Raw genomic sequence first — 72089 nt, 5'->3', positions numbered from 1 at the left:
CAAGCGATGTGACAACAGGCCTCTTTGACATGTAATGACATGCTCTTTTTGTTGAGAAATCTCATCTGTGGGTCTGTCCTGCCGAGAACGCATACAGCTGTGTGCAGGCTTGAGATAGAGAGAGAGAGAGAGAGATGGAAAGAGAGGAAGATAGAGAGAGGAAAGAGAGTGAGTGAGTGTGTGTGTGAGAGAGAAAGCAAGCTGTCACATGCATCTCGGCATCCATTTAGCTAAACAGGAAATAGTCTAATGGTGTCACAATCTATTTCAAAAAGCCATTCCTCATGCCACTGGGCCTGGGCCTGAGCCTGACGAGGACAAGCAGTAAGTCTGTGGAGGAAGCCTCGACCCCCTTTCCAGAAATCAAATCGGTGACATCCCCCATGGCTTTTACAACTCGCTTACTACCCACTCCACACGTGGCCATTCAAATCCAGCGGGAGTAGACAAATGTGATTAGCTGGGTCTGTGTCCGGTCTCTGTGAGTCTGTTTATTTGTTTTTGTGTGCTGGGAGTTCCATGTTAAAAGCCCAAATGAATCAGTTGTCTATGCTGCCTGTGGTGTCGTTAAGTTCCTGGAATCAAATTGGCTACAAATGCACTGGCAGATATGTTATGTATCTAATAAGATAGTACAGTACCTCCATTTGTAAAAGCCTTAAAAGTATGTTCTAAATAGGATTTGTGTAGAGCATTGTTTTGGAGGTGACCACCAGATTATATACCGGTACCGGCATTTGTATCCCTGAAAATGCATCAACTTTTCTCAAGGCAGAATCAGGTGTCCTTGAATCTCATTTGGAAGCAAGCAGCCTCATATTTATTTCATCACTGCCTGAATCGCAGCTTTCTTTTCCATCATGAGCGCTCATCTCCCTCTCCCCTCTGTCTGTAGCTACCCAATGTTATGACTGAGTTCCTTCCAACGACAGAGAAGGGGACACAGCTGAGCCATTCAGCCTCATGAATAAGAGCCAGACATGGAGAGGAGAGGAGAGGAGAAGAGAGGAGAAGGGAAGAGAAGAGAAGAGAGGAAAGGAGAGGAGAGGAGAGGAAGGGGGAGGAGAGAGGAGAGGAGAGGAGAAGAGAGGAGTGGAGGGGAGGGGAGAGAAGGGAAGAGAAGAGGAGAAGAGAGGAAAGGAGGGGAGGGGAGAGAAGTGGAGAGGAGAGGAGAAGCGCTGGGCGCCCCCTGATCTGCACCTCTCTCTCTCCCTCTCTCAGCCTCCTTCTGGGCCCGTGAAAAGACAGCCTGTGCTGGATCGGTCCGTGTGCACGTGGCAGGAGCTTGAGCGGGAGCCTGACTACCTGCTGCTCCCAGCCACCTGTTCCTCCCCGCCGAGAGGGGGAGGCGGTGGGGGTAGAGCAGGACAGCAACCCCCCTGATCCTTATCCCCGACACGACTCTCCTCAAGAGAAAGCTGGAGAGCTGCCCTGGCTGGCGTAAGCCCAGTGAGCCGCTGTCTGGCCTATAGAGACAGATATACAGAAAGGAGGAGGGTAGAGACAGACGGAGTGATAGACAGAGGGAGGAAAGGGAGAGAGGGAGAGAGAGAGAGATGGGGAGCACAGCCATACACATGCTCCTCTCAGCTGCATGGAAACGCAAGGGAAATGTTAATACCGCCCCCCCCCCCCCCCCCCACACACACACACACACACACCACGTATAGACACACATACACACACACACACGTCTGTATCTGCAGACAGATCCAGTCCAGACGGTGGCTGTCCATGTTGGAACGTTGCGTGCGGAGAAGATGGGGCTCCTGTGGGACTCCTGGCAGGGAGCCGCTGTCCCCTTCGTTCCTGTCGCTCTCCACCGGGAGAGGAAGAGCAGGAGGAGGAGGAGTAGGGGAGCAAAGGAAGAGTAGACAAGTGGAGAGGAGGAGAGGAAGAGAGGAGAGGATCATCCCCCCTGTGGTGAGTGTCCACTGGCTCCACATCTGATCTGCACCCCCATTAACAGAGCAGACCCTGTCTGACCTCATGTATGTGTGTGTGTGTGTGTGTGTGTGTGTGTGTTGGGGGGGTCCAGCTGTCTTCTGTGTGCCAGATGACTTTCCACTCTCCACTGTCCACTCCAGCACACAGACCCAGACCCCGACCAGACCCTGCCTCTGCTGACCAAGTCACTCAAGCTCCAGACCGAACAAATCAAGTTCAGCGACAGCACATGGCTCTGATAGTTGTCCAGCACTTCAATGATGACCTCATGTAATGCTGTTGAGTTAAAGGTTCTCTGGTAAGATGTCAGATGGGGGGTATATAATATTTTATTATGTTTGTCAGCCTTTTGCATTTGTCCACACCTGCTGGGGATGCGAACCTCAGTGTTTGGATAGAGTAAAGGCTTTGATTCCAACAAACTGTGAGACTTTCTCAGAAAGGTCTAGTTTTTCCCTCTGAGTGTGAGAGCAAACAGCCCTTCCTGGAAGAGCAGCATTAAACACCCCAGATCAAAGTAACAAGAGGCCGCCACCTGCTAAAAAAAGGAAAAAGAAAGAACCGTGACCTGTGCTTGGCAAAAGCCTTATTGACACTAATAATGAAAACTATCAGTGCTTTAGTACAGAGTATTCAATTTCCTCACCATCACAAAGAAAATCTGACCCCACTTAGTGGCTATAGTGGCCATCTATCTTGCTCTAATGAAGGATTTAGATGTAAACACCAATTCTCTTGATTTTTTAATCTTTTCATCAATCATCAATTCAACTCAATTTTGGTAATTTCCATATAGCTGAGCCGAGAACAACTGACATTGTCTTAATGAGCCGGAACCCTCTAGAGCAAGCACTAAGACGACAATGGCAAGGAAAAACTCCCTCTTAAAAGGAAGACGGGAATGAATGTATCAAACACATGCCTCAGGGCGAAAATAAATATAACATAAACATAAAACATATTACACGTGCTACATATACTTACACTCAAAGATACATACAGTTAGATAGATAGATAGATACTTTATTGATCCCCAAGGGGAAATTCAAGGTCTCAGTAGCATACCGACATTACACACAACATGCACTTACAGCAGAAAAAGTAATAAAAAATAAAAATAAAAAGTAAAGTAATTAAACGTCATGGGATAGGCATATGCATTTGGAGTGTGGAGCCTACACTTATCCATTGAGTATGATTCTCTTATAGAATAGAATAGAATAGAATGGAATAGAAAATGATCATAACATAAGCATACTGTACTAGCATACAGTACATAGAGCATCAGGATTTATAGAGTTAAATGGGATACATTGTGAATGTGCAAGCTGTATTATACTTTTCCAGGTGATGGAATTATACCCTACTGAAAAGGTAGCACGAGTAATATAGTTTCAGAAAAAATATTCAAATATTTCATTTAAAAACAAAAAAAGTGATATATTAACAGGTGGTTTTGATTTGATTTTCGTAAGAGCTACTAAATGTAGACCAAAACTGTGAAATTGGGAAATAAAAAACTATGAGGAGATGGTAAAACACTTGAATTGCCCTGTCCCTCTCTCCCTCTCTCCGTCTCTCCCTCTCTCATGACACAGGCCTTGTTGAGTTTCTCTGCCTGCAGTAACTCAGCTGTGTCCAGCAGGCGGGCGCTGCCAGTTGAGGTGAGCGGCCCGCACCTCTGGGGGATCTGGGCCGCTCTCGCATGGCACCGCTTGGTTTCCATTGCCATAGGAACTGTGTTGATTGGCACGGTTGGAGGGGCCGAACGGTTCCGCGCTGCCAGAGGAAGAGTTTGGAGTGGCGCGCTTCCAGATGCAGGGCTCGTGTGTGAGTCCGGCTGAGATCACTGCTTGTGTGTGCAACCTGGCTGCATTTTAAGGAGCTGACACACACAAACAGGCACACACACAATCACATACATGCATGGATGTGCACACACACATACACACACGCACACTCATGCATACTCCCTAAATAGACACACGCACACTCAAGAAACACACTCACACACACACACACACACACCAATCACACATATTTAGTCACACTCTCACATAATCCCACACACACACTGAAACATAAACACTGCTCTGTGTGGGACAGAGAAACCAGGTGAAATGAACATACATATGCACAATTGCACACAAACAGTGCCGTATATACTGTAGATATAACCTACCAGTTTTCTACCAAATTCTTCAAAATGTTGTTTGGTTTCACCCTCCCCCACCACTACAGACATAGTTTTCCCTCTGCAACTATGTTGAAGAGAGTCCAAAAATTTTAAACCACACACACACACACACAAACACACACACACACACACACACACACACACACACACACACACACACACACACACGCACAATTATATATACACACTCACACTCACACTGACCACTCACTCGACCCCTATCTCTATCTTCTGAGAATTGGAAATAATCAAAACAATACAGCTAACTTTAACTCTGTGGTGCGGACTCCCTAAATCACTGCAGACAGGCCTCGTAGTCCATATCAGTGTGGGGAGCAGAGCGGAGTCCAGTTCCAGTGCCTCCCAGTCGTTGTTGCTGTTGTTGTAGTAGTTGCTGTTGTCCTGGAGACAGGCACTGGAGTCATCTCTGGAGCGATTTGCTGTTGTTGTCAGGTGTCCCCCCCCCCCCCCCACCCTCACAACGGGGGGTGGGTAGGGGAGAGCTCCTGATCTCAGCTAACACCAAGACCCTCTCTAGATGATAAGAGTGCTTTTCCTGATATATACAATGACTTCAGCATGCCTCACAAACACAAACACACACACACGCACACACACACGCACACGCACACGTACACACACACGTACACACACACACACACACACACAAACACATGCACAAGCACACATTGACTAATATATAAATACAATCACACTCACCCTGACCCAAGTGTCTCTATCGTCCTTACAGATATAAACATTCACCAAGTGGTACCCAACAGAGTTTGGTCAGAACATTGCCATGCTTCCTCCCTCTCTCTCCCTTGATCTCTCTTTTTCCCTCTCTGTCTCTCTCTGTCTCTCTATCTCTGAGGGGGGTTAGGTCTAGGGTTCTGGTGCACTAATGATGGTTTTTGGTGTCCGATTGCCCCTCCACTCCCCACTGAGTTCCTGTGTACTCCCCTTTCAGCTGGCAAAGACCCAAACCAGAGGGATGTGTACAACTGTGTGTGTGTGTGTGTGTGTGTGTGTGTGTATAGAGTGTGCACTGTATGTGTGTGTGTGTGCTAGGGGGGAGCACTGAGCTCATTCACAGAGCTGTCAAGGCCAATTGTGATAGAAGATAATGTAACACAGGCTCGCCTGGCTCCCTGGAGTCGAAGGGGTGTTGAGACCAATATAACACTCCCAATCACAATGTTAACGGCTGGCACCTGGCCATAATGTTTACTCACACACTTACACACACACCTTCACACATAGCCACAAATATGCACACATGCTCTCTCTCTCCCACACTCTCTCTCTCTCTCTCTCACACACACACACACATCCACAATGTACAAATATTCAAACAAGCTCACACACACACACTCAGAGAAAACATACACCCCTACAAACTACTACAAATCCATACAAGCACAGGCACTGTTTTAAGCACACAAATTGTACCCTACAAACGTTTGGTTAATCCTTCATCCCCCTATCTTGGTTTCACTCACCCTGTGTGATAAACCCATTGTAAAATTTTGAAATCTGTTCTTTTTCATGTGGATAATTGTTGCAGTCCCAACACCTCGGCCTCTGGCAGCGGACCAGCTCATTCGGAGTCAATGAGCTGTGATGTTGACACACTGCAGAGACGGACACTGTCACATAATTATTATTGTAGCCATTCCTCACGCTGGCGTTAACTACAGTAATTAACCCTCCCAATCGCATGCTCCCCAGGTTAACTAGTCATTACTCAAGTAAGGGCTCACAAAATTGACCACAAGCCAAATGCACATACACACGTGTGGATACTCTCTATCGGTCTCTCTCTCCCGCTCACACACACACACACACACACACACACACACACACAAACACACACACACACACATAAATAAGCCAGCTGGACCCTTTTGAAAGCTTCTTAAAAAAATCTGCTCGTTCTCATATTATTAATATCTAGCTGCTATCAACACTTAAAATTGCTGTGGTCTATTTTTTCTCTAATCTCTCCCTCTCCCTTCAAAAGGACAGGTTTAGCCCTGCGAAGTATTGAAGATTCCTCAGCATTGGCTCCCCCTTGTGGCGCTATGTGGAATTGAAAGCTGGGAAATATTATTCGCACTCTCTGAGTCGTCTCCTGCGCAGGGCTGACTTGCTGCGCGTGAGTGAGCCTGTCTGCCATTTGTCACCATACCAACAGCTCCTTGGCTGCTCTTGTTTGATAGTAGATCAATGGAGTGTGTGACTGCTTTGGCATCCTTCTTGAATATTCGACGACAAAGGGACACAATATTACCCCGGAGCAGAGTACCTCTCTCTCTCTCTCTGTCTCTCACACCCACTCTCAATTCTGTATAGATTTGTTGTTGTTTTTTCAGTTGGCTATTCATCAGTTTTAGTGTGTTAGTCAGTGTATGTCAGTGTTATGTTTTGTCTTCTAATGATAATTTAATCACAGAGTCCACAGTATCAGACTCAATGGTGAAAATTGAAAGGATGAGATATGATGTGCCAGTTAAATGAGGTCAACATATTCTTAAAAGGTCAAGGCATCTTTAACCCAAAGTGTATTTAAAGTGTATTTAAATTCAAATTTAAACATAAGCATTACTTCTAGAGTCAATGTGTTTTGAGGACAAGACCCTGTCTATTTCGGAAGAGAGGGGGTCATTGAGATCAGCTACATTCATAGCCTCCAACACAATAGCAGCTTATGTCCTGTGAAATGAAATGTGAAATGTTCTGTGGGTTCTGTAGCTACTGTGCATGTGTGAACAGAGAAATGAGGTCCCATATCATTATTATATTTGTTCAAATTATAGCTCTTTAACCGATTGTTTGCTAGATATAGAGACCTGATGTGACCGGTTCAAACTGCAAACCGGTTACTGCAAACCATCCCAGTACATGTGTGTGTGCGTGTGTGTGTGGAGGATTTGAGCCGAACAGTAGGGCTGAAGGTAAAGTGCAAAAGGAAAGAGGTGCCCAGGAGTGCTTTTCTGAGAGGCCAGGCATCTGAACAGGCCAGGCATCTGAAGAGCAACACTCTGTACTTACAAACAAATACAAAAGAAGGCCCTTTTACAAATATTCTCACACACCACACACACACACATACAAACACACACAATAACACAAGTTCTCATATAAAGACACACACCCACACCCACACCTAAACCAACACAAACTCCAACAGACACTCCAACAGACACACCAACACAGACACACACATGCACACACACGACTGCCGCCTGGGCAGTAAATATTCTCCCGCTGTGCAGAACCTTGTGCTCTCTTTCTGCCTAAAAAGGCCTGAGGATGGCCTGAAACAGGCCCCGCTCGTACACAAGTGCACTCCGGAATCCCAGCTGGATCGTCTCCAGCCAAGGCATTCCGGACCTCCACTAAACAACTCCCGAGTAAATATGTTTTCCAGTGAACCATGTAAGGCCTGTGTTTGTTGGTTAGGGAATTAAAAAAAAGGACACTGAAGAAATAACATAGCCAGTTTGATATCTATCGCATATCCAATTATAACCAGTTGACAGCTTGCTTGTGTGCTGCAGGTCTGCACTGTGGCAAAACCGAGGGCCCTCCAAAGGACAATATAACGATGCTGAAATGACTGAGATTACGTGCTAAGGCTCATGCGTCAGATCCACCAGCAGCAGAACGCTCTGCCAAAATGCCCGCTAAATTTCGTCAGTTCTGGAGAATCATTAGAGCGGTCGAAGAAAGCCGAACGCGGCATCACTAATTTCCCTGTGGAGTGATTCAATAAAACACAACAAACACCCCCCCAGCCCCCAAAAAACAAACACGCAGAGCCAAAATTAGAGCATGGTATGTGACATAACAAAAGGCCTCAGATGTTGGCGTTCTAATTATTTGTGTCTTTGCACGCAATTTGGCAAGATTTCTTTGTGGAGTCTTTTTGTGTGTGTGTGTGTCGTACAGCAATCTTTTATCCAACCTGTCAAGGCAACTACATCAAAACCCCAAACCCAAATGGCTGCCCCCCCTCCCCAAGCCCACCCCTCTAGCGCCTAAAATGCAGCATCTACCAAAGGACTCAATTTGTTTGACGGCCTTGGCCACTAAATTTCCGCCAGCGGTCTTGTTTCGGACTGGAGTCCGCTGGAACAGCAGCCCAGAAGCCCAAGTGCACCCTACCAGCATCTATTATTCTTTTGTAATAATACATTAAGTAGAAAACAGCAGTGGATCATACCCAATTCTCTTTATAGCATCTGCCAGAAAAGCACAAATAGGTTTATTGAAATAATGAGTGTGTATATTGGGCAGAAACACACACACACACACACACACACACACACACCAAACCAAAAAAGAGGAGACAAATCACAAGATATTTCTCTTCCTTTTGAAAGAGAACAAAGAGATTAGTGAGTTTTGAAAGCATTCGGCTTACTGTTTTACCAGAGTTAGGTTGTTCTTCCTCAGAAAGGCTCTTGAAAAGAAAAGACATGGAAAAAAAAGTCTTTAACAAGCTGCACTCATTTCTAGCGAGCTAAACTAATCAGACTGAGAAAGTCGCTCAAGGTCTCTCATTTCTGATGAGTATCATTCAGCCCCCCCAAAAGCCATGAAAGGCCAACATGAAAGAGCAAGCCAGTCAGTTAAGAGGACGGCCCCCACTCTCTCTGTAATCCAGCTCAACCAAGTGAGCGCTAACTTGTTTACTCGAAGATCAATTCGTCCTCTTAAAGAAACAAAACAAAAATAAAACAAAGCAATAAACTGAAAATAAATGACACAGCCATGAATTATTTACTCTGTACAATAAACTTGATGTAATTTGGCCACAAAAGGCCTCACTTAATTTCTCTGCTCTGGAGAGCGGTCGCAGGAAATCAGTCACAGAGCTGTGGTGGGACCTGGCTAAAGGCGAACAGAGCGAGCTCCATCATTACAACAAAGTTGCCTGTGCCTCTGGCCCCCTTCGCAGAAGTTTACACAAGTTTTTAGAGAGGGTTGCTCCATTGTCCTTCTCCGCTCTGGCTAACCAGCTCCATATAAGGGGATGAAATCAGCCCCATGTCGCGATCAATACTAGTGGATAAAACAAAGGATTTCATCATGGCTTTTGCAAATGGTTTAAAGCCCGACTGGAGTCCACATGCATAGACGGCTGATCGATCGCTCGCTCGCTTGTTTACATCTGAAACGATCCGAAACAAAAATGGAGGCTTCAGACATATAAACTGTTGATTTTTCTTTCAAGGGAGAAAAATGATCGTTTGAGGAGCGGGCTGAAACTCAAGGAGCTGAAAAAGCCTCTGGCCTTGATACAGTGGTTTGAGCTTCCATACAGCTTAGAGACAGAGACAGAGACAGAGAGAGAGAGAGAGAGAGAGAGAGTGAGTGAGAGAGAGAGACCTTGATGTAATCTAATCCAGTGTACAACATGAATGATAAATACACATGAATGAGTATGCTACCCTTCAACTTGTTATGGGCAAGATCCACAATCTTTGCAATCAGTAATTAAGGTTGTAGATAATTGCATCCATCTTTTTGTTAACTGAATGTATGGAAACTGAGATACAAACTTAATTTCCAGTCTGGGCTATGTAAATGTGAAGATGTATATCAGGTCTCTAGGCCAAGTTTACTGGCATATACAAGGAATTTGGTCACTGCATTTATCTAATCCGTGAATTAGTGAACACACAGAACACACAGTGAGGTGAAGCACACACTAACCCGGAGCAGTGAGCTGCCTTGCTACAGATGCACTCGGAGAGCAGTGAGGGGTTAGGCGCCTTGCTCAAAGGCACTTCAGCCATTTTACTGGTCGGGGATCGAACCGGCGACCCTTCAGTTACAAGCCCGAAGCCCTAACCAGTAGGCCACGGCTACCCCAGGAGGCCAAGGCTGCCCCATGTAGAATATTATAATGACAAGAATGTATGATTTGTTAATTATCTGTCCCTTTATTAAGCTAATAAAAAAAATATTTTTTTTGTCTTGCCAATTTGATTATATTTTTTGTAAATAAAATGGAAGCGTAAGCGTTAGTTCTGTCAGGAAGACTTAATTGGTCACTCATCATTCATTACTTCCGTCCAATCACCTGTCTGCATCAGTCTTTATAATGACATGACTTTGCACCTGCATGTTGCTTTCAGGTGCCGATTTTTGATGTTCCCTTCCTCCCTCCCTCCCTCCCTCCCTAACCACCACCAGTTTGGCCTTGTCCAGATGTCCGGGGGGTAGGCTCCGCCAACTGCCGTTGCATTCCGGCAGGATCTGCAAGGGTCTGCACATTCAGTGACCTGGACCGAGGATGAGGCCTACGCCAAAGACTATCTTATTGTTGCTTATGTATTTTGTGTATCCTTTGATGGATTAAAACATGTGTTAACTTTCATTATACTTCCCTGAGTCTTTCTGATAGAACATATTTTAATGTGATGCCTGCAAAACTCTCAAAAAAGTTGTGATGGCCAAAGTAAGAGTGAGATGTTTATGCAATATCCAAGTTACACCTTTTCGAAACATTCCTTAACAGGCAAAGAGGTAACACGTAAGAACATAAAGTTTGGGTGTTAAACAAGCATCACAAGCTTAGTAAGTAAAGCTGGGTCATGGTTCACCAGTTTTTGCCAAAAAGCTAGATTGTATGTCTTTCAACTAGATAATACTGTGAAAAGACTCAGGGAATTCAGATAAATGTCAGTCTGTATGGGGCAAGGCTCATAGACACTGTTGATGCACATGACCTTCAAGCCCTCAGAAGATGTTGAACGAGGCACCGTCATGCTCTTATAGAGAAATCCATCACCTACGCGGAAACATGGCCAAGTTCTTTTGAATTCTCCTATCAGATGGATCAAAATACAGTGGGCACATGAGTCTATGAGTCTATTGTTTTTGGGAAAGAAAAGGGATGTTGAGTTCTCTGTGCCAAAGATAAAAACAAGCCATCCAGTATGTTATTAGCAAAGAGTACAAAAGCCAACATCTGTCATGGTATGGGGTGCATCAGTGATCATGGTATGGGTGACTTGTATAATATGTGAACCATTGGTGTAGAAGTGTATATCGGGATTTTGGAGACATACACTGCTATCATGGTCCATGGTTATTTCAGCATGACAGGCCTCAGTTTTCATGAGCTACTACATGTCTTCATAGACACCGCGTGCATGTGTTTTGAAAATGTGTAGCGCATCATGAATGGAGACCATGGCCAGCTGAGCAGCTTGTTTCAAGCAATAATGGGCAAAGATTCAACTTGCAAAGGTTCAAGAGAATTCTTGCTTTTATTGCTTTATATAAAATGTCTTTTTTTCAAAAATGGGGTTTGTAGATTCTTACTGTTCAATTTTCACTGACATGATCCCTCTCCTGGTGCATTTCCCCCAGTCTGAGGCCTTTGTGGACACTGGGGAGTGTTGGAGCAGGCTGCTCCAGTCAGCACCCACCAAGGCTGTAATCATAATATACACATGCCCCCCCGCCCCCAATATTCAAAAATGCTCAAAGTGCCCCCACCCCAACCCAGTATATAAAAGTTGTAGAATACCATGGAATTACTACAGATTCATAAAAAGCAGTTGTACGGATTGATCATTATTTCTGAGAAATTGTGCACTGCCTTCTCTCTCCGGCCTTCGTCACCTGTAGCATTTTATCAGTGCTCTTTTTAAGTAGGGTACAACTAGGGTAGGGTACAACTAGGGTAGTGCTTAACTACTAGCTACTACAAAGTATTTTGAACTATTGTCTTATGTTATGGAGAAGGCCATACATGATCTTATGTGGTCATGCAAACAATATTCAAACCCAAACAACTGCACCCTAAACTAAGCTATGACACTTTTTAACTAGATAAGTCAGTTTTTGCTCCTTTACTCCTTTATCCCCATACCACCTTCATTTGTAGATATAATAGAGTGGCTGGAACTGATCTCACCCACCATGCACATTTGGTCCTCCTCAAAGTTAACTCCATGGCTACAGGCTTGGCACCCACTGATGCAGAAGTGGAGCCAAGAGTTTCTCACTTGCTCAATGGGACAAACTATGTTGGCGAGTCATCCTTAGTTTGGGGTAAATCTGATTTGCTCCAGCATTACCCTGACCAACAACATAAGCAGCACTAAGCCAAAAAAAGCTCCTTAGATGGGCTCCCAAACATAGCCTGAGTCTACCTTCATCTTTTTCCCCAATTCACTTTCTTGGCATTAGAATTCCACCAGACTCACAGGGATAGCTTTAGATGCAGACAGGTGAGCCTTTTTCAATGTCATCCGATCCAAGTGGATACTCACTGCCCAAGGGTCACAGAGAAATAACTTCTTCTGTTACAAGAACTAAGTTTCCCATACAGTACATTAGACTCTTACATAGCAAATCCACATTGTTTTCTTTTCGCCTGCACATCACTTTGAGGCAGTATCAGAAAGGCTCATCAATACTTTCATACTAGTAGAACTGGAACTACAGCCTTTAGAGGCAAGCCAAGACAAAAGCATAAAGACCAGGTCCTGAAAGGGAAGTAATTTGAGCAGAAACTAGCAATGAAGTGAGTGCACAGTCGAATGGCTCGTCAGATGAGAAAAACAAATGACAAAGGAAAGATCACAGAAGAATATTTGAATGAAAGTCCAGTGTCTGAGAAGTATTTGCACCCCTGGGAAATCTCTACAGAATGATACTGCCAGTAGGTCACTGAACCTTACAACAGTACAGTATCACTCCTAAAGATGTAGAATGCAGAAATGGAGCGCCTATGTAGATCCAACAGCATCATATATTCATGAGATCAGCAAAAACAGAAGAGAGTGGCCACACCTAGTGTGGAAGCAGATTGTTTAAATGGGATTCAGATCTGTTCTCACTAATAACACTGTTGGAAACATTTTCATTCTTTTTACAGATGAACCACAACACAATCCTGGCCTGAACCAGACTTGATGATGACTCCTGATTTCTCCTCAAACAAGCTTCTTCACGTCCTTTTTAAATGAAGAGGAATTATGAGAAATTGTATCACAAGACAAGATAAAACATGCCATCAGATTGCAGTGACCCAGTTTATCCCATCACAACATACACTGTGAAATGAAGAGATACAATGCTAAGACTTAAACTGAAATGTTTTAACGGCCCTTGGACTACATAACAGGGAATATTAGACAGCGAGTTCAACCTTAGAGGTGTGGAAATTACACACACATTAAAGAACCTCACACTAAAGAAGTTAGGAAGTTAAATATTTGATGACACAGAAAAAATAATAATTGCAAGACATGGCAACCATTCTTCAAAGGAGCAGAGTTCAATATCTGTGATACAGAATTTCAGGTTTTAACGGATTAAAGCAACCACAGGTATTACTGAATATTTTAAAAGAGATTTTGCACACTTGCAAATAGTATATGTATTTTTGAAGTTGGTTTTACGGTGGTGAACGGTCGGGGCTCTTTTGATCAGTTTTCATGTGCCCCCTTGTGGCTTCACTGTCCACTGCAAAGGATGGCGCCAAACCCATGCTTGCCAAGCAGAGATATAAAGGGGCATTTGTCTGCAAAATTTCAAGTGTTCTCAGGAAAGAGAAGTCTACATAGCGAATTGCTACCTCAAGGGAGAGTACATTTGCTACTTTACCTTGATTATGTTTCCAAAGATAAGAATCTGCATGGTGAGCAGTGTCTCTTTGAAATGTTAGCAAACAAAAAGGCTTGAATAGCTTCCAGACTTCCACTATGGCACTCTGGTATGACTTTGTTAGATTTTAATGCACATATAAACACAAATTGCAGTTGCAATTTGTGCAAAGCAACCTCAGCAAACTATAATGTCTTTCATAGGCAGAAATCCATGAAAGGTAATTTGCGGTCATGTTCTTTACTTTAGTGTGTGCCTGCTTGATAACTCCAGTGAGTTTGCCCACAAAGGTTGCTTTGTTTTTTTTTTTGATGTTATATAGGCTTGGTTGTTGATTAGCCACTGTGAGAAATCTACCTACAGTGTAGCACAAGGAATTTAACACCTATCATGTATATCTGAAATGTGGTATCAAAAGTTAGTTAGTAGAACATATCTCCTTTGAGAATGTGTTCATCTCCAGATAGACATTAATGGCTATGCCTGTATAATGAATAGATTTCATTGGTTCCAGGTACCTTTAGCAAGTTACTTATTTAATGAAATTAGTTTTATAGGAAACAAAACTAGGAACTATGTGAGTTGTGAACACTGAAGGATGCCAAGCAATCTATTTGAAAGATGTTGGGTGAATACGGGAACTCTCTCTGACAAGGTCTCCCGTCCTTAGCCAAGGCCATGTCCATTTATCACCACATACACAAGTCTCCAACAAAGTGTCATTTACTGTCTTCCTCAGCACATCCCCAGAGCATTCAACACAGCTCAGACGGTTTAAAACTCGCATTTACAAGGCATATGACTGCATACCTCTCAAGGACCAGCTTTTAACCATTTAAAACTGGGGTGATGAGCTGTCACCAGCCAATCATCTCTCTTCCTCAGCTCTCCCTTCATCATTTTAGTCAATTTGAAGTGTAAAAAAAGCAAAAAGAGGCAACATGTGTTTGGCCCTTGGCATTGGATTTGCAGAAGCCTTGGAGTCACAGGATGATCAGAATGTGATGAGGCCTGGCGGTGCCATGGTGGACTTTCTTTGAAAGGCACTAGAGGATTCCCTGGAGGACAGGTGGAATATGTACAACCACACACACAATAATAGTGAGACCTTGTATTAACGTGGTACAGCCAGAGAAACGGAGCAGGCTCAGAGTAACTGGAGTGACTGCTGAAAGAATAAATCGCGCCGGGGAGAAGGAGGGAAGAGAGGGATGAAATGCACGAGCATAAGCGTGCTGCTCTTCCCCAAACGCAGCATCCCGAGGAGGGCACAAAAAAAAAATAAACCCTCCGCAGGTCAGAGCAGTGAACTCTGTAATCTTTTGTGTTCTTTCGCGTGCCCCCATGATTTAAACGGCTGCTCTGCCTCCTCTCTTTGTTAACAGGCTGCAGCATAATGATGTGGTTTTCTGTGATGTTCCAACGCCATGGCTCCAGGCTGCAGCTTAAGTCGGCAGCACGCGGGATCAAGAAACACAAAAAAACGGGGGTGTGGAGGTTGAGTTTGGGGGGGGGGTTGAGGGTACGGGGGAGGGGAGGGGGTAAGACAGTGAAAAATGGAGAAAAGTGGCTCACCCTACCCCAAGGTAGGAAATAAATTGCAGATGATAACTAGTAGCATGAGGTACAAACAGCATAATAAATCATCAGAGGTTTTCTCTTCTCCCCCCCCCCCCCCTCCTACTTTTCTGTTGGTAAAAAAAGAAAAAGAAATAAAAATCAAACTTGGGGCATGCACACTTGGCAGGCAGGCCATTAAAAAAATTACTCTGTGCTCAGAAAACAGAAGCCCACTGTCACTTCATATCCCTCATTCCCCCCCAAAAGACAACACACTTTTCACTCTCTGCGTACTGATGCGCTCTGCTGTTTCTTAGCGTCACACATTGTTTGATACGGACATGAAATTTCATTATGTTTAATTTTATCTGCAGTTACTTGGGTGAACATTTGTGCTGAGAGTATTGTCATATATACAGCAGTTCCTCTCTGATTAAATGTTGTTAGGGGTCCAAGCAGTGAAGCTGCTGGATCTCTTTTGTTTTTGTTCTGATTCTTCCTCATTATTATTTTTCTGCAACAAAATGTGACAAATGTGGCAAAAACAGACCACCATAGGTCCCAAATCAGTGCATGATCTCCCATAACTGAAATTACCCATATTTGTACATAGGAGGCGCTATAAAAAACATGTTTACATTTTTGCTCATATCTTGGGAACCCGATGGAATTTTTGAAATTTATTTGCTCTTGTTCCTTGAGTGCCATTGGCCAATGACATTTCGCCTCGGGGTCGTAGACAGAGAAACAGCAAAATAGTAGTGGCTACAAGAGATGCCAAGCGAGATTATCAGCTATAGTTCAAAAGTTTAACAACTTAATGAAGATATACAGGGCAGGGCTCGAAATTAACTTTTTTTCTCAGTGTCCCGAATTCTACTTGGCACTGTCCCGGACTTAAACACCAGTGTCCCAAATTCAAGTTCTTGTTTTTTCCCCATTCTACATAATAAACAGCATAATAATCAGTAACTTGCATCACTTAATTAACTCGTTCTGGTCCACCATGTCAGTTCTGAACAATTTATTAAACACCATTTCATTAATCATCTGTTGTTTCACACAACACTCATTTTCAGAGATTGCGCTTTTGGCTCTTTTTTGAGGTTGCACTAGACATTCATTGTCCATCGTTTTGACGGACAGGGTTGTAAAACATTCCGTCAATAATCTATTTTCACGTGTCTTTAATTTCAATGTCAGTTTGGTGTGATGTCATGGCCACAGATCTCAGTGAAAACAATAAGTAGCCTAGCGTGGGAAATTACCACAAAGCTGTCAGATAGGCTAGCCTACTCTCCTGCCACGCTCTCACCCTCAAATGCGTTCCCAATTAAATGAATTAGCAAAACGTAGTTAGAATATGTATCTCGATGTAACAAGCTGTTTTGACATTGTAAACGTTCTCTAAGAAGAGTGTAAAGCAGTTTGCAGTAGCCTAAAGTTAACCACAACGTCGTCTATTGCTGGAAAAAATAGCGAGCGGCCTATTTTAATAATTTGATAAACTAATAAATGCTCGGCGGGCCGGATTAAAGTGCGTGGCGGGCCGCAGTTTGGACACCCCTTAGAACTGCCACAGCGAAATGTCAAATGCTAACTTAAATAACTGTTTTCATTGTTATAGGCTACCTTGCAACACTATCGTTGTCAAATCGCAGTTGCAGTAGGCTATTTAGCTCAGCATGATATTGGTGACGTTTGTCTGTCAATGACAGAAAACACGTACCGTTTTAGTCAGAGAGGACTGTCATCTCGTTTTTTTTTTAGAACACCAGTGTAACCTTAGGCCTACACTATCAGTCAAAAATGTTCACAATGTCATGAAAACAAATGCCATTTACCTGCCTGCTAGTTAGGTAAGTTAACCTCTATATCGGAAAGTGACCCATTAGGCCTACCGCCCTTGCCCTATTTTTGTGTCGGCCTATAAGTCACAATATTCATTTAACCAATACGGCAGATTCCTAAGGAAACGCAAGCACCCAGCCCATTTGGGTATCTTACTATATTTGTACCAAAAATAACATTGTAGCCTACAGTGATTTGAAGAGCAGTAGCCTAAACAGTGTTGTAAGGCTGCGTGTACAAAACCGCTTCTTTACAGATCAGCTGGCTAACGCTGCTTTTGCCAGCTGCCCGTCACGCCAGGTCAAATTTTGTATAGGTCAGATTCTGTATTTTATTCAGACAAGAAAGATACGTTTAGATTCCCATGTGAACAGTTTAGGGAAAAAGTACCTATTTTGAAATTTGCTTTGCCATTTTTTCTACTGTCCCAGAGTTGTCCCAGACATCATCTATTGTGTCCCGGAAGCATTTGTTATGGTCCCCGGGACGTCGGGACATCGTTAATTTCGAGCCCTGATACAGGGGTCTTTATGCCTCATGTTGATGGTGCCTAAACAACAATTCATGTTCATAGAAAAAACAAGGTCACTAAGACATAATATATTTCATACCTGTGTTGTAGTATGTAGTCTAGCTGCCTGGCTAGGCTTACAATTAATTGCAATGTCCGAAGATGCTGGTGGTTGGCCTGTCCGGTACCTGAAAAGTTTGAGTGTTTAATTAAGTAATAAGCCCCGAGAGGCCGAAGGTTACACTGATTTTAGAACAGCTAAGGGGTGTTGTTAGGCACGACGCACAAGCGGACTCGAGCGGCTTATTGCTTTTCTAAAACGGTTACTACATATATCTGGCAAGATTTCTTAAAATAAAGGCACAGCAATGAGAAATGTAATGATTTATTCATATTTAGTTATTCTTCTGCCAGAAGATATATTCCTCAATCAGAATGGTTGCCAAGCAACGTCGAGAAGCAGCTACTCTTTTTTTGTCAAGTTGTGGTAGCACAGTAGAATATAGAACGAAATGCGGTCTATGTTTATGGTTAGGTGTATGTTTGTATGTATGTACGGCATCAAACGCGATTTAGCCAATCATAAACAAGGACCGGAACTATCTAATTTAGAAACTCTACAGTGGTCTATTTGCCCTGACTAAGTATGTGTAACATATGGACCAGAATCTGTGTTGATACAAGCACCAATGTTTGCAGCTGTGGCAGCCTCCCCAGTCTTCCACAAAACACAAACAGGCTGAACTGATTGGTTCTTGCATGATTCTCATTTAAATAAAGTTAAACTTTCGGCAACTCCGTTTCGCATGGCTCCACAAATTCGCTCTCATTTCACCCAATCAGAGCGATTTTTGTCTCCATTCAACCTCAATGAGAACGAAGCGAAATTTGTGTAAATGGAAACGCACCGTTATACCTGGCCTCATTTCATCAAGTCTCAATTGATTCACTCTTCAAAATGTCAGCTAACAGCTAATCAATTTCAAATTTCAGCTGACAATGCCATGTTAATTGCTGATCCCCATGAAACTTCATATGTTAATTTCTAATGCCTGGCATAATAGCTAATCATTGTAATCCAGAATTACGGCCCGGTGTTGGCTCAAGTAAAACATCAATCAAATTTCAGGATGTGGCCCATTTTATCCATATATTCCCATATTACCACTATCCTATAAAGGTCAAATCATAACCAAACTTGGTACACACAATTACCAATACACACCATGGACACTAAATTTTGTGAAATTCCATACATAGGGGATGCTACAATTGCCACGTCAATATGTCAAGAGCCGCTTCACAGATACATTTGGTGTGTTTATATTTTGTCTCATTTCCCTTAAAGCCACACCAAAGAACTTTCCCTCTGTCACACACACGCTATTTGTTCATCCAGCACCGGCTTTGCAAATAACAATGTCCACAGACAAGGTAGAATATGTTGCATGATTTATGAAAGTACGATGTATTGCGACATCAAACGCAAGTCAAATTTGTAGTTTCTTATGTCTCATTCCATCGAACTACAGATCCGCTACCCGATCTGGCAAACTTACATAGTGCGGTTATAGCCGATAGAGGGCTGCAAAGCGAATGCAGAAGTGCCGTTCACCCTGTTACAAGTTGATGAACCACTGAAACGATTTTGGAAACCTTATTTTAAGGTACAAAAAACTCTTTGGTGTTGCTTTAAACCTTCCATTCTCCTTGGACCTGGAAAATCACTGCATGTGGTTATATTTACTTACAATTTTCTCTGTCATTTTGGAGGTCATCATTATCATATATGATCAAATTTTCATTTAAAAACACTCCACCAGGGTACATTCACACAAGAGCCTATAGTACACAGTCCATTAAAGGTGCAGTCAGCAATTACACATGGCATTCATTAAAGGTGCAGTCAGCAATTACACATGGCGTCACGTTTGTTTATGTTTGTGTTTATATTTAAACTTCTTAGCAGACGCTTTTGTCCAAAACCATGTACATTATATTTTATCCAAGGACCAAACAAAACATACCAGAGAGGTAGCTCACTCCTCCATTCATTATTCCCAGAGAAACTCCACATAGGGTTTTGGTTTTGTTTGGGGGACAGGCATGGGCGGATTATGAACTTTCGGGCCCCTGGGCCCAGATGTATTAAGGGCCCCACACTTATTGTCATATATGTGAAAGGGGGGTTTGGGGGTCCTGCCCCAGAATTTTTAAAATTTGTTTGATGTGATTTCCTGTGCTTTTTGGGGATGGCCAATACTAAATTCAATCAGATTCATAGTCTACATCCTGATTTGTTGATATTGAGGCAATGATTCCATGCAAAGGCTTGGGCTTCAGGGCCCCCTGACCCCTTGGGCCCCTGGGCCTGGGCCGGGTAGGCCCGTGCAGTAATCCATCCCTGGGGACAGGCTGCCCCCACTTTCTTTGTTTCCAGTTTTCGGAGCCTGGCCTGCCTATATGGACTGTTTTTTTACAGTGTACTCACGGGATGGGCAGCGAACAGATTGTGAGATGTCCATTGCATGTGTCAAAAAAATGGTATGGGCTTGAAATCGCGTACAATCACCGACTACCTTTAACTTAACATTATATTAACTTAACAATGTGAAGTGCACAGTAATGACTGAGACATACTGTATATTAGTTAAATGCATATTTATAGTGTCAGACAAACATACTAGAAAACATTATATGAATTGACTAACAAATGTTTTAGGAATAGTCAGCTACAGTATTGCTAGAACACTTTCAGACTGATGTCATGTTGCTGCCCTATAAATTAGGACCAATAAGTGCTGTAAAATAACTTGTCCTGTGTCTACAGCTTGAGCAAGGTGACTGCAAATGAAAGAGCTCAATCGCATTTCTCATCAACAACTCAGTAGGGAAAACCAGCCAAGCACCATACTGCTGAACTATCTGATGCACAAACACACAAAATATTGGAAAACAAAAACTGTGATAGCATGGATTCAAATCCCCAACTAATTTCAACTGTCATCCATATGCTAATTTGGTTCCATTTTGTGATATATATTTAAATGACTAAAGCCTTCCACAGATTAGAAATTTGAATAGGGATTTCTAGATCCATTCTGACCTGCATGAGTAGGGGGAAGATGTGGGATAAACCAGTAATTTTCTTGGTATTACCGATGTAATTGCTCATGGCAAATGCTGTGATGGGGATTGTTTAACGGTAATTGAGACACAGTAAGACATATGACTATTGAAGAGAGATAGAGAGAGAGAGAGAGAGAAAAAAAAATATTAAAATACTTTTCTCGAGTAGTGATAAAATGACACCAATTTGAGCTGCAACCTTGCCACTGTGGTTTAATGATGAGACATGAAGCTGCCTCAATGGCTACTGTCAAAGAAAGATTTACCTTTGGAATCCCGACTAATGAGGTTTAACGATCAGGTAAATATGACTATCAAGGGGTGAATGATTAAAAATGAAATTCAAATGAGACATATGAAATCCAAGAAAACATAACTAATTTATCTAGCCTGTTACCGCTCTACCTGAAGACCTTGTCAATGGCTCATTTAGGGGGGTTTATTGTATTTTCAATTTCTGTCTTTTCCATCTCTCGTTCATTATTCCTTTCATCCTTGTCTGAGTGACAGATCTATAAATTTGAGAGCATTGAATGTCTAAAGGCACTGCATGTACTTGTGGACTTATGAAAGCATTTCATGGCAGACAGCATACTGCTGTATAGAATACATTAATTAAAATGAATAATGTTTTGCTGTCTTACAAAGTGGGTCATCTGTGTAACACCAGCTTGTACATAGGCCGTGATCTGACACAAGAGGTTTTCTGAAAAATATCCAATAGCTTAAATGTGAAAGCACTCGATGCACTGTTTACTTATACATAACAACGATGGGATTGGGGGCATCTGCCTAGCAAATAAATAATGTAATAACATCAATAATTAACTGACAGTGTGTTATCATTATACAATTTAAATGAGGGTTAAAGCTGTCTGGGATGCCTGTGTGAGCGCCTCCTTCACAGCTGAAGCATATGTACATTTGTTCACTATTTCAATACTCAAAATTTTTCATATGGAATATTGAAGATATGTTTGAGAACAAATACAAATAATTTTGTTCCTGCTCTGCCCCAAAAGATGACAGCCACCCCATGCTACATATTTTTCTGCTGGTTGCTCTATTGTGCATTGCAATTTGCAACCTTTTGGCATTTACAAACCCACTGCGTGGGTAGTGTGGGTTGGTGGGACGTCTGTGTTTTCTCTGAGAACGGCCAACAATGTCCATCTGTTACACCATAAGCGGCCTGCTGAATAACTCCCTGCAACCAACGTAATGCCAAGGCACATTCGCCAGTGCAGCGTGACTCCCCGTCACTGGGGCCTGACAATTTTGACAGTCATTTCCTGACACTCGACTCTTGACATAATTGGTGTTAAAAAGTTCTGTCCCATTCAGAGGGTGCACAGGTACAGCGACAGTGGCCAGTGAAGGGACTTTGGCCCTGGCTCTTACTACACGTTATACTTATATCTCTCTCTCAGACCTCCAAGCACCTGATGTGGACAGAGCGCATCATCTAGTCTCTCTCGCTCAGACCTCCAAGCACCTGATGTGGACAGAGCGCATCATCTGTTTGCCCTCACCCCAATTAACAACATCCATCCGTGTGACGCAAGGTCTGGCCAGCCGTATTGCATCAGAGTGATTGCCTCACACTGACCACTCCGGGCAAAAGAGGGGGTAGAAACACTGATGTGTTCAATTAGAGCCTAATGGTCACAGCCAGGGCAGGGGTAACCATGGAGACCCAATATGGACACTGACATTTGACTTGGCTTAAAAAGCATCACCACCTGAGAACAAGGCCTAACGTCTTGCAGTGGCATTGCGAGAGAATCGCTTGTGTGCAGTCAGCCTCTAATTTCAATGCTAAAACTTTTGGGCAATTATCCAACAATTAAAACATGTTGAGGTACCCAAAGTCAATTGCTATACATTTTACACCACTGCAAGGTGAAATGGTCATTTCAAGTTTTAGGATTTGCATATGAAAGTGGTGACAATCGGACTTGGTTCACTGTATGTCAATTTTACATACCGAACTGCTGGTAGTCAACTACACCAAGGTAAACAGTTTTACATTTAATAACTTCTTTAATTGTCAATTCTATTCAGTCAGTTGCTTTAAACATTTACATCAAGATTTATCCTCTACATCGGTAACCCACTGAGCAGGTTGGTAGGGTGGAGATGCATCCAACTTTTGGCCAGACATCTCGGCTCTGGTGCCCTCTGTCCATCGTCTGGCCAGAAGTTGATTTTCAAACTTTTGACATCTGAAATATTTTCAGGCTACAGCTCAGAAGAGTTAGCCTGGCCCCGCCCGCCTAGTATCTGCGCTCGTTTTCATTACACTGAGATATTATCTGGCTCCTCTCAATGCAACAACGTTTCCTGGATGGTGGGCCAATCAGCGTCAAGAGGGGAGTTTAGAAATAGAAAATACTATCCTGTATCACATGTAAAAATGTCATGTCATGTTACTGGGGGATCCATATTTGTTTTCCAAACTGTTCTCATGAACACACTTTTTTTCGGAGGTCGGATTTTTAAAGTCGGGTCCTCCAAGTTTACTGTCGCCATGAAGGCGGTGTGCCAGTTTGGCTGGTGATCATGTTAACTGGTGATATTTGCATAAAATCAGTGAATATTCAACAAGGCCCTGCCTACTTCTGAAGAGCGCTCTGCTCTGCCTCCGCCCCGGAGTGCCAGAGGTTCACATTTTCACAAAGTGTTTGCAATTGAGATAACATAATGGATATCGCTGAAAACATCACCAGTTTATGTCTAATACATGCCCGTTCAAGCATTATCCACACAAATACTGTGTAGAAATACAAGTCAACTGATTAGTTGTGTTTAATTTCATTAGATCCATATTAGGGTATGTCTGTCCCGACCCAGAATTTTGTCCTGTTTCAATCCTCTCTAATTCCAACTACTGCTGCAGCCCACATAGCCTAAATTGCACTTGCAAGGCCATTTGCAGGTTAGGCTACTATGCTCGTTCAGCAGCCTGGTGCAAAACATTCACTTAGGTTAGCCTACTTGCTATAATAAATATAGATCTTGGTGTCGGTTGACAAAAAAGCTGTCACAACAAGACAACATACACACTAATTTAATGTGAAGACAGGCTACAGAGAGAGAGAGAGATACAACAATGACTTCACTACTGTTTGATTGAATTGGTGGCACTACTGGTAAAAGCTGTGTGTGAATTACTGATGACTGTTCAAAGATTGCAGTTTTAGTGAGCGGTTGGAGTCCCACAAGTGACTTTCAGAATTTTTGCGCATTATAATCATGATGTGTGTTTCTGCCCTGTTTTTTTCGGGTTTAATGGTGGCCGTCTTGCTTGCCCCTAGCGCCTGTAGGCAGAACAACCACCCTTGCAACTTTGGCCCCGGCAGGCCAATGGCCTCAGAGACAGAAAGTATCGCAGCCTCGCGATGTAACAAACTGCTTTACTGCACTAGACACAGACACGCTAGGCACCGGCTAGAGCAAGGTAGCGATGGAGTTTCTCACACATTTGTCATGGCAGAGCCAGCGGAAAGAAGCAGAAATCAAGTAAATCGTTGTCGGAGGAAACAGGGAAAGAGGAAACAGCAGGCTGACCAATTGAGGTGTATCATATAATACTCCGAAGCTGTAGGGGGAGCTCTGCAGAGAAACCTCCGAGCAAAATGCGAGAAAACAGCGAAAGAAATGGCTAAAACTGCATAGTTTCTCTTTAAGTTGACATGCATTAGACATGAACCGGTGATGTCCAGGTTTTCGGTGCTTTCTTCATATTTGTCACTCACTGCAGGCTTCTTGAAAATGTGAACTTAGCTCGCCACTTGAGGGGCAGAGGTAGAGCAGAGTGCTCTTCAGAAGTAGGCAGGGCCTGGTTGAATATTCATTGATTTTATGCAAATATCACCAGTTAACATGATCACCAGTCAAACTAGCACACAGGCATTTTAAGTGATATGTTTGTTGAGTTGTTAGGCAGTGATGAGAAAAAAATGTTTCCCATAACCTTTGGAAAAGACCGACTGGCTTAGTCTGTCTATGTTTTTACCTCTAATGTGCATATTAGGCATTGTTTATTCAAACAAACTTGTTCAAACAGGCTGAATGGACTCTTGTTGCAATAGCTCAAACATTTTTTTTAGTTCAAAGCTCTGTCACTATCAGTTGAAGCTATCTCTTTCAACTTTTGATCCTCTAAACATAGTAAAATTCTAACCTAGCTTTAGCCTAATTATCTCCAGAATTAATTAACTTATCAAAAATCAAGTTATAGTTTATTTCATATTTAACAAAACAAAACATTTGGCTACATTATCAAGTCAATGTATACCTATGCTATAGCATTAGGGTAGCCTACATTACATACAGGGAATTGTTTTGTTTACTGACCCTCCAAATACACCGTTCATTGAATCCCTTACAACCTTGGATATCGTATAAAATATAGGCTACAAAAAGTTGCATGTGCATACTGCACTGTGCATGAGGTAGCCTAGCATAGGGACTTCTGTTTAAAACATTAGTAGTCAGGTAGGCCATCTAGGTTTATGGGCAATTTCAGGTCAGACATTTTCAAGCAGCGAAACACAAAAAAAGCATGCATCCAGAATAACTATGACTATTGCATTCTCAGGAAAGTAAAGGACCAGTTTTCTTCCCTCACGTCTAGCCTACATTTCCGCCACATTGTACAGACATAAAGCTATTCGGAATTTACAGTGCATACAATTCCACGATAAGGCGGTCGCCCAGACTGTGGGTTGTCTGCCACCATTGCTGTGATCTTCCAAACAGCAATTTAGGGGCAAGAATTTTTGTAGCGTCTGCCTGGAATAATCCATATTGTTAGTAGGGGGCGTATGATGTGGTTACAACAAACTCGGATAACAAACGAATGCAAATGAAATCACAACAATGCCAATCGATTGTAATTCTAACATATACTTGTCACTGGAAAGTGAAAAACATTGCTTGGCCATCACAGTTTGCGCATATGTGGATTTTCAAGTACATGTTACTCCGGCGACATCCCCACCCGAGTTTTAGTTCAACCTGCAGAATTTTAAGCAAAATGGCGACAGGGTAATGGATGGAGGACGAAAACGAGCAGTAATCAAATGTAATGACAAACTTACCTATTATTATCAATTTCTGCACTGGAAAGGTAGGTATCTATCTGATACATATGCTGTAACCCTGTCGATACAGTATTAGTGCTTATCGAGGAACGACAGCATAAGGCGTGCTATTTGAGCCCAGGTTTGGGCATTGAGCGTACCTAAGGGGTTTACTCAACGTAGATAAGAAGCCAGACATGCATACACTGTTATTGATATCTGCTTAATGGCATATTGCGACTTTGTACATGCTCAGTTAACGCGAAACATTTTGTCACCCTATGTAGACGTTCTGAGATTGCATTGCACTTTGGAAGAAAGTTAGTTAGAGCGATTGGACAAGTCAATGCACTTGCTAGCTTTGTCGTCTTCCACCGAGCAAGAACTTGGCGTTTTATCCTCATTTTACAAGACTGTTGTCAGGATCGATCCAAAGCAGTGTCAATCACGAGATAAGGCAAACCGTTTCACCGTGTCAGCACCACTCTCCCCCTTTCTACTTCCCCCGTGTAGCAGCAGCTGCTCCTAGTTGGAGATTTGACACTTCAAGCATGCAAGGGAGAGAAAAGCATTGGCATTCTCTTACAATCAAGGTCGCTTTCGGTTTCTGCAGTCAGAGCATCCCGCTCAGGCATTTTGGCAACGGCAAACAAAAATTGTTCTGTGCAGCTGGCACGGTGTCAGGCTCAGAAGTTCACTGTTACCGAAAAGGTAACCTTAATTTAAACATCATCGCAGTCTGCCGGTGGCATATTAACAGATGGCGTGCAGTGAACAGGATTTGATAGAAGGCCTGCGTTTTGTTGCCCTTGTAGGCCTGTGTCTTTTAATTGCAAGAATTGTATCCAGTGTTATCCAGGTAGACCTCAAACCAAACAGGTTACAATTAAATGTTTTACCACTTTAAGTGAATCGAAAGTGTTACAGAATGTTTTTTAAGAATGTTTCAAATATGACACTTCAGGCTGTTCATTGCTTGTGTGAGTCTACTCTAATTGACCTCCTTGACAAATATCCAAATCCTTTTTAAAGCAAGCATGCTTAACCAAGCTGTCAATTTGGGTAGTAGTGATGTTAGCCTACTACTGAGGAGAACTCTGTGGAGTGGTGGTATGCTTTGAAATGGCGTTTTGGCCTGGCTATATCTGGAATGTTTTGTTTGAGAATTTGAGTACATTCAAGCCTAGTAAGCCTACATAAAGAAATCTTAAAATAATCTGCAATTTTGTGGTTGCTCGCAGTAACCTCACTAGTATCTGCTTAGGTCTTGTGAGGTTCCTGTTTTTCCTGTAGAACTGATTCCACACAGAAAGGTGCATTATATTTGTGGTCATATTTTGTTTTGCCCAAATGATCATGTGTATTCTTAAGGCACTATATCAGTAACTTACTGGACCCAAAAAACCTTGGTGGGCCCCAGTCACTCACAAAGTCCACTTACTCTTTCCATCAATCCATCAAAAAAGAAAAAGACTCTTCACAAGTACCCAGTATGTGGTTTTCTTTTCAGTGGAATTACACTACACAGCCTTGGCTATACCCCAATAACCTTTGTTTACAAGGATAAATCTTTTTTTTCTTTCTGCATGGAAGGCACTAGTGGAAGGTTTACACACGTAAATGAGTAACTAATTATAATTGGGTGTAATCGGTGCATTGAAATGGGCCAATTGCTCCTGTCTAATATTAATAGATGTATTTGTACACTGAAGGTAAAGTAAAATGAAAGTTTTCTAATTAGCAGACGAGATTCAAACCCAGGCTGACCAACTGTTAAACGCTAACATTACTGCTGCTTCACCATGCAACATGAACGCGATTGTACTACTTTTGTACATTGATACACTCAGATGAACTCCTTATGTGTAGTCACTACTAGACAGTTAGCATTCATTCAGATGGCATAGCTGTCAGGTCCCAGTCTAGGGGTTTTTGTGGGACATAAACATAAGATAGAAGACGGCCAAAATCGGAAAGTAACTGCGGAGCATCAATTCAAAAACATTTATTTACAAAAATATAATAAGGAAAAAAGTATTATAGAACAAAAACTAAGGCTGCAAACAAAGTCCAAAAGGAAAGGCCTCAAACAAAGGCCTAGGCAATCCCCAGCCTTTCCCCGGACTCTCACTCCGAGAGCAGGCAGGTGCGACGGCGACAGAACTGCTGGAACGCGTGGCTTGCGCTAAGCAGCAGAGACGCGTAGCGTGGCATGGCAGCGGCAACCCAAAAATCCAAAATCCCGAGAGCGAGCGAACGAGCTCCCAGATGACGTCAGCCAGCACCTTATTTAGGCCGGCCCAGCAATTAAGCCCCCCTGCTGGACTGTCTGAAACACAACAGAACATACACAGGACAGACCAAAGCAAACAAACACTGATAAAATATACAGGGACGTAACATAGCACAGAAACCAATATTTTGGGGCTTTTCCCACAAACTGACAAGTTTACCTCTTTTCACTTTTGTGAATCAGATAGGAAAAACTGTTGAGATTTATCCTTGCAGGCTAACAGCCAGTAGCCTATGTTTAATTCTTTACAACTTTTCTAGCGCATATGTAGCCTGGGTTTTCCCATGCTGCCTTGGGCGCGATTTTATTCACGCTGCTAGGCAGCCTGGATTCCATGGACTTCGTTTTCACCTCAACGAAGGAACCAATCACAGAACGGAGGGGGGACAGCAAGACTATGACGACACACTGAAGCGGTTATGAGCTACGTACAGATGCATTTGATAGACATTCGTAGCGCCCAATAAACGGCTCTGGGCATTCGTAAACCACGTTTCAAATTTGAGAAAATGAACTTGTAGTTCCCAGACCCCATCTCAATGAGATGAGGTCTGATGTTAGCCAGGCTAACACATATGCACATGTAGATATATGAAAAAGCAAATAATATGCTTAACTTGGTGTGAACTTGCCCACATTAGATCAAGCCTCAATTTTCCTGTTATCTGGGATTTCTACTTTTGTGAATTAGCTCTCAGATCAGCACAGCAGTAACATATTGTGCAGAGCTCCACCATAGGACTACATAAGGTGTCCATTGTATGTGCCTTCATTCTGCTGCATGGTAGTGTGGTCCTATCAGATTGAAAACATCAGTACAATTGAAACTGAACAAACGCTAAATCAGAGTAATACTCTGGATACTTTTCTCAGACTGGGTGCGTGGCGTGAGCGTGTCAGCTGCGTGGCGTGTCCGTTTTTATTTCGGCTCCCATGTTAGCAGGTTAGAGCTACAGGAAAATGTACACTATCTAAAAAGCATTACGCCACTGACCAAGAAAAACCTGGTCTATAGCGAAAGGTGCATATGAAGCACAGCTGAAGACACACGGTCACGAAATGTAAGCAGCAACTCCTCTGCAAGATAAATGTCCTTAGGTTTTTTATTCAGTCATTCGAACATCAAGGGTAAGTGTTGCTTTTATCAGGCCATGTTTTCAATGGTAACCCATTGTCAGTCAATAGTGAAAATAATTAACTGTGTAGGCCTATAACTGTTTTGTCTTTTACTATGACACCACGGTGAAGTTTCACTTTGCCTATGAGACAAATAATAGACGAGTGCAGATGCGTGTAGGCTATTCTGCTAGGTTTTAGTAAAGCATGGTTTAGTGCAGGGGTGGGCAACTAATTTCCTCAAGGGGCCACATGACTAACTGGGACTGTTGAGGAGGGCCGGACCCAAAATACCGAACTCAAGTCTAAACTCAATTCTGTTCAATTCTATTCTGTTCTTGTATAACATTAAGTAAATCATATGGTTTTCGTTACTTCTCGTAACGTTACGTCGTATGCGTAAAAATAAAATAAAAAAATATGGGCGTAAAAATAGCAGTTGCTTTCAAAATAAAAGCAACGATATTGATTTGCGTGCATTATGTCTATGCTAGGCTCTTGACTACTGTTTTTTCACTGACCTTTAGCGGGCCGGTCAGGGAACGCCCACGGGCCGTATGTTGCCTATGTCTGGTTTAGTGGAATACCTGTTCCATACAGTCTCGTGTGCAAGCAGATTCCTTCAAATGTGCCGTTGACTATCAAAATACCGATGCACTGTGTAAAGTTGTGCTGCTTGCTGCTAAAGGGAATGACAGATGTCATTTTCATTGGTTTAAAGGATGTTACGCTCAAAAAATTTTTGAGTGTAAGAAACATAAGAACCGCCTTGTTGTGCCAGGCGTCCGACGTTTGATAACAAAACCACCCCCAATGTGGACTGGATAAACCCCTAAGCTATTCACAAGTGACCATGCATTTTAGATCGCCGAGATAGGGCCCAAAAGTTCACAAAAAATAGTTGAGTTGACATACAACAATTTGATATTTACCATATGACTTAGTTATTCCATGGGTGTCTGCGGTGTGTTTTCGAAAATGAAGTGTCGGCAGGCCTATTTTCACTTGTATTGAAAGTCAAAGTCTCATTAGGTTTGTCTGTGAACTCCAGTGGAATTTGGTGGCAAATTGCCTGATTAAATTTCCACCTTTAAAGTCATCTTGTGGTGTTACACGTTCCACAGCTCCACTGGGTTGTGGGCAAAGGATTGCGAGTTAGGGCTGCACGATTATGGCCAAAATGATAATCACGATTATTTTGATCAATATTGAGATCACGATTATTTATCACGATTATTAATTAATTTTAGTGACGACAAATATTTTTTCCCTAAGCATATTGGACTTGCTATCTGGCTCACCCAAATTCTTCCCCTCACATTTACTCCCCTAAATTACTGCAAATATAGATTTGACTGCGACTTCCAAACAAATGTTTTGTGCGTGGTACTTTGTTAATATTTGGGAAAACGTTAACAGCCCACCGGGAATCCTCCCAATGCTCCCCATTAGCCACTTAAGCTCTGCTTCTTGTTCATGAGTTTACTGTAATCGTTTAGTCCAGGGGTGTCCAAACTTTTTGACTGAAGGGCCACATTGGGTTTTGAAAATTGGCTAGCGGGCCACACACAAATAATAATAATAATAATAATAATAATAATGTTTTGTATTATTTAAATGACAAAATAATTTTGTTGTAGAAAAATAATTTCTTAAGAAATACTGTTAATTTAATGCTGTTTAATTCATTTATAAATGGTGCACTGTCATTTTAAGACTCTTTGCCAGCTCCACTCAAATAGCCTATGGCTAGTGCTGTGCCTTAGCCTGGGTGTTCCCATGCTGCCTTGCGCGCGATTTGATTCACGCTGCTAAGGCAGCCTGGAGACCATGGAGCAAGTTTTCGCCTGAGATAGGGAACCAATCACAGAACAGGTGGGAAAGCAAGACGATGATGAGCTATGCACAGACGCATTTGATAGACATCCGTGTCACCCAATAAACGGATCTGGGCATTTTTTTCAAATACGAGAAAATGAACGTTTGGTTCCCAGACCACTTCTCATTGAGAATGAGCGAGCGGCCTATGATAAACTAATAAATGCTCGGCGGGCCGGATTAAAGTGCATGGCTGGCCGCAGTTTGGACACCCCTGGTTTAGTCATTCGTTGATATGTAAAACACTGACGTGTAGGCTACATTTTCATTATTGTTCACTCGTTTTGAGTAGGCTGTGTCTTGAAACGCATATGCAATGTAGGTTGCACATGTAGCTTACAAAATACATGAATAAAATTCACGGATCCCGTCGTTAGCTCAACTCTTATTACAGTAGGCTATAGGCTATCGGAGGAAGCAAACAAGGACTAAAAGTTAACGTGATAAAAAAAGGCATGTGTGGTTTATGTCATGTGATGTGTTTCACCGTATGAGTTGAGAGCCCTGCTTTGCTTATATTTTTCGTTAACTTAACTTGCCTGAAATCAGAAATATTTTCGAACAATGGATGATCCGCCTCGAGGGACAAGCTCTTGGCCTTCTGCTGTGCCACACATTTAATTTTTGATCGTCGTTTATTGTATAGTCTAACTAGCCTACTAATAGTTAACATAATGTCACTAGTCCACAGTGCATCAGGCTGAACAGTGCAGGGAACAGCTGTCATTGGTAGGCTGCATGCAGGCACATGGTCAGACAGGTTTAAGGAGCACTTGATTTGTTTTGTAGTGGAGCGTTCTATGGGTTGCCAGGTTGGTTCTATGGGTAGAGCACGCATTTGAAATATCGCTCGATCACGCAAATTTGATCGTGGGAAGCCAAAATCGTGATCGTGATTAAAATTCGATTAATTGTGCAGCCCTATTGCGAGTATTGTTAAAAAGTCTGTTCTCCACTTCACTCTGAAATGTGATTATTATAGAAAAGTCATTGATTGGCTGCTGTTAGTGGCGCAGTATAACACATTGAGGGGGGTGCATTGTTTTTTTATCATGTTAGAGATGGGAAACAGGCTTGTGTTTGTGTGTTTAAATAAACCAGTCTTAAAGCAAAATCCTCAAAGCACCAAATAGCCCTTTATGAAATGCACTGTTAAGGCTTTTTTTTCAAGGTTCCCTTTACACTTAATTAAAATGTTACTGAACTGAGAATGTTGGCTACCTCAGCATTATTATCTCTTTTTAAATGGGTTGCATAAATCAGGTTCAAAGGACACATGGTTTTCAAGACAGTCAATTTGTTAGCCATTACCTTGATGTTATGTTGAAGTACATCACATTGAATTCTGCACACATGGCCCCTCTCACACACTTGTGTGCAGACAGCACTTACAGATCTGCACCTAAATCCCTTGCAGATAGACTTCCTGGCAGAGTGATGGAATAAATCAGTCCAAGTCGCTCTCACACAAATTGATTATGTGTCAGATGACAAGGTCAGATATTGCTAACTGGGGGCTCATTGGTTCGGTGCGGCGGGTGATGGGAGAAGGGTGCCACACACCCCAGCCTCCACGTCTGCTTCTCAGCACCACATGCAACAAATGAGGACGCAGGGGAACGAATTAATGGGACGATGCTGCCCTGAATTAGCAGCTACACTAGAGAACATCTGTGTCGACAAGCTATTTCAGATAGCTCTTGATCTACCTGAGAACACTGAGACCCGCAGAGGAGAAAGTGGAATAGGGACATGATGATCTTCCCTCCATGTTTTTTTGCACCTCCAAAGTAATGCCAATATTTTATTTTGTGCAGTGGGTAACCACATTTTTTTGTTCATTGCAGTTAGCTATCAGGGACACACTGTAATAATCTTTCTTTCTTCCTTTCTTCGAATAAACAAGTGCATCAGCACTTATTCATTCGGGCTAAGAAAATCCAGGAACAATGTAAAAGCTGAAAAGTGTTTCCACAAGGTCAAGCGTTCATTGTGAGTGGGCACAGTTTGCAACTCTGCTGATGCTGTAGCATCATGAGGCTTAGCTGAAGGTTTACTTCTCTTCAGAGGAGCCCATTTAATCTCCTCTCTTGCCCTTGGGTTTTAGAGCATTCAGTTCACCACTGTCTGGGAATGCTCTTCATTGCAGCATTTTGTTTGCTCGGTTTGCCTAGACAAAGCATGGGAGACTTTCATGTTATTCTGAACCACTGGGCTGTATGTGGTCGTCTTGTGTCTGTTCAAGAACTGTAGGTGAAATTGCACCCATTGCATTGAACTGTCCTGCCGAAATCAAGTCGGGTCAAGTTGAGGTAATACACAGGTAATTCAGGCTATGTTTAGACGGAAACGATCTGAAGAGAAAACACAAAAGTGGCGTTGTGTTCTCACTTTTTATTCCGCTTTAAGACGAGAGTTTTTTGGGGGGAAATCTGCGTGCATACGCTTACGCAAAAGTGTGTGAAATTCGTGTGTTTTTACCCTTTAGATGGGAATGAATGCGACGGTGGAGTGTTTTTTAAGATTTCCACTCTGGAGGGTGATTTCACTTTTTAGCATTTTTAAGCCCCCAAAACGCTGTTGCCGTCTAAACGAAAGGCACATCTGATAAAATATTTTGTAGTTTTGTGTCACCTGATGTGAAGCTGAAGTGTTGAAAACCTTTTACTTTCAGGCTTTCACTGGTCAGAAAGCAGTAATCTAAATCATAATCATTTGCCTTGCAGGAAGGATTTCAGGAGACGTCCAGGCAGGCCCGATGCTGTGGGACAGAGTGGTAGGGAAACCTTTTTGCATACCTATCCATATCCGAGTCCACATGTGACCTCTGACCTCTTGTAATGATGGGGTCCTCTCTTTTTTACCCACCCTTTAAAGATTAAATAATTAAATATTATATTAAATCATTGAACTTTGGAGACAAAACATGAACTAGGGGTGTGCATTAAAACTACAGTTATTGGTGAACATAATCTAATATTTAAGCATAACTTCCAACACTAGTATCCTAGAAAATATGTGACACTTTAGCAAAAACTCACTTCAGTTAATGAATGGTATGCACAAATAATGAATGTTATGCACACTCAATGTTGGTATGTATTTGTGGAGTGAGATTCCCATTCCTTATAAATATTGGGTGCATGAGCTCTAGCCAATTACATAAAGCATGTAGGCCTAATAATATTTCACATGATGTATGAGATGTATATTAAATATTGTATGTCTACTCTACAGTAATGATTCTGTGTGCCTATACATACAAGTGGTAAAACTATAAAGGCTGTATAGGTAACATGTCTGACTTGGGTAAAACCATGTAATTGTATGGAAAAACAGTAGTGTTACCTTGCATTAGCAGCGACACATTTGGATGAATAATAATAAAACCATACATGATAATAGTGAAGAATTCTTCTGTGAGGTGTAATACAAATAAATTAAAATAAATAAAATCCAAACCAAATGTTAAGTTTAATGTTTTATATGAGGCTAGAGACTCTCAATAAGTTAACTTGCCCTGATAGTCTAGGAAAGACAGTCATTGTGTAAAGCATATTGCACACCAAGACGACAGTTGGATGTCTGATAATGTGGGGGTGATCGAAGAGCGTCTGTGGCCCAAATCAGTATGGTTGCACACCACCGCCGACACACAGACGGACCTTTGTCGGCTTTTTTGTGCCTCTTTCTGTTCATGCCTCTGCTCCGGCGATAGCTGTGGCTGGAGGCATTATGTTTTCAGGTTGTACATACCTATGTCTGTCCGTCATGATCTTGTGGACGTGATATCTGATGAACACCACAAGGCTCATACTTCAAATCTGAGGTGCGTTCAAATTTGGCAAACAGTGGTGAATAGGGTGACCAGACGTCCCGAAAAATTCGGGACAGTCCTGATATCCAAGCAGTTGTTCCTGAATCCCGAATCCTGCCCTAATTGCCCCGAAAATTATACTGAGTAGTTATTTTCTGATAAACATTAAAAACTGTCCGTAGAGAGTCTGAGTCGACTGCATGCAGCCCCCGACGGCAGCTAAGTGTCTGGATGCAGCCCGGCTACTTTGTTTCTTTTTGACGTTCTATAATTAGGCGCGAATATGCACTGATTTCGCGAAGCCGAGGACATTGTGCAGGCAGAGCCAGCGTGTGTGCAAAAAAATACGTCGGAAGTTCGGCCTATTGTCCATGTCGTTTTAACATAATCTACTTAATCTAACAATTATTTTGTATTCTTACTTAATGACCCATAATTTTGGCAAGGCTTTTTATTAGCGTTAGGCTATTATCCTTATTCTGAAAGGTCTGATTTGCAGTCAGTTACGCAGTCATTGTTTTTTTTTTTTCTTTCCCACAATGACATTTTGAGTTCATGATTTCTCTGTCGTATTTTGAGGCAGACTTGATGTTTGAATAAAAATGTGTTTTGGTACAGGTTTGAAAATTCGCTGTAAGCCTAACCCCCCCCCCCCCCGCGACAAAAAAAAAAGGTCCCGAATTTCAGCCAATCTCATCTGGTCACCCTAGTGGTGAACGTTCATGGTGAACATGTTTTCTCTAAACAGTCAAATTTGAACAAGTTGGTGTAAATATTCCATTGTAACTGAAACACTTTTTCCGGCTCACCTCCAGCTCCGCTGTATGTTCGCGGAGAACTACCTCCTCAGACTGCAGTGTTTCCCAGAGAATTGAATTTTGAATTTGTGGTGGTTGGTTTGCAGAATTAACTTGAAGGCAACACTTTTTAACAAATTAGCACAGCTGGTTATGATGCTAACCAGATTTAAGCACAATTTAGTACAACCTGGAAAATCATTGTGTGGTGGTCAATGTTGATATTGTGGTGGGCCGCCACAAATAAGTCAATGTATGGGAAACACTGGACTGTTTGCAAACAGGCAAACAGAAAACCTGTTTGCCTATATTGTTGCGAATTTGAACGCATCTCTGGTATGAACGTCTGGTTGGATTTTATAGGTCAGATTTCACAAAGTTTACTTTATTTACATATGCCATATAACATATCAAACCTTAAGTCATCACCTTACAAACTATAACAACCATCTAATCAGAACAAATGAAACCAGTCATGTGATTTCGCAACAACAAACCTTAACCTGACCCATATATCATCAAAAACATGGCCCATATATCATTAACCGTCCATTGTATTACTCAGCTAGAAATACTCTTTCACTGAATACGGCGTGTTTCTGACTGCAAACTATTCTATGGAATCATAAATGTCTATGCTGACACCTCACAATGCAACTCTTTCAAATCTATAATCATATAATACATATAATTTATTGCATGCCTCGCCACCTGTATGTTGACCAAAAATTCACAACTGTCTGGACAGGGCTATAGTGGAGGCTAAATTCACGCAAACACGCAGCTTATATAGCGATTTATGCAGTTTATATAGCGTTTATGCACCTCTAAATAGTATTTGTGCTAGGGTTGTGCCGATGGACGATATCATCGCCCATCGTGATGGTTGACAGGCATCACGATGGAAAGCAACCATCGTGATGCCACGCCCCTACATGCCAGTCACTAATTCCTGCTGTAACAGGCTAAAACATAAAAAAAACCTTTCCCTGAAAATGAAATTGAGCCTACTTTAAAGGCTGTCAACCAAACAGTTATCACGTATTAGTCTACCGTCTTGTAAAATAAAAGACTTATTAGTCTACCCTCTTATTCAAATGATTCCTGACTGTGACGTGAATGTGTAGCCTAATTGTCTTTTTGTAGCCTACATGTCTCGCAGGCCTATAGTCTACATTGGACGTAATAGGTAGCCTAATGTTTTAGCAGAAAATATAGAGTTATTATTGTTAGGCTATGACTAGGACATTCTAGCGCTCAAATATTTTTGCAAGGCTACAGCGAGCGGCAAATGCGTCCTTCTCCTCTGTGTTAAAATAAACCATTTCTTTCGTTAATTATAGGATCAGAAGGTAGCCTATTCGTCTTTCACTGTAAGGCTTGTATTTCATGCATTTAGCAAAAGTCCCAGACAGCAGCAGAGTGGTAATCGGGATTCGTTATTTTTTTACTTCGCCCTCCTATATAGCCTGGACTGCGCGATCGCAGCCCTTTACTTTCACTTCCCGCCGCCCTCATAGTCAGCATAGACTGTAGCCTGATAACGTGGGATGCTGCATAGTACTAAGATTTTATGAGTGACCACAATAGTAGTCTTAAGTAGCTTTTTTGCTGGGCCCAGCGAAGGCTGGCAATATTCCGCTGGTTGGTGCACACGCAAGTGTTCAGATTGATTGTCTATCCGTCTTTCACAACAATTTTCTTGGAGCAGACACAACTTCGGTAGCCTGGTCAGTATGTCTCTCTTAGCTGTCCACTTTCATCAGGCCGTATAGCTTATATAATATATTTTTTATTTTTAATTAATTAATTTATTATGTAGAACATTATAAATGTATTTCTGTACAGACATACCTATAGGCTGTTTACCACACTAACCCCCCCCCCCCCCCCCACCACACACACATGATATCATCATCCATCACGGTGTTTTACTGTACACATCGTCAAATGCCAATTTAGGCAACATCGCCCAACCCTAGTTTGTGCATCTCAATACAGTTTACGCACCAAATGCAACTTTAACATTCAAGACAAGCTAGTACAACAAAAATCCTGTTGTGATCAAATGATCCACATTAACATTATGTGCACTGTGATACAAGTGTCGTATCTTGCAGCAGCACACAACAGAACTGAATTGGGCTTGCTAGGCAGCTGTCTAAGGTTGATCAGCGTTCCGTGTCTGGATTCATTAATACATTAATACTACAATTTCATATACTGGTATGTGAAAAAGCAAGGCCTTTCCTGCAGATGCCAGCAAAAGATAGTGCCCCCAATTATTGTGTGGCGGTCAGTGTTGATCTTATGGCAGCCCACCAAAGATTAGTCAATGTATGGGAAACACTGAAACCACATTGGTTGTTAGCCTACCTTTGCTGTACATAAATTTGCATATTCTTCCGACTGCAAGAATGTTTGCAGGTGTTGCTGCTACCGTTTACCACAGTCACGGTCGACTTTGAAATACGGGTCATCCCTCTCGTCGCTGATTGGCCCGCCCTCCCTGGTGTCTGAGGGAAACGGTAGTGTTATCATTATCATATGCCAGACTAGTGTCTCACTGAAATGAGATTCTAGGTAGGTGTGGCCAGGCTATTGGGAACCTCATTAGGGTTCTAAAAGAGCCACTAAAATGATTCAAAACGTGTTTCCAGAACAATGCAAAAATGGTTTACTTAACAGAAAATCAACTTCCTGCCATTGTTCTCTTAGTTCCCTGACCTGAACTCTATAGAAAACTAGTGGGATGAGAACATATCAGGGGACCTAGGAATCTAGACGATCCAGAGATTCCTGTAAAGAGGAATGCTCTCAAATCCTCTGCTTTGCATTATCCAGTTTTATGACATATTATAGGGGAAGACTTAAGAGGTTTTTTTATTTTTATTTTATTTAAAAAAGACTGAAATACAGAGATGCAAATAACTGAGGCATATGTGTTTTGTTAAAAATATTTATGTGTTTGAATTTATCAGAATAAATTTGCTTCCTTCAAAGGTTTTTCTATATGATTTGTATAACTCTTTTTACTCTTGGTACTAATCTGGGCTTTGAACCAGAATTGTTTCCCAATTGGTTCAGTATTTTAAAAGTTTCCGGTTTTTGGTTCAACCCCAAAATTGACGTTCCTGAACGTTCCGGTTAGAAAAAAAAAAAAAAGTTCCCAAACCGGTTAATAATGTTCCATGTCAGCTGTGGGACATACAAATAAGTAGGCTGATCATTAGGACTTTAAAATGATATTGTTAGTCTACATAGTCTCTATCCTGTCATCAAACATTAAAAAAGGCTACATTATGTAAGCGGCATAACTGTAACTCTGACGTGCCTACATTGTTTTCACTATTATACATGAATTCAGACAAGGAAAAATTCTGCCATGTTGTTTATTGGCAAACAACTGAACACGTCCATTATACTTCTTACATAGCTCAATTGGTGTAAATGACAAATAGGGCAGGCTGTGCATTTGTTTCTCTTATGTCATCAAACAATACAAAACCACAAAGCATTAAAGAAGCATCACTGTAGTGACTGTCCTACACCCATTCAAAAGCCTATGCAACTCACATAGCTAAATCTGTGCAAATAACTGGAATATGGTAGGCTACATAGCTGCCAATGTGAACATCAATTGGCCAAACCTGGTCAGGGCCCAATCAGTGCATTTTTGTCTCTCTTATGTCATCAGACAATACAAAACCACAATGGTGTGTACATCGCTGCCATTGTGAATATTAAACTTATAAACAAATGCCCAAAACCATAAACAAATGCCCCAGAGGGAAATGAAAAAAAGAGTCTGCCTGTACAGCTGGCGGCAAGCTTCTCTGTTACATTTCTCCTGATCGGAAGTGAACCTCACCAAGTAATATTGCACAGAAATCTTGTCAAAGAACGAAAAAAAATAACGGTACTAACCGGTTACCATTATTTTAGATAGATAGATAGATACTTTATTGATCCCCAAGGGGAAATTCAAGGGTCTCAGTAGCATACAGACATCACACACAACATGCACTTACAGCAGCAATGGTAAACTTAAGTATAAGTATAAACATATAACTAAACTCCACTGTACAATAAAGACAGTAGAAGATAAGAAAGATAAGAAAACTAACAAAACGAAATACTAAATACACTATATAAATTAAATTAAGAAAGTCCAATGTGCTTGAGGGTGATCAAGCATAAGACGCTTGTAGTGACAGGGCCGGGACTGGTAAGGTGCTAAAGGGAGTAAGTGTCATAGTAAAGGTGCAAACAGTAGTCCAACCATAGTCCTTAGTTATGTGTGCATGGCAAGGTGCTCAAGAGAGTGAGTGTCATGGTGAAGGTGCAAAAAGTAGTCCAACATTAGTCCAACAGTGCACAAGTAAGGTCCAGAGACCAGCATAAATAATATGGACAAATAGGAGAGTAAAGTATAATGTAGACAAGGTAAAATAAAAAACTATTTCAGTGCAAGAACAGGTTGAGGTAATAGGGTTATAGTCATTCATTCACTCAGTATTGTAGCAGAAGCCTGACCGCAGCCATTGATCATGTGTGCTAATATAGCATGAAAAACAGTGTATCAGTAAAACAGTAGTGAAAACATTAGGCTGTGTACATTAGCAAAAACAGTAGTAAAATGGTAGTAAAGCAGTGGTGGGCAGTCAGTACTCAGACATGGAGAGGGTGGAGAGGCAGACAGACTAAGCAGAGAAGTCTATCTCTCCTCTTCCCTTTAGTGAGGCATTGAACAGTTCAATGGCCCTAGGAACAAATGACTTCCTCAGCCTTTCAGTTGTGCATGGCAGTGAGCGAAGTCTCCAGCTGATCAAGCTCTTTTGGTTTTTGATAGTGCTGTAGAGCGGATGACATTCATTGTCCAAGATGTTGATCAGTTTGTTTAGGGTCCTTTTGTCAGATATTGAAGTGATGCACTCCAGTTCAGCTCCCACTACAGAGCCAGCCTTCCTTACCAGCCTGTCAAGTAGCCCAGCATCCTTCTTCTTTGTGCTTCCTCCCCAGCATACCACTGCATAGAAGAGGGCGCTGGCCACAACAGACTGATAGAACATCCTGAGGAGCTTGCTGCACACATTGAAGGACCGCAGCCTCCTCCGGAAGTACAGTCTGCTCTGTCCTTTCTTGTAGAGTGCATCAGTGTTGGCTGACCAGTCCAGTTTATTGTCCAGGTGGAGACCCAGATACTTGTAGGTGCTTACCACCTCCACATTGACCCCATCAATGGAGACTGCTAGCAGAGCGGGCTTAGACCTGCGGAAATCCACCACCATCTCCTTGGTCTTTGAAGTGTTTAGTTGAAGGTGATTGAGTTTGCACCACTGCACAAAGTCCTCCACCAGGCTCCTGTACTCCTCCTCTTGCTCGTCCCTGATACACCCCACAATTGCAGTATCATCAGAAAACTTGTGGCATGACTCGGTGTTGTAGCAGAAGTCAGATGTGTACAGGGTGAACAGGACTGGAGAGAGCACAGTTCCCTGTGGCGCTCCGGTGCTGCTGATCACAGTGTCAGAGAGGCAGTTCTTCAGTCTGACGAACTGTGGTCGCTCGGTCAGGTAATCTGTAATCCAGGTTACCAGGTGAGCGTCCACACCCATCTGCAAGAGCTTGTCTCCCAGTCTGAGGGGTTGGATGGTGTTAAAAGCACTTGAAGTCAAAGAACATGATTCTCACAGCACTTTTCCCCTTGTCTAGGTGAGAATTTGTCCTGTGTAAAAGATAAGTGATGGCATCGTCCACGTCTGAGCATAGATAACTGGTTCTGTTCTGGAACATAAAAAAAATTAAGTTTCTAGATTCGTTTCTGTTTCTAGCAAAACATCAAAAATTTCTGTTTTTTATAGAAACATTGTAAAGTTATTGAATAACATTGAGGAAGTTGTGAGATTAGCTTGTGAATCTATGGGAGCCAGTGTGAAACATTGGTCAGAAAAAGGTTGTACCACTTTCCAGATAATGTGTTTTCTACTTTCTGTAACCTTATGGTTAGCTACAAATAACCAAATAGCCTTTTGTGTCAGATATTAATATCAATAATGGTTTAACACAAACTAAAGAACAACCAGATATATCCATACAGATGGTATTGTATTTTTAGATAAACTCTCTCATACAAATACAAATCTGATTCACACTAGCATCGTTTACATGGACACTTTTTTAAAATCTGATTACAAACGGAGTAATGGCTCAATCGGAATAGAAATACCTCATGTAAACACCTCAACCGATTGGATTCAGCCTGATCTGATTTAAATTTCCAATCGGATCGAGAGAGGTGGTGTACTCCGTTCTGATAATCCGATCGACTGAAAAATCCACTCATGTAAACAGGTACTCCGATTGTTGGAGTACATTTCTTCTTTCTGCGCTAGTGTTCCCTATGTGGTAATGATGCACAGTGACGTAAATAGCATTCATGTAAATAGTTCGATTGAAATCTTTAATCATTTAATCATCATCAGATTCATTTCAATCTGATTGAAAAAAAAGTCCATGTAAATGTGGCTACTGATTCAGTAGCTGCAGCTGTAACCTATACAGAAACTAGTTCTGTCGTAGACTGTTTGCCATATAAGAGCTTCAGGATCTTTGTGAAGCTTTGAGAAGAACTGTTGCACTGAGAAGAGCGTCAGCTCTGATGAATTCCTCAGAACAGAGCACAGAGCTTGTTGACACTGCTGTTGTCTCTGTCTCTCTGTCTGTCTCCACCCTTGGATGTGACAGCATGGGAGTGCACACATCTTGTAGTAGACACTCAGCATTTCTCCCCTCACACCTTCAGCTGTGCTTTCAGGGTGTGTGAGCGAGCGGCCTGTCACAAGCCTTGCCGTGTCTTTTGTGTGTGTGTGTGTGTGTGTGTGTGTGTGTGTGTCTGTGTGTATGTCCGCAGGAGCGCAGGGGACATTTGGGAGCGCATAGGCGCCGGCAACCTTCACGCTGCTCTAATTTCTACAAAATGGGCCAGAATATTAAATGTGCCTGAGCTGAGGCGAAGTGAGGTGCAGCGGAGTCATCAGAATAACACAGCACAGTGCACCCCCATGCCGGGTTGGTTGGACGTGGGAGACAGAACATTTTGTGGTCAGAATCAGTCCTCAGTCTATAGTACTGAATAGGTAGCAAATGTCCCCAGGTGTACAGTATGAACTGCTCGCTTTCTACCTCACTCGTGACTGGGGGGCATTTGTTCTATCTAAAACGCAGGATGTAACTAGACTAGTCTAAACTAGTAATGCTGCATTCATTGTAGCCCTCAAAACAGCAGCATTCAGAGTTATTAACACTGTGCAGTTTAGTAAGAAGTCAGAAAACTAAATATTTTTGCAATAATGATTAAGGCTGTGTCTGAAAGACTAGTAGCCTGAGTAGTTTCCAACTATTACGCATCATTTTATGAATCATGATTTAAAAATTGATATTTTCTTGATACTTTACGACTCCAAACGTGTAAACAAATATAGTAGCAGGTCTGGTACATACACATATGAAACGTAGAATAGACGGCAATACAAAAATACTGTATTCTCACTATGGCTTTAGAATTACATTATTATTATAATATCCAGAAACTGGATCATGTTATGACAAAAAGAACTGTTGACCGCACCTTTAATGTTGCTATTAAGCAGAAGAGATCTCTTTATAGTACGACGCGACGTAGTTAATCACTCACAGTAGTGTGCTGACAGAGTTCCCAATTCCCCAGAACTCATTACCACTCATTAATCTCCTCTTGCATTAGGCTCCTCATTAAGTCGTTAAATCTGTAATAAGTGGCCTCACCTGCCTCTCCCAGGTGCAAAACAGACATTGGCTGGGGCTGTAACTTTTTGGCACCTGTGGAAGCAGGTGACAGTTTACCCTCCCCCTACCCCGCTCACTGTAAGTAAGGTTGCTAATGGCAAGCGTCAGTTCAAGGGTAGGAACCACCACTTTGCCTCTTTCACCTTTTGTTGAGGACCAGAGCACCGTTGTAGATGGCATATGCCACTAGGGGGCAGAATCTGACTGCTGATGCCTATGACCACTACGGTGAGTCCTCGTCAGTGAAAATGCCACAGTGCCACTCGTGGTACATTATGATGGATTTTTTTTTTACTGGAAATGCAGGTAAATAAATGATAAAAAGGGGCAGTTTTGATTATAATTAAATTGTCTTTGGAGTTCTGAAAATGGTTCATGAGTTAGACGTGTCCCATAGTGTACTTAATTGAGGTTGTTCTATCACAGAATAAAAGTGAATAGGGTGCTAAAGTGATAAGGCTATAAGGTTAAACAATAGGGAAGGTGAACTGCAATTATGTATAAATTGCTGTAAGCTATTTGTTTCCGTGTTGGTTACCCCCCCCCTCTCCAGCAGTCACTGCATTGTCTGAATATGAATGTGTGTGTCTGTACCTGTGTTGTCTGACAGGAATGCCAAAGCCGTGGAATTCTAATTAAAATCTGACCAAAAAAGGAAAAAAAAACTACAGAGTCAGAGAAGACATGTTTGTAAAGCGTGTACAAGCAGTGATTCCTCAGGAATCGATGCGACCAAGGCTGCGGGAATGTTCTATTGACGTGCCGAGCGTTTGCTCGCTGAGCTCCAATTAACCAAAATTAAATCCACTCTTCCCAGGCACTGAAAAGGGTAAAGGCAAAAAGTTAGCCACAAAATTGTCTGTGAGGCTACAGAGCCATCCCCCCATCCTTCAGTCATCCCCTCTCCATCTCTCTCCATCTCTTTCTACTTTTGCGATATCCATCAAGGTAACGGTTTGGACTGCACTGTCCTCATTAAATCTCCCTTTTATTCCCTGCGCCGGATGTGATATTTGAGAGATTTGAGCCGGGGTTGCGCAGGTGATGTACAATTATGCTGATTCGGCGCAGTCGGAGTGCCGTGCCGTGTGAAATTTGGCATTCTCAGATGAGTACCGGCGCTGTAGCTGGTTACACAATCATTAACCTCCGGCCCATTCTCTCTCTCCCTCTCTCCCTCTCTCCCTCTCTCCGTCTCTCTCTCTGTCTCCTAGCTGTCTCCTGCATACAGATCCTCCAATCCCCCCAGTACTTAGCGTACGGTGCATACATTCTGATGGATGACCTTCAGAAGCATAGATTATTGGTCTTTTCCAACCCTTTTTGCTCTGCTTTCACAAGCTTGGACAGGCATATATAATGAGAGAATATAAAGTATATATGCCGTTGATTGTTTGACTTAAGAGTGTAATTGATTTCATTCTTATACCATCAGCATGAAATAACAATATATAAGACCTCCTTTTCTATAGACAAATAAGCATTGAAGTGTGGGCTCTGTGTTCAGTCCTTTTCATTCATGCATATCCCAACCCTCAGTACAGTGAGTGCAGAACTAGAAGCGCCAGTGTCCATTAGTCACAAGGTGGTACTGATAGTGGATTCTGTCTTCTCTCTCTTTCTCTCCCTTTTTACCACTTTCTTTTGCTCTCACTACTCCTCTATCAATCTATCACAGTCTGAAAACCTGCCCCGATTGTTGATCTCTCAGCACTGTACTGCTCCCATGCTTAAGCCTTCAAACCTTGGCCACATAGAGCACATACCGATAATCAGCTTTGATTTGGGCCTGGTTGAAAACCTACAGCGCAGTTGCTAAAACGAGACTATCAGTGCCACGGATGGCAGTTCGATTCATGCTGGGAGCATGAATGTGGCGGAGGGTGGGTGTATTGCTGTACTCTTGAGGTCCTCTGGACAACTGTCTGTTCAAATATAGGTGTATCACATTTTAAGAAGGAGCTCGGCTTGTTTCAGAGGTTACCGTTCCTCTTGAACCTGTGAGCTGAATTTTTATGCCTCTTGTCAAATTTGGCTATGTGTAGCCTGGAGCACTACAGGGGTTTGTAAAGACGCTGTAGAAAGTGAGTCTAACCATTGAAACACCATACCTATTGAAGAATATTCTTTGAGAAGAAACTAACTGCGATGGTCCCAAATATGGGGTCTCAAGCTACAATGCATGATAGCTAGATTGTCTTTTTAAAAGTGCCAGGTGTATCATCTTTACAGGTTTTTTTAACCATTATAATAAATGTTTCTACCCACAATGCCTCTCACACAAAACAGAAAACATCACGTACAGTAACACAATCAGCAAAGTGGTGTTGTCTGTGTTTATTAAATTGTTTAATTGATCAGATTTCTGCATCAAATAATACACACCTGATTGTGATGACACTGTATGGCATTTTTGGATTCTGCTTCCCTTCTGCAGACATGTGGAATATGGAATGCACAAAATTGTGGCGTGTGAGTGTGCTAGAAGCCTATTTGCTAAGATGTAACACTGTAATGTGCATTGATGGCAGTCTTGCATATTTAGAACTACTACCCCCCAACTACCCCGCCCCCCCAACACCATATATTAGCAGAGAACATGACACATTACACCGACTGTAAGGTAGATAGTTCAGGTAGAAGTAATGTGCACAGAATAATCCATATGTTTGCTCCCTTGGAAGTAAGCCCATGATTTTTGTGTTATTAACACCTTCAGTGTATAAATTGATTTGCAATATACAAACTACATCAACAAACACATAGTTGCATATTATCAAGGTACATACAAGGGACATAAAAGTTGTGGTTTGTAACGTCCAAAGTGGGAAATTATTGCTTTGTAGGCAAGATGTAGAGCTTGTTTTAACATTCCAGGTTAAGGTTAGGGACCAGGAATATTTAAAAAACAGGAGCAGTTAATATTTTCCCATTGGTTTTCCTTGTCCTACCCTGGTTATAGGCACTAATCACTGATTGCTGTGTTGATGTTCTCAACCTCTGCTCTATAGTTCTTCTGTCCAACCCGTCTTGTCTTTGGTCCCACAGCATCAACACGATCTCTTTTCCCAGTAGAATAGGAGGGGTTGAGTCATGTAACTATCAAACCATGCAATTCCAAGCAGCTTTAATTTGCTCACTGTTTCTGTAATCTAATGACTGGCTGTCTTTTGAACCATTCTAGTCCTTCCATCACTCTTCAACTGCGGATTGAAAGTGGACTGCGGCTGGAAAACCTGAGGGTGATGGTGGTGGTGTGGGAGGAGAGGGAGGCCTCCAAACCCCCCTCCCCTTCCCCGTCACCAAAACTCCGCCATTGATACAATTACATCAGGTTGAGTGAAGAGCGAGATAAGAGAGATGGAAAGCTAGAGCAGACATAGACAGAAGCCGGACCGAGAGAGAGATGATCTCTTCCCCCTCCTCTCCTCCTCTCCTCCTCTCTCCCTTCCCTTTTCTTCCTCTGTTGTATACATTTACCATTACACTCATTAGCTTCCCATTGCCTCCCAGCAAGCAGCTTTTCCACATCCCCTCAGGGTCCCTGGGGAGGCAATTTGCATCTCTCTGTGGAATCCCTGGCAGGCCGCTGAGGTAACAATCAACCCCCCCCCCCCCCACCAACACACACCGTCCCTCCCCAGCACCAGTCCCTCCCCAGTCCCCTCTGACATGCCCCCCCCCCCCCCCCCCCCCCCCACCAGTCCCTCCTTTATCTCTTTGATATGTTTGGGGGCCAAGGCTGATTGAGTGGCTCTTGGATGTTAATGACTGACAATGAGCCTGGGTCCACCTCTTCATTTAGGGCTGAATTGATGTCATTGACAGTGGCATTGAATACTGATTTCCACACTCTCCTCCCTCTCGCTCTCCCTCTCTTGCGCCTTTTCCCTCCCTCATGCCTGTGGCGTGTCTCTGAAGCTGGGCTGGACTCGAGGGTGCTCGGGGGGACACCGGTCCTCCAGGGAAGGTTGGCCTCTTTAAGATCACCACGGCCTGGTGTCTGGTGGGGAAGGTCAGGCGTGCCATTTGATTGGAGATTTGATCCTGTCTGATTTTGCTGCGAGACATGGCCTCCGACCGTCAGGAACAGAGATGGGGCTTATTAGGAGATAGTTTAGGCCAAGAATATGTCTTTCTATTTGAATGCAGTGGTCTGTGAGAATGGATTTGCGTTTTTAAAAATGTGGGCAGACAGTTTTGTTCCATGTATGGCTTAATCTGTATCGTACATATTCTGGTAGTGTGGGGAAGGTTTTTTTGTGGCTTTGTGGGTGCCCTCATGTAGTTTTGAAATGTTCTTCCTTGTAAAACGTTAAACACTAAAGCCCATTGCCCAAAAATGTTTTGTGTTATATGGGCAAACTCAACAAGTTTGTTTGTTATTGTGACTTTGCTTTTTTGTTTGTTGGTTATCCCTGTATTAGAGACTCCTCTCAGTCTGCGCATACCACCTAACTTTACAAGGGCGCAATAGAACATTTTGTAGCAGTATGGCAACCAGGCAACCCCGACATTAGTTACTTTTTATTTCCTCTAAAGGTTTTTGTAATCCATTGGCAAGTGCGCATACTGTACTTTTCCCTTTTAAAAGCAATATATTCATGTCTGCATGCATAAATCTGCAATTTTGAAACTTTTGACGATATTGTGTCCTCAAGAATTGTTATAGCCATTAAGTGAGGCCACAATTTCGCTCCCCTCCCTCTCCGCCTCCTCTCTTCTCTTTATCTCCCTCTCTTTCTGTCTGTCTTTCTCTCGTTCTCGTGCCAAGAGCACGCTCGCCCTTCACATTATGCCTTGTAAAGAAAAGGCAATCGTCGATGTTTCATCTTGATATGTGCGGTGCCTGACACTCCTCTAAATTTAAGCGCACTGATGTCTGCAGCAGACTGGATCCCGTCCTCAATTTGGAGAGGAGGTTTGACACGGCTGCCTTTCATCTGCGGTGGGTCACGTGTCTACTGCAAAGCGGCAGCGACAAAGATAGTTTTTTTTTTTTTTGTTGCTGTTTCTCTTCTACACCCCCCCCAATTCCACCCCCCATGACACCCTGCCTCCTTGCAACTCAACCTGAGACAGATGCATCTCCTCACGCATCCCGATCACAGAGCTTTCTTGTAGCCCATGCAGCCCCCATCGTATTTATACAAACTCTGGTTATCATCGCATTTAATAAAAAGCAGCATCGAGGCCCTACAACTTCATAAAAAAAAGTCTGCGCCACAGAGGAAACCATGCTCCATATTTCCATGTTTTTCTTTGAACAGATGAACTGAGAATTTTTTTTTTCTCTCCTCTGGTCCCCCATTCTCTTCGATGCAATAACGCATGCAAATTTTTCTTTCCACTTTCCACACAAAACCTGGAAGAACACAATTAATGTAAATTTTCCTCACCGGGTTTTTAATAAATGCACAGTTAAGTTTCCATAGTAAGTGGGTCGATAAACTCGACAGCCTTTGTAACTTCTGTGTTTTTTTCCCTCTCTCTCTCCTCTTGTGCGGGTTCTTCTCATTCCTTCACCCCCCTTCTTTTTTCTAAAGGCAGATCCTAAGACATGAACTCTGTATGTCTGACTCCTCATGCTGCAGAAGGCTGGTGTTTATCAGGCGGACGCTCCGCTCACTAGGGGAGACTCTCTGGGGCTTACCGGCCTCCACATTGTGAGAGCGTTCTCATTAAAAGCGTCACATGCCTGAGAAATTTCAGACCTGCTGTTTTTTTTTCTTTCCTCCACTCCCCTCTTTGTATCTTTCTCTCTCTCTATATATATATAAAAGATGGAGCAAGAAGGAGAGAGAGAGAAGTTTAAAACTAACAAAGCCCCTGGAAATCCCCATCAGACAACCCTCCCCTAATCCGTTTAATTTTGAAAGGTATTGTTTAAAGCTTCAAAGTTTATATCGTTTAATCCTCCCTCCTCTCCCTCCTCACCCCCCCCACCCCCCCACCCCTCCATCAACACTACAGGCCAGCAAATGAGGCCGTGTCAGCAGCTTGAACAGAGCTAATCTGCTCCGCACAACAGAAAATCCTCCTTCAAGACAAGGTTGCGCGGGTTTTCCTGTGAACTCAGACCGTTTGATGTTCCCCTACCTGCTATTGAACATGACTCCCGCCTTAACCCAACTGTCACTCCTGTGCTGTCCCCTTTTATCACACCCCTGAGTGCTCCCAGTCACCCCCCCATCCCCTTTACCCAGCCAACCCCTTCTGCTATCCACCAAACTTCCTCCTGCTCTGCGCTCTAACAGTGCTGGCCCCAGAGTGCAGCCATTTTAGGTGATCGCCCATCTATCTTTTTGGAGGTGTGTGTGTGTGTGTGTGTGTGTGTGTGTGTGTGTGTGTGTATGTATTTGAATGAGGGGCGATGTGTTGGGTATGAGAAGTTAACCTTTCCGAGGATAAATGTGCTGGATGTGATTAGGATTTGGGTTCATCTTGATAAGGAGAGGGTAGGCAGGAAGTGTCTCTCTGGCTCTCTTTTCAACCTGAAAGCTTCTCACTACCTCATGGGCTTAATTGATTGGAGTTTGGGTTTTGGTCTTGGCGTTGCAGTGTGTTTGCATCATGGCAGTTCTCACTGGTCGGCCTCAGGAGAGCAGTCTTCCATTTTAAAAGTGTCATTTAGTTGTTGTTCATACCCCTGTCAGAAAGATACACGGTAAATCCAGAGTAATATCCTATGCAGGAAATGAACATCATCTCACACTGAAACTAGATACATAGGTAGTCATCGACTTTTTACAGTAAAATATTCAACATCTGCGGAAGAGAGCAGTGCTGAGCCTTTGAAAACAGTCCAGCTCTCAAGTCATTCCAGCAGAATCAAACATCTTTTCAGACTTTCTCCTGGAAATATGAGCTCTGCAAGAGCAAGAGTTATGTTATGAGACTCTTAAAGCCAGTTTCCAAGAAAGAATCTTAGTCTCTGACCTATTTATCCATAGCATCCTCCAGACATCCAGGGGTACAATATGACATGGAGTTTTTGTTGACAGAATTGTTGAAAGCGGGTGTTTTACACACAGTAGTAGGACAAAATAGTCTACCTCATGTGGTGGACATTTTAGAACAATAGACAGTGCTTCTAATGATCAAGAGGGATCTGAAAACAGTGCGGCATTCAAAGTGTTAACCAGGGAAAATAACACATGCAATTCATGCAAGTTATTAAAGATTAGAAATGGTTATAAAAGCCAGCTGAAAAAAGTTGGATTTGATCACAGAATTTGTTTATTGTATAGTGCTGTGTGTTTTTGCCAACCCATGCAATGTGTTTAATCTGTCCACAAACCATGTTACCAGTAGCATTGTGGTGTGTTAAGGTTCTCTTGAGCAAATTTCTGGCACACATCAATGTTTTTTGGAGAGCACTGCTTCCACTGTGGTGTCCTGCTGTGGACACCATGTTTGTTCAATGTTTTACCTACAGTATAGTGAAAAATGTATATAACATACAAATATGTTAACCAGTTCCAATCAGTTTAGCAGTTTCGCTTTCAGTTATTGTTAACTCATTGATGATTCTGCATTGTGTATTTAGTGTCACTAGCCACAGTACTAAATCATTTCCTTGTATGACATTCATACCTTAGTGCAGGTTATTCCAAAGGATTCACTTACTTTTTCTTGCTACTGTATATTGAATTTGAATTTAGTACCAAATGAATCATTGCTAAAAATCAAAGGGACTTGAAGGGAAGAAACCACTTTGAAAAAGATGAAGAAATATTATTACATTGTGCAAAATTCTAAAGAAACATTCAAGCAGTATCAATAACAAACCCCATATAATTTCAATTTCTGAAGATAACAGGCACGTTCCAATGAACAAATGAAATCACAAGTATAAATGAATGACAATATGTTTAGCTGATGTGCAAATGTAGTCAGTTAAAGTTCTCAATTCATGCACTGAAAGTACCTGGTGCACACCTCCGTTCTAATTTAACCATCTGTGTGATGCTCTTAATAAAACATCTCTCAAGCACTATATGGTAATGCAGGAGCCGAGAGCATTTTCCACACTTATTGTTACTCCTAAAAAGTAGGCTAAATTAATGTCTTCTTGGAAGTTTGATTCTTGTTGTGAATATCTTTGTGCATACAGCTCAACATTTTCTCAGGGGTGTTATCAATGGTATCCCTGTTGAACAGTTTTTGAGTGTCAAGACATTTCAACAATGAGTCAAGACATTTATGCATTGTGACAGCAGTTCCAGAATGACTCCTGTCTTTCTGTTACAAAATAACAAAACTTGATAAAAATTGATAACTTGTATGTTTGAATTTTGGAAGTTAGATTAAATTCCAGTTAGGATGCCTCATAGACATTGAGTTATCTTAATAGCTGTTGTAGCAGTTTTCTTTGTAACAAATCAGTCTTGAGGTCATATTTCCCCCATATTTGGATTCAAATGTTGAACTAAATTTGTGGTAGAAAACAACATTCTCCCAGCTCCCATTTGTCAATGTCCAGCCTGTATCAATTAGGTGTTTCTTCTCCATGTGGTCTAACCTGGATGGAATGAAGGGTAAAACATGAGGGGTGAGAAGGAGTGGTAGGGAGCAGGCTGAAGGGTGACGTGTCTGGACTTGAGTGACGCTGGTCCCAGCTGGTCCAAATGTCTACATTGCCAGGTTGGGTTAGAGACCATTAGCAGAGAGAAAGAAGTCTACCTGACATACACCCCAATCAGATGAGACGTTGAGTTTCAAATCTCCCCCACTGTCAATATATCTCCCTCTACTGGCCTCGTGATGCCTACTTATCGGCTGTTTTCTGTGGTTAGTATTGTTGACATGTGGTATTGGATGTAACTGCAGAAGTCAGTGAATGGAGGTATAGGGGTGCAGACACACATACACAGACCACCACATTAGGCTATGTCTTTGCATCTTTTAATAGTTGTTTATGTTTTCATTTTCGCTGTAGAAGCTGTCAAATATGAAGACAACTGGAAAGTTTTATTTCTTTTAAGTTCAGAAAAGGAAAAAAAGAAGAGCATTTGCTTTCTGTGTCCTTGAATGCTTATTTAATATACCGGGAGAAAAAAAGCTTGATTTATGAGGAACTGGAGAATAATGTGTAATGATAATAAGCAATTATCACCTCATATTTTTTCCAGCGGTAACCTCAAGATGAGGTGCAACAAGAGTGTTAGTGCAAGTGACAAAAAAAGAGAAAAAAATGTGATCCAAAAAGCCCGGCAACATATGCACGTCACAGACATGTGAAGTGCTTCTCTAGCTTGTTCTGACTGAGGATAATAGGACCTCCTCTGTGATAATGTTTTCAGTATTCATTCATTTCTCTCAGTATTCACATTTTGTATTTGTGAACCCTGCTGAATGAAAGCAAGGATAAATTAATAGTAACATTAGTGTCACAAGAGATGAACAAGAGACCGACAGATTTATTCAGAATTATTTAAGTTCACATAGCTTGTAACACTGCATCCAGTCGGTCAAATTCATCGTTTATACAGCTTAAATGTAAAAGGTCGTAATGGAGGATTTAAAAAAAATGCTTTGCAGTTGAATTTCCTGTTTTTTTTTTTTTTTTTTTACATGGAGCATTGCAGTGAGAGTGGCATGTGGCTCCTCGTTAATGAGCCTGCCGTGAACGTGAGACCTGAAATAGGAGTCTGCCGGGCCGAGCCACCCCTGCTGTTCTGGGGTGTAAGCAGTGTAAGGTGGCTTTTCAGAAAAACGTGGGGCATATGTTCCGCCTCCAAAAAGACCCCCACCCATCCCCACCACCCCACCCCAATCCCAGTCACTCTTTTACCCCCTCCTCCCAAACCTCCTAACACCGTGGCAGATGGGTGGAATATGGAGCTGGGAAAGGTTTTACCTCTGAGGTGGTAACAGTGAGGCCACTCATTAACACTGAATTTACCACTTCGTTAGCGACGAGGCTTCCTGTTGAGCTCAGTCCCACGTCGGTGATGTCAGATCCATGGAGCATACACTTGTGGACTTCGGAGACACACTTGACTTGGACTCCTCTTGAAATGCACACACATTAAACGTGTACGCACACATTCACACACACACATATATACACACACACATACTCACACTCGTGCTGGCATTGTTTAAAAGTTGTCATAACTCAAGTATTATACCGTAACTCAGAAAGAGAGAGGTGTGTGGAATTAGATATCTGTCTGTCCCCTCTATTTAGAGGTGTAAGGTGGGGAGGGGCTAAGTTTCAGCTGAGCGAGGTGTGTGTTTACTTTCAGCAGGCAAGCTGGTCCTGTGTGTGTGCGTGCGTGCGTGCGTGCATGCGTGTGTGTGTGTGTGTGTGTGTGTCTGTATGAGTCTGTGTGTGTGTGTGTGTGTGTGTAAACCTTTGCGATGACGTGAGTTTCTGTGTGTACACTGGCACATGTGTACCAATTTGTCAGGATTGAATCAACAACGGTCTCGTGCTGGGATCAACTTTGGCACCATCTGAGAGTGCTAAGACACAGGCCAATCTCATTGGTGGTGCACTTTGTTCCCATGGAAATTGGTCAATTTTAGCAAGAAGGCCGAGAACTTTTGAGGGTGGGGGGTGAAGATGGGGGCCAGGGAATGGGGTGGGGTGTGGCAGGTTCCCTCCCTGGTGTGTGCACACATGATTAAGCCCCCCAACACACACACACACACACACCTTCTCCACAGTTTCCAAAGGGGAGCTGTAGTCTGGCTTGTGAATAGAGGTGGTGGCAGAGATCTTATTGGGAGTGGGGGGGGGGGGGCACTCTGACGCTCAGAGTGATGAATGCCCCCCCCCACCCCCCTGTCACACTTTCACTCCCACCCCTTCTCCATTTGGGCGAACAGTGGGGGGACTAACAGGTCCTCCGCTGTGCAGCCACCGGTTCTTTGTGTTGGGGAAAGTTGTCATTTCACACGTCGGCAGTCGCCAAGATAGCACCTGCATGAGGTGATGGCGTCTCCCTGATACGCACATTACTGTTTTAATTCTGCTGTTGTCAAATGGTCCCAATGTCATTTTTAACCTCTTTTCCCCCCTGTAGGCAGACTTAAGGAGCGATCTGTCACTCGATCAGCTCGTAGAACTAATCATGTTCTCTCTCTCTCTCTTTCTCTCTGACTATCCTCCCCCCCTTTCCAGACTGTTGAGCCAACATGGCTGACATAAAGCCTAAAGCAGAGGAGGACAAAGAGGGGGACACCGCATCTGACAGGCCTTGGCGTCGGCTGAACACTCCCTCTCCTACTGCCCAGAGCAGAGCCGCGGCTCTCTCCCCACATCCTGAGTACAGGCCTTTCAATGGACCCCTGCCAGCGCCCGCATCATCATCAGGAGAAATTATTAACAGACCTCCATCACATTCCACCCAAGAGGGACATTCACAGCTACAGGAGGAATCCGATGGTGATTCGACCAGTGGCAATGGCCCTAACACAATGGAGGACATCACCGCACGGGTCTCTCCAAAATTCTCTACATGTCCTCAGTTAGACAACATCAGCTCCGGAAAACACAGAGTAACCGAGGAGTTTCTGTTTGCAAAAAACAAAACCTCTCCTCATATCAAGTCAGAGGAGGCATCAGCATCTGAAGCTGCGTCTGACAGTGAGAATAGTGATTTTGAGCGACCGCACCTGGAAGCGCAACGCAACCGCTCACTTAATGAACCCTCTGGCCAGAACCGTGTGGGCAGGGGACCAGCTGGTGGGAGATCCTTGTGGGACTTTGGCTCAGAATCCTCGGAGAGCTCTTCAGATGACTGTGACGAAGACTCGACCTGGGAGCCGCAAAGCGAATTCATGCACTTACTGTGGACCAGTCCCAAGAGAACGGAGTCCTCGTCGTCATCGGTCAGTCAGAGCCGCAGGAAGAGGAAGCTGAACGCTGTGGACAGGGCCGGAGATGGCACCTTTGGTCCCTTACCCAAACAGTCCCTGACTTATGATTGTTCTGATGACAATGACACGTTGGTTAGCAAAGAACCCAACGTCAGGAGGAAGCCTAATGCCAAATCACCTGTGCCCCCGCAGTTAGACTGTAGTGACGAAGCAGTAGGCACGAAAGAGCACTTTATCAAGAATAAATGCCACGAGGAGAGCGATACTGAGAGCGCCAAACTGAACCATGTGAGTGCGGAATCGGTGTCCGAACCCGGCGGCGAGCCTTTGTTCTTTCCCTGCACCAAGTGCAATGTCAATTTCAAGGAGAAGGCCCACTTGCACAGACACATGCTGCACCACCAGGCACCCCCCAACATCAACGCGCCACGGCCCTACATCTGCCGCGAGTGCGGCCGCTCTTTCCGTGACGGCAACGCCCTGCAGAAGCACATGGTCATCCACCAGGCGCGGCGAGAGAGGCTGATGGAGGAAATCAAGGGTCTGAGCGAGCTGCAGGACGAGGGCCGGCAGGCCCGGCTGCAGTGCCCGCAGTGCGTCTTCGGCACCGAGTGCGCCAAGACCTTCGTGCAGCACGCCAAGACGCACGAGAAGGACAAGCGCTACTACTGCTGCGACAGCTGCAGTCACATGGCGACCTCCCCGCAGGAGCTGGAAGCACACCGGTGCACTGCCCACACCGCCAACCACGTCCACACGGGCTCAACTCACATGAGGCCCGCCGAGGGTCTGGAGGAAGTGAAGATGGGGACCAATCGTATCATCTTGTTACACTGTAAAATATGCCCCTTTAGCACACCGAATAGGACTATCCTGAAAAAGCACACAGAACTAATTCACCGACAGCCATATTTTGAAAAGAATGAGGAAGAGGCGGAGGAGGATGACGAGGGGAAGCCAGTTAGTAGATTTGCCGAGCCGAAGAAGCCGGGCTTGGACCTGCACAGGTTAAGCAGCCAGGCCAAGCCTGGCCACTCTCGCCTGTCACAGCTGAGGCCAAAGCTGAACTCGGAGACGCAGGCTCTGGGGAAGGGAGGTGCGCCACCCTTTTGGTCTGGTGGCATCGCTGACCTCTGTGTGCGAAACCGAGTCTCGCAACAAAAAGACCGGGAAGGTCTCAGCTTGCCGCTGTTCAAATGGAGCTTCGGCAGCTCAACAAACAAGCTGTCATCATCTCTCCCGAGACTTGACAAGCCAGGCAAATTATCTCCCCCACCGACAGCCAGAATAGATGTGACAACAGGCCACCTGCATGACGAAGAGGGCAATCAGGAATGCGCAGCACTGAGGCCAGGAGACGGGGAGAAAACAAAACATATTAGTGACACTGAAATGCGCTCGAATGCCAAAATGGACAGATCCGGCGAGGAGATCCGTCAAAACCACAAAACTGACCGCGAAAGCGGCAACAGTGACACTCCGAGCAGTAGAGAATTGCCATCCAAACCTGTCCCCCACAGGACGCTGTCCAAAAGGAAAATGTCCATCCCATATCATAACACGCTTAAGCCAAAACCAGAACCAATATCACCAGTGCTCACAGAAGATGAAGATGACGATGAAGACGATGATGATGATGATGATGATGATGATGATGACTGTGATTATGATGATGATGAAGATGACTCCTTTGACTTTAGAGATTACTCGTCCACGTTCCTCAATAGCAGTGAGAACAAACTGAACACTTTCATGTCTCCGAATCCCCTCTACCTTCCTAGATCGCGGCTGCCCATCCGAAAGGACATCCTCCATTCCAATGGCTCAGAGGACGAAGAGGAGAGCGATTGCGATGATATCCAGGATCTGGTCATCAAGGAGGAGTGTGAGGAGACCGCCGTGAGCCTGGACGACGTTCCAACCTCAGAGTCAATGCGAGGGCCCTTCTCCGGGCACCAAGGCCCGCCTCATTTCTCCAATGAGAGGAAGTCCTGCCCGTACTGCCCGGCAGTCTTCGAGTCTGGAGTGGGATTGTCCAATCATGTGCGCGGACACCTGCACAGGGTTGGGCTGAGCTATGACGCCCGGCACATGGTGTCGCCTGAGCAGGTGGCGTCTCAGGATCGGCAGCCACGGATACGGAGGAAGGCACCCTCCACCCTCTCCCGCCGACTCAAGAAAGGTATCTACAAAATATCCGTTACTGCTTTGTTATGTTCTCTTTTTACGCCACCTCTTCTCTCTCTTCTTCTGTCATTTTCTGTCTAATTGCAACTGCATAAGATGGTGAGCTGTCATAATTACATTTCACAGTAATCACCGTGAAGTCAAGTACGAAAGTCAGCCTCTGTCAACTTTTTATTAAACGCATGCATACTTTTTTTCAGTTGCTGTATTATAGGTCAAGGGGTCCTCCTGAACACAAGTACACACCATCACACACACACACACACACACACACACACACGCACACACACTTACACATGCATGGAAGCCCCTTGTTTTATGCATGTGACTGTCTAATGGACTTGATATGCTGTATTTTTCCACTTGAAAAAACTACACAGTGAAACAATGATATGAACCAACTTTTCATATCAGATAATCTCAGTCAGGTTTGAATATTGAACAGAGATGTTCATAGCAAATAATGCAAGAACTAATCGGGCTCTGTATTTTTTGACAGTCCCCAGTAAAGTCAGACATACTGTCATTCAAAAATTATATAAGGTCAATATCAATTACGGATCAATTATCACACCAGCAGTACAATGCATTCAAGTGAGCCTGAAGCAGAATTGAACAGGATTATTATAGTTCCCATTCCCATTGACTTAGCATACTGAAGTGACACTTTCACCTTTCCTTCCTCCTCATGAAAATGTATCTAGGTTAGCAAGTTGAAAAGACCAAATTATTGTGTTTTGAAAGAAAATTAATTAGCATTTTAAATCACACATCTGCAATTCCAGAATAATCAAGTGACATTAATAATGAGTTATGCTTTGCCCTTTTGACTCATTCCAGCTCTATAACATAATTATTGCAGAATGAGTTAACTCACTCTTGCGTGCATGCCATCATTACATATTTGGCTTTTCATCTAGCCTTTGAGTACAAAAGCTGGAGCCCAGAAATGGCCATATACCATAGTGCAAGCCTGTAGAGTAGAAATAATTTAATGAGCACAAATGACCTTTCACCTTGGCCTCTGCTAATTTAACAGCTGTAGAATCACAGGAGTATCAAAAAGTGATAATCAGTTCTAGTTAGGGAAAGTTGGGAATTTTTTTTCGCCAATCTGCAAAAAACTTCTAACCAATAGTTTTTTTTAACTATGTGTTCCTATTGGTGTCTAGTAACACCAAAAGGGGTGCTGAATCTATCCCAGCCATTAGTTTTGAGTAAAAATGCCTGCAAAGTGCTGTGCTGCAGCTACTGTATGTAGTCGGAGGTAGTTTCTAAGGCTTGATACTAGTTATGTTGTCCTCATGAGTTTTACATTTTGTTGCTCACTGTCCACCCTCCACGTTGGGCAGTCTGTCTCTCTCTCTCAGTCTTTCACACACACACACACACACACACACACACACACACACACACACACACACACACACACATTTGTGTACATTGACTTTCTCACAAACACATTCACAACCACCCACACAAACACATACAAATAAAGTTCACACCTTCACTGATACTGTCTCTCTGTCTCGCTATGTCTCTCTCTCTCTCTCTCTCTCACTTGTGTTGCCAGTGGTTTAGACATTAATGGCTGCATGTTGTTATTTTGAGGGGACAGTAAATTTACAGTTATACAAGCTGTACACTCACTACTTTACAAAGTGTTATCTCTTCAGTGTTGTCCCATGAAAATATATAATAAAATATAGCTGCAAGCAGCAATGAGGGGGCCAAGCAGCTAAGCAGTTGAGCAGGAGTTGGGATTGGATTGCACTGGACTTCACTGTGTTGTGTTAGATTGGATTGGAGTTGATTGGATTGGATTGGACTGGACTGGATTCAAAGGTCACCGAATTTACTGTGTGTCCTTAAGATGTACTTCTTAAGACCACATACCAAATTTGGTTTAAATCGGTGAAAGTGTTGATAATTATAACACCTCTAGTTGTCAAAGGTCACCAAAATAATTGTGCAGTCTTAATATGGGGTCATGACTCCACATACCAAGTTCAGTTTCAATCAGTGAAAGTGTTAATAAATATAGCGCCCCTAGTGGTCAAAGCACACCAAATTAATTGTGCATCCTCAGGATGTAATCCCAAGTCCACATATTAAGTTTGGTTGCGATACGTGAAAATGCTAATCATACTGCCCCTAGTGGTCAAATGTCACCAAATGTATTGTGGGTCCTTAGGATGTGTTCACGAATCAACGTACCAGGTTTGGTGTCAATACGAGAAAGTCTTCCTAATTATAACACCCCTAGTGGTCAAAGTACACCAAATGTATTGTGTATCCTCACGATTGGGTCCCAAGACCATATACGAAGTTTGGTTTCCATATATGAAAGCATTGCTGAGATATGAGCCTACTTCCTGTGATTATAGCGCGCCCCTAGTGGTCAAAAGACTCCAAATGTATTGTGCATCCTCAGGATGGGGTCTCAAGTCCATGTACCAAGTTTGGTTTAGATACTGTATGTGTAAGCATTGCTGAGATATGAGCCTACTTCCTGTGATTATAGCGCCACACAGTGGTCAAAATTTACCAAATTTCTTGAGCCTCCTCCTAATTGGGTCCTGAGCCCATGTAACAAGTTTGGTTTTGATACGTGAAAGCATTGCTAAGATATCCCTTTACTTCCTGTTTGGTGGCTTCGCCACCAATTTTGATTGGCTGTTACAGGCGAACGGTTTTAGGTTTGAAGACAAAAAGGGATAACTTTTTTGAGGCTTGGACCGAAGATTATGTGTGTCAAGTTTGGTGTCAATCGGACAAACTTTGTGACCTGTGAAAACTTTTAGGTGTTTTTGATTAAATCCAATATGGCGGAAAATCCATCATGGCGGAAAATGACGTCATAGGGTGTGTTGAACTCTGCTTGGTCTAAGGATTCCAATGATACCTCCTATTTGACAATCGGGCCAACGGGTCAAAAGTTACTTGCATGAACGCACGTCCAACTTTGGCCTGTTGGTGGCGCTAGAGTGCTCGAGGTGCCGACTTGAAACTTGGTGAAATTAATCATGGGACTGTGCCTAGTTTGTGTGCCAAATTTTACAACTTTCTACCAGACGGTTCTATGGGCTGCCGTAGACTTCCATGACGGAATAATAATAATAGGAAAACGTAGAAACACAATGGGTGCCTTCGCAGCTTCTCTGCTTGGCCCCCAAATATTTACAAAAATGTAAGGGGTCTACTCAGTTTTGTGAGATACTATCTAACTAGTATCAAGCCTGAGCAACTGCCTCAGACTACAGGAGCTGCAGTACAGCACTCTGTGGGCATACAGTATCTCCAGACCAGAGATTGGCTACTGCTGCAAAGTCCATCACAGGATGCCCTTGAGTATGGATGGAAACAAGGACAACACGGTTATGCACTAGTCCCTACACCAGATCCCGGACTACCTTTTGAAGTTTGTCAGCTGTAACTGTGCAGGGGACTGTGACCCTCTCAGGTGCTGCTGTAAAAAGCAAGAAGTCAAATGTATTTCTGCTTGTGGGAACTGTCATGGTAACTCTTACCAGAACATCAACCAGCCAGATAATAACAGGAGTGAGGGAGTGCAGGGGAGTTGGATGAGGTTTGTTAACTTAAATAATTGGTTTAAAATTTTTGTTTTGTAATTGTTCAATAAAACCACTTGTTATGGATTTTTTTTATGGACTTGTAGTCATTTTTACTCCAAACTAATGGCTGGGATAGATTCAGCACCCCTAAAAAACAGACCCTCTGGGCACCCCAAACTTGATGGGCTCTCCAGGTGTTCACCCGAGGATTTGGCTGTGGATAAATTGGGTGGTGTTACTAGACACCTATAGGAACACATAGCTATTGGTAAGATTTTTTTTTTGCAGATTGGTGAAAAAAAAACCCCCAACTTCACCCACAAAATAGACCTCCTTGGTTTTGTTCATTTAGTACATGCCATCCTGCCATCTTAAACTAGCAGCAATACTTCCTCCAATTAGCTTGGGCATGATGTCTCTCTCTCTACCTACCTCTCTCTACATTGCTTACATTCATCACCATTGAAGTTTGCCTTCAACCCCTCTCTACTCATTGTGTCCCTCCTCTAGCTGCAGTGGACAAGCCTGAGTCTCAGACTGAGCACACGTGCCCACTATGCTGGGGCTGGTTCGACACCAGGACGGGCCTGTCCAACCACGTGCGCGGCCACCTGAAGCGCATCGGCCGCGGCCTGGGCTCCGGCGGGCCCGGCTCCAGCAGCCGCTCTCCGCTCTGCATCCTCAACGAGCTGCTCAGGGACGAGACGGAGCACCGCAGCCTGCTGGCCCTGCTAGGGCGCCGGCCTTCCCACTCGCGCCCCTTCGTCTCGCAGAAGTTTGCGAGCAGCGACGGCCTCTTTCTCACCCCGACCGGCGTCCCCGTCAAGGTCCAGCACTCCAAGGCTCGGGTCGGAGCAGGAGCCGCAGCTGGGGCCGATGGTGAGGGAGATCCCAAGAGCAGGCTGTGGTCCGGGGAAGTGGTGGTGGAGGGCAAGAAGAAGGAGAAGAAGTTTGAGGAGGAGATCAGGGTGGAGGACCACAGGGGTGGGGACGGAGTCCCGTCCAGCACGCTGGTGGAGCTGCTGCGAAGGAGGAAGCAGGAGCGGGAGCAGGAGATGAGGGAGGGCCCTCAGCAGGTCCATGGGGTTAGGCGGCCGCTGCCCAGCAGCCCAGCCAGGGAGAGCGTCGCCAGGCTGGCCGTCCTCAAACCAGACCCATGCTGGAGCCAAGGTAAGGACGGGTCACCATGGAAAAACAGATCAGATAAGCGAGGCCCAACGACTTATGGATACTGATTATGTTAAATGTCACAAACATTATTATAGGCTCTAACAGCTGGGTGTTCTTTCTCATATGCCCATGTTTACTCTATTAATACAAAGAGTTCATGAGCTGAGCACTAAAGAAAGGCAAGCTATGACGTTATTCACAAATTGGGAAATGAAGGTGATTTTATTTTGTTGCACGACAAGGGAGACAGTGCTGCCAAAATCTCTTCAGATTGATCGCTAGATGTTATTTATTTTGTTGCTAAAGCAAACAGGTGAAAAAGTTGCTAACAACCTAACATTCTAATAACTAGGTAATAAACTAGCGAGTCAAGAGATGGACCGCAGCTTCATGTCATGAAATCTAACTGAGAATGCTAGCCTGCTAAAGACCAGATATAAAATTTAATAAATCCCTGACTACCTAAAACCAGTCTTATTTAAGAAACTGAGTCATTGAAGCATTTAAAAACACTCCTCTTGCTTATTTCATGAGCCTGTACAAAAACACATTGATTTTGTAATTAAATATTCCCTTGTTCTTAAACTCAAGCCTACCTCAGGAATACCACTCCTGAAATGATTATTGATTGGTTTTCTTTGGATGTCTGAAAGTTGCCATTGTTATGTTGCTAAAGATTGCTATGTTTATATTGTAGACCAAACTAAATTAAATTGAAAGTGTAATGGATCCTTCATTCAGATATGCAAACTGAGCCATTATTTCAACATCAATCAGTGCCAAAATGACAGACAACTCATCTGTTCTACTCTGTGAAAACACAATCCTTTGTCATAGCAAACACAGTCTATCTCTCTTGTAAATGACAGCTGAGCATATGATTGGCCTTGTTCCTATTGATGTGGAATCAAAGGAGAAGAGCTACGACTACGTGCCTACTGTGTGATGCATGAATCATGCCGTACCCAGAGAATTCTATCACAGGTTATCTTTAAGAACTGTCATATCATATAATGTGCCAACCCCTTAGCCATGACCTTTTAACATGTGGTGCATAGGGTCAGGGCAGTGACTGACCATGAATACAGGAAGAGATAAAGGATGGTGTTAAGCCCATCAATCTATAGGCTTGATCAGTCCACCACCCCAGGCAGAGCCTCTTCTTTCCCCTTGTGTCCCATAAGCTCCTCCGTGCATGTTCCACCTCCTCCCCGTAGCTTTTTATTATTTACAGGAGCTCATTTGAAATTACACCATTTCAATCGCAGCAAGGTGCATTAAATACGAATGCACAGTGTCTGGCTCTGCTGTGCAAGTTTTCCAGAGAAGCCTAGACGTCTCCAGGCGCGGGTGCTAACCAAGCCACTTGTAAGGGTACAAGGGCGGGGGGGTGGGTGGAATGGTTGAGGGAATGGTTGGAAAAAAACGGAATAGGGGGGAAAAAGTTTGCCATCGGTGGAATTATTGTAACGTGCACAAAGAGAATAAATGTCACCAAAAGTGCGTTTGAAATTGAAATGAAAAGCCACAGTGGTGCTTTGATGTGTGAGCCGTGCAGCGCGTCAGCTGTGTGTACACACCTTTTGTTTCATGTCTGTCCAAATAAAGAGTTGCGCTCCCGTGCGCTGAAAGATGTTAATGAAGATTTAAAATGTCGCATCATTATTTATTAATTTATTTGTTTGAGGGTTTGAAGCATCCATCTCAATTTCCGCATGATTTCTTTACATCGATTGATTCGTTCCACCACATCCATTTAATCAAATGTTCAATTCCTGAAACACTTGCGATTCTAACAACATGATTGTGTGTGCTGAGAAAGGTGACAGGAATTTCAAATAGTCTACTTTTTTAAGTGACACTTTAAATTGGACAGTCCATCAAGCCCGGTTCTTTCTTGTTAATTTCTAGACAAAACAGAAATGCTTTCTTTTTTGAGAGATTTTCTGACAAGCATTTTCCTTTATACCCACTAGTGTTGAAAGGCTCAGAGAAGAAATTTGGATGTTATGTTTTAAAGACATTACGATAATTAACCAACAAAACATTTCATTTGTCTCATTTTATTGTCAGTAGAACAATTCACAACTCGTTTGAATATCCTTTAGCTTGTCACCGTGGTAAGAGGGCGTGAGGTACAGAAGCAGATGTTTTTACCGATTAGGTGTGAAACAGCACAGTAGTTCTCACTGAGGATTTCACACCATTACTGATAGCTACTTTTTTCTTTCTTTCTTTTTCTAACATTTTTTTTTGCTCCTAAGTGACAGGTTGTATATGGTGTTGGGTATTAATTTTAGAAAAGGCCATTTTGAAGTCCCTGTTACACATTTTTTAACATTTCTCCTTCATGTGTTTCCAGAATTCATTCAAAATTGCTCTTTGTCTTTGGAACTTTTTCACAGTCTGCCATTCTTTAACACTGTCATGACAGAGTGGATCTCAGGGTAGGATTGTTCCATGACTAGAATGTTCCATGACTAGACTACCGCTTTCTCTTCATCTCAGTCCTTTAGCCCTTCTCCAAGAAGAGGTGATATCTCACAAGTATTGCACAATGACCTAAAACAGCTCGTAATTAAACAGCTTGGCACTGTCGACCCCACTGCACTCTTTAAATGGAAGTTTTCGAGAGCGAGAGGGAGAGGGAGGCAGCACACTTGCCCGACTTGTCTCCGAGTTCTTGCCTCAAGGTGAAAATAAGCCCCCTGGAGTCATTAGGTGGTGATAAACATTGCCTTCAACAACACCTCCTGCGATCTCTTAGATATGAAAACAGATGGAGGGCGAGGTGGAGACTCTGAGGGGAATAGCAGTTTTACACCAGCATCTCCATGCCTGCAACCACATGCTACAGCCAATCTGAACTGAAGATGACTCCAAACGCTTCACTTGTGCACGTTGGCTCCATTGTGCACCAGTGCTAGCCTGACGTAGCCACACTCAAAATTCTATTCAGAATTTGAGTCTGGAACCAAAGCAGTGGGATTGTGAGACATGTTTCAACCGATACAGGGGAATAATGCCCTGACCAATGACCTGACCAATCAGAGCAACAAAATAGCCTACCGTGAAATCCTGCAAAGAACAGTCAGAGCATCCTTCTTCTGACAAATGCAATAATCACTCTTTTCTGTTCGTTTTTTTAAATTATTGTGTTGTCAGTATCTTGTACAGCCGACACAATATCGACATAAATGTATAGATGCTCTAGCGACAAGCTTTTTGCGTAAACAAATTCAACTGAAGCACGCTCAGGTCATGTGAATGATGGACAGATAAGCAACGGTGCCTATTCATTGTATAAAGCCCGCCCGGACGCCGCTTGGACAATTCGATTGGTCCGCACGATTCTCAAGTTTTCATAGAGGCTTGTCAATGGACCAAGTCCAGACCGAACTTCCTTCCAGACCTCAAATCTTGTGGGCGTGGCTAAGTTCGGGCTGGCTTTTCAGGCTGCACCAGTGCAATATACGTTGAATACTTTTCAAATACTCCAAAGCATGAGACTGTTAGTTCTTTTGACCATTGAGGATGACCACTGTGAGTAACAACATGGCAGAGCTCATTGTGACTGTATGTTCGGTCCCTTTGTCCATCTTCATGCCTGTATGCAAGCTCATACATTAAGAACTATTATGGTTTTCGTGCAGACTGGCTAGAGATGAAATATTCCTTCAGTTCAGCTTCTCTGTGTGACGTAGTTGCCATTCATCATGGTATGGTCTTTACTGTACTCCATGTCTGCTTAAGCATGTCTGGATTTATTTGTTTGTCGTTTATGATTATTAGTGCGATGACCTATCGATGACATTTCTGTTGATTATGCTTTTTTTTTTTCTTGTAGGGAAGACTGACGTGAAGAAAGTTTGCATTCACTGCAACACGACCTTCCACAGTGCTGTCAGCTTATCCAATCACCTTCGAGCGTATGCTCGACGAAAGAGAGCTGCCCTGTTAGAAGGGACAAGTATGTTTTTCATTCTGTTAAAGACAATCACCCTACAATTCCATAATTTTCTATTTTCCATGTTTTGTTTTATTGTTTTAGTTGACACAGTTCACTATCTGATCATTCTAGTATACTACCTGTATAAATAACTGATGTGCAGAACTGTACATTTCTCTGTTGTTATTCTCTTCCTATTTTTCTCTGTCATTTCTGTCATTTCCCATAATATTTCATTCATATTTGTTGGATCTGCGTGGATGACTCTGTATGCAACTGTGTCTTCCAGCCTATGATTGCAAACAGAAGAAGCCAAGATCAAGGCCAGGGCCAAAGAAGAAAATGTTCTCATTGCCACACACACCAGAAGAGATCTACAGACTCACCTGCAGGTACAAATCGCCCTCTCCTCGTCAGTTTATTCACATGGGTTGGACATACTGTATCTGGATAGAAGAATGAGTTCATTCATTGAGTTATTCATTATTTAGTGGATGGTGGAAGGAATGTCAAATTTTGAAAATATTATTTGATCAGCTTACTCAACGAGATCACTGTAGAAAATAAAGACATGTCTTTATAAGAGGTAAGTGGAAATACCATTAACAAGGTGGCTATTCATCCTCCTGTTAAAATAATGAATGGCCTTGTCAACTAATATATTGCTCAAAAGCAAGGTATTGGAAGCAAGAAATATGTAACTCTTGAGAATTAGGTTGTCCATGGAGTAGACTTTAAAGAAATCTTGCTGTGCCATCACCTTTTTCTAAACCTGAAAGAGATCAATGTTTTCATTTCAAGTCATGCCTTTGCCTCCTGTAAACCATGTAAACAGAAAATAAAAAGATAAATATGTTTCCGCTCATTTGCTACCAACTCAAATGTGCTGTATCCAGTCCTAGGGATGTGCTGCTGACCCAACAGGGTGCCGTTGTGATATTTTGTTGTTCTGCAAGGGACAACTGTTTTAAATAGTCACAGTAGCCCATTGAGTACTGCTGTTGTGATTTAGTATATAGGCTTCATCATCAGGCCATTACAGCATGCCTGCTGTTTGCTACAGGCTCTTGTATCTATTAATTACATCTATTAAACCACCCCTGAAGTAGTAGGTCAAGGGTATAACTTGATTGTTGGCAATGAGATAGTCGGTCCTGTGCCAAACATTATGCTCCCACACCAGTGGCCATTTGAACAATAAACCACATTCTGCCAGCTGCTGTGCATATCACAATTGTGTTTAGAAATTCAAAGTCCTCGCCTTTTAGTTTTTCAGAACACAGTGATGACCGATGCAGTTATTACTTTCTGAATGGTTCTCTGGACAGTTCATTTAACATCTGTTCAATTGGTTTATATCCTGTTACACAACATATAAGTGGAAAATATTGAAGGCAGCAGCTAATAGACCAGATGCGGGTCAAAATTATGCCATGGCTGTTTGATTGAATTCTTGGCTGCTAAAATAAACAACCGGCAGTTCATATATTCACATAGCCTATTTGTTCATATAAGTCAAACTGAAATTATTCAACTAACTAAATTATTCAATTAACTTTGACTTGTACCTTCTGAAATGAATCCTTCTAATACAGAATACATTTGAATAGTCAATAGGCGTAAATTAAATCCCCACCAGGCTTAGTTTGGACTGTTTCTGAGCTATATTATGTAAACAAATCTGGTGCAGCAATTGTGCTCTTTTTCTACACAACCGAATGTACAAGATCTACACATTTTTGATGTCTCTCTCTATCTCTTTCTTTCTCTCCCTCTCTCAGATTTTGTGACCTGGTCTTCCAGGGTCCACTCTCCGTGCAGGAGGACTGGATCAAGCACCTCCAGCGGCACCTCATGCATACCAGCGTCCCGCACACGGGCGCCGCCATGGTGGAGGTGACGGCCGTCTGCAAGGAGCTGCCCCCACCACCCCCTCCCGAGCGCCTGGTCCTGCCACACCAGCACACTCCCCTTCAGGTGCCCCCCACAGTCTCCTAAACTGCCCCCCCCTCATAAAAACCCTCACTGTCTACCCCGCTTCAGAAACCCTGCACATGTATATAACTACAGGACAGATAGATATATATTATATATGAAATATATATATCAGAGGTATATATAAATATATACTTAAGATGGATATATAGAGAGGTAAGAGATTTTTTGTCTTCTTTCTGTATTGCACATCTACCTTGTCAGTCCATCTGTTTTGGTATGGACAACTGTTCTGGAAGCCTGACACCACCCTCTTCACTTGGGTTGGTGTGGGAGGCAGCACCACTTACTCAGCACGATAACTACGACGAGATTATTTTCACCAGGTTAAGGTTGGCGCGACCTTTGCCAACCTCTCAGAGAGTTAAGGGCTGGGTGCTTTCAAAGGTGCCCTCCGATCATGATGCAGAAGTCCCAATAGGTTCAAAAGCCAACCAAAAGCGACAACACAGACCTCAGAAATTGTGTCAAAAGACCCTGACCGTTATACACATGACCTCGCCGGACCTAAATGAGAACGGGGTCATCTAATTAAGAGTGATCAATATGGCTGACCTCACGGACACGGGCCCTGCTAATGCCTAGCGGGCTCATCGACGGCGGTCACACTGATCAGATGCTGTCTCGTGTCTTTTCACATTGCCAAGTTTCTCAGCGATGAAGGCCCTCAATCTGTACTTGTGCTACATTTTAACATGTAAATGAAAATCAGTGGGAATCACTACAGATCCTACACATATTATTCACTGAACAAATGAACTGTGAAAGTGTGGCTAGCTGTTTTTCTTTTTTTTTTTTGGTCAAGCCTCCAATGGTGAAATAGACTCTTCAAACCCTCAATTGTAATGCAATACATTGAAAAAGGTCAAATCCGGGTTTTCTTGTATTTAGAATGTTTATAACCTTAATGAAGCACATTGTAACATGTAATGTTGTTTGATGCTGTAACTCTTCCAAATATTGCTTTAACGGAAAAGAAGCTTTTTCTCACTGGAAAAATAGATATTATTGCTTTAAAAAGAAGATAAGCTCATTTCTTAAGATTGGTTTCAATGCTGATCACATTTTTATGGTGCTGATACATAAAAGCTGACATAGTATTCAGAGGAACAGATTAAATTTTTTCTTTTCCTTTAAAAGAACAGTAACGTGAGAATACTAGAGACCTGTTTCCAAATAACAACTAATCTTACATTGACTTGCTCATTAGGGGATCATTGGGATGATCTGTTACTAGATTTGTCCCATCTTGACAATCACAATAACATTGTCTTGATTTCATGCTTGTCTGAAATAAGATCACCTTCCAGACTGCCCTGTGTTGTGATATGTAGAGATGCATTCATATTGTGAATGTGTTCATGTTTATGCCCTGAACTCTGTACGGTGAGAGAACACTGTAGTGGTCACATGGTATGTGATATATATATATATATATATATATCATGTGCAAAAGACAGTGGCAGGTGTCCCTGCCATCGGCTGTTATCTAAAATAACGTTTTCTCTGAGAAGTTTGTGAACTTGGTAATACATGCCTGTACAATCTGTATGTTTGTTATCTGTTTGGTTGAGCATAGGACAAAAATCTTGTTGTATGCAGAGTCTCATACAATCCACATTGGTTAGAACTTGAAAAATCATCTAGTCTGGGCCAGGTCAACTTGTGATCCACAGTAATTTTCCATAGTGCTTTACCATGTTTAGCACTTAAATGCACTCAACAACTGTGTGTGTTCACATCACGGTGTGGACCCCACAGAGGTATAACATAAGGTTAATTGATTTGATGTTAGCTGGCTCACTAGTTTTGCTATGTTCAAACTGTAGCTAATTGTGTAATCTAAGAAAACCAATGGAAACCCTCTAGTCAATACTCTTGTAGTGTTTTGGAGGCGTACAGCACTGGTTCCCAAAGGCAGGTTCTTCAGGGGTGGGGCAGAGTTATACCAAGCGGGGCATCGGCTGAGGGTCCAAAAACACCCTAAACAATCAATTACAGGTGACCGTGCTTGCACAGAGCCTATAACTGATTTTACAACCAACTTACTTGGTGAGGAGTTAGCCTACATAGCATACATGTACTTGGCCTAAATGTTAGAAGTGATAGCTAGCCTAATCATGAATGCAACTGCCATGCCTCTAACATGGACACTATATGGACTGATACACTTTTTTTTCACTGTCAAAAAGGAGGCCTGCCATGAAGTTTGGGAACCACTGATGTACAGTCTATTTTTCAAACCTAACGTAATTGACACTCAAGCCTATTTCCTTAAAGTTACTGACTACAGAGAGAGTGTCTAAGATGAGTTGTTATAAGGAAACAGGTAACCCTTCATGTGTAACCCTAACCATTCTATAGGGGATTAATTTTGACTGCTCCATTTGCATTGTATCTGTTTGGCTTTCTGTGATTAAATACAGCAGTCACTTGCAGAAATAAAATAAAATCATAAGGTTTATTCACATTTACCTGCATAGTTCTATGTTTTTATATACGTTTACGTAAATGTTGTCAGCATTTAGAAATACCACTTGAATTATTTTAGAAGCACCACTTCTGACACTAAAGCCATAAACATCAGCTTATGGGTGAACACAAGAGCTCTGAATGGTGATGCTGATGGTCTCTCAAAGCTTTTCTCTCCAGCCTCATGGTTTCAGGGCCTCTTTATGAAATTGTTTTCTAAACGAGCAATAGATAGAACACACAGTGCTGGTATGGCATCTCTTTTTTTGGATGTTGATGTTTTTTTCTGCCAGTCAGATGTCTAAAATGTGTGGACGAACTAAGTGACTTTAGAATCATGTAGACGCATCAAGCCACGGGAAGTGAAAAGTGCACACATGTGGACAGTCAATTTGCTGAACGCTGTTTGATTAGATGCTCATTGCCTGACGTGAGATCTGACAATGTTGTTACCCAGAAATCCAGAAAAATGTGTCAACAATTAATTTGCAAGTCAACCGACTAAAAGTAGACCTCAGTTTCACTTCACTTCCGCAGTCAATCTTCACAGCCTCAGAAGAAGCAACCCTGAATCAGGCCTTAAGCTGAAGCACAAACAGAGCTGTACCAAATCAACTGATAATCGCCAAATTAGCATGTGATAAAGAGCCTTTCAAATGTTGACACAACACGCGTTAACCGCCCCTGCCTCAGCTCCAGTCTGCCCCGTCAACAAAAGGTTCCCGTCGCAGGGATGCGGTGGCATTATGTAATCTGCAAATCATCTCCCCTCTTTCCTGTTTCGCTTCTTTGTGTCTGGGGATGTTGCGTTTGGGAGTGGTAGGGGGGCCAGTCCCTTGATCACCACTTTTCACCAGTCCACAAGCAAAGCCCCTAGCCCCACCCCCTGCTGAGGGGCCCCGACTCCACCCAGTAGTGTATCGGGGGTCCCCTAAAGTCCCCCACCATCCATCTAAAGCTACCATCAAAGCCCCATAAACCAATTGCCATCGGACAGCTCCGGAGGGAACCAGGGACGCCGTACCCCACCAGCACCCTGACTCCCCAAGCTTCCCTCCCCTCTCTTAGAGGAATAATTGTAGCACTCGGCGACTTCATTAGCGACTCCTGGTTGTATCAAAAGGATGCTCTTCATGGAAGTTGGAAGCCGTGTCCTGCACAGACGCTGTCCCATGGGCCCCCTCCCCTCACCACCACCACCACCGCACGCCCCACACACCCAAGAGGCACAAATGAATAACGTAAAGCCGGGGATTGTAATGA

At 42.9% G+C, this 72089-nt stretch overlaps 1 protein-coding gene and 1 long non-coding RNA gene across 3 annotated transcripts; one reads left to right on the top strand and one right to left on the bottom strand.

Moving 5' to 3' along the window:
* Positions 1–15972: 15972 nt before the first annotated feature.
* LOC121678025 lies at positions 15973–26270 on the bottom strand. The gene is made up of 3 exons (XR_006021135.1): positions 25937–26270; positions 17803–17890; positions 15973–16105 (listed from the first exon to the last, which is right to left on the bottom strand). It is a non-coding gene; the product is annotated as an uncharacterized LOC121678025 (long non-coding RNA).
* Positions 25142–70824, top strand: znf644b (zinc finger protein 644b). Of its 2 annotated transcripts, none has more exons than XM_042057198.1 (7): positions 25142–25920; positions 33932–33981; positions 54781–57660; positions 61751–62410; positions 66258–66380; positions 66649–66751; positions 68141–70824. In XM_042057198.1, exons 3-7 carry the CDS (start codon positions 54795–54797, stop codon positions 68355–68357), a joined length of 3969 nt encoding a protein of 1322 aa, XP_041913132.1. In that variant the 5' UTR covers positions 25142–25920; positions 33932–33981; positions 54781–54794; the 3' UTR covers positions 68358–70824. The 2 variants fall into 2 exon arrangements, with proteins under 2 accessions (XP_041913132.1, XP_041913130.1); XM_042057196.1 differs by having other exon boundaries at positions 25142–25965.
* Positions 70825–72089: the final 1265 nt, after the last annotated feature.

The sequence above is a fragment of the Alosa sapidissima genome, chromosome 12 (genome assembly GCF_018492685.1).
Source record: "Alosa sapidissima isolate fAloSap1 chromosome 12, fAloSap1.pri, whole genome shotgun sequence".
Lineage (NCBI taxonomy): Eukaryota > Metazoa > Chordata > Actinopteri > Clupeiformes > Clupeidae > Alosa > Alosa sapidissima.
Note: the sequence above shows the minus strand (reverse complement) of the source record. Positions and strands in the feature narration are given on the sequence as shown.

Bases quoted from the DNA above. Each gene is read 5' to 3' on its own strand.
- znf644b (XM_042057198.1), top strand. From the start codon at position 54,795: ATGGCTGACATAAAGCCTAAAGCAGAGGAGGACAAAGAGGGGGACACC. The intron at 66,381-66,648 runs GTATGTTTTTCA...TGTGTCTTCCAG, and splicing joins TGCCCTGTTAGAAGGGACAA to CCTATGATTGCAAACAGAAG. The intron at 66,752-68,140 runs GTACAAATCGCC...TCCCTCTCTCAG, and splicing joins ATCTACAGACTCACCTGCAG to ATTTTGTGACCTGGTCTTCC.